The sequence below is a fragment of the Bos indicus x Bos taurus genome, chromosome 14 (genome assembly GCF_003369695.1).
Source record: "Bos indicus x Bos taurus breed Angus x Brahman F1 hybrid chromosome 14, Bos_hybrid_MaternalHap_v2.0, whole genome shotgun sequence".
NCBI classification, from domain to species: domain Eukaryota; kingdom Metazoa; phylum Chordata; class Mammalia; order Artiodactyla; family Bovidae; genus Bos; species Bos indicus x Bos taurus.
This window is the reverse complement of record NC_040089.1, coordinates 2,302,884-2,373,348: the sequence shown is the minus strand read 5'-3', so window position 1 is coordinate 2,373,348 and position 70,465 is coordinate 2,302,884. Positions and strand designations below refer to the sequence as shown.

General features: G+C 55.2%; 2 long non-coding RNA genes across 5 annotated transcripts; one reads left to right on the top strand and one right to left on the bottom strand.

The window, feature by feature from the left end:
• Nucleotides 1-35,465: 35,465 nt before the first annotated feature.
• LOC113904060 lies at nucleotides 35,466-40,008 on the top strand. 3 transcript variants are annotated; one of them, XR_003514390.1, is made up of 3 exons: nucleotides 35,466-37,061; nucleotides 37,415-37,507; nucleotides 39,272-39,596. It is a non-coding gene; the product is annotated as an uncharacterized LOC113904060 (long non-coding RNA). The 3 variants fall into 3 exon arrangements; XR_003514388.1 differs by lacking the exon at nucleotides 39,272-39,596 and adding an exon at nucleotides 39,839-40,008 and having other exon boundaries at nucleotides 35,477-37,061; XR_003514389.1 differs by lacking the exon at nucleotides 39,272-39,596 and adding an exon at nucleotides 39,839-40,008 and having other exon boundaries at nucleotides 35,478-37,061; nucleotides 37,418-37,507.
• Nucleotides 39,054-42,561, bottom strand: LOC113904059. Of its 2 annotated transcripts, none has more exons than XR_003514386.1 (2): nucleotides 41,895-42,561; nucleotides 39,054-41,147 (listed from the first exon to the last, which is right to left on the bottom strand). It is a non-coding gene; the product is annotated as an uncharacterized LOC113904059 (long non-coding RNA). The 2 variants fall into 2 exon arrangements; XR_003514387.1 differs by having other exon boundaries at nucleotides 39,054-41,071.
• Nucleotides 42,562-70,465: the final 27,904 nt, after the last annotated feature.

The window sequence follows — 70,465 nt, the reverse complement described above, 5'->3', positions numbered from 1 at the left end:
ACAATCTCGCTGCCTCCCTCACCTGGAGGCCCGTCTGCCCAGGTGTCCAGGTGCCGGGCAGCCACCGTGGCCTCCCTCCATCCTCTCTCTGTCCCACCTGCCACTGGGCAGCGCCTGCTTCCAGGCAGAGGGAGGCCTGAGGAGGCAGGGCAGCCTTCAGGAAACTCCCCCAGCCTTGGGGAAGACAACCTAGAAAGGGGCGGCTCCAGTGCAGAATTCAGGTCCTCAGGGCAGCCTTCTGTCCCAGGGCCCTTACCTGCTGCTGTTGCTGCTGAAAGGCATCCTGAGAGGAAGACAGAGGCTGAGCAGCATCTCGGTCACACCCCTCATCGCCATGGAGGTGGTCGGGGCTTGGGCGGAGGCTGGAGGGCTGGGGCCCCTGATGGTGAGCACGACTCCCTCCCGAGCCCTGCCTTTTGCAAGGTTCTGTGCAGAGCAACGTCAGGCCTGGGAACCCTCCTCCTTTGTCTAGGGGCTCAGGAACCACCCCCTTCCTGGTCCCTAGCATGGGCTGAGCACCCTCCCAGGCCATACTTCTGCTGCTGGAGGCAGCCTCTGGCCCATCTCTGGGGGGTGAGCAGGGCCCGGGTGCAAGCTGAGCCCTCCTTGGGGGCCCCTCTCGGGCTCCTTCAGGGCACATGTGGCCCCCAAGGGGGAGCTGGCCCTGGGCCCCTCCTTACTGCCCCCTCATCAGCCGCCTTGTTTCTCCAGCTCTCAGTGCATTGAACAGAGTAATTAGCCTGTCAGCTGGGACCACAGTTTCTGAGCAGATGCCAGCAAGAAGTTAGTTGTTCCGGAGCTGGAGTTGCAAACATGCAGATTCTTTCTAAAAAATGTACGCCGTCCCAGCTTCCTCCTCTTCCCTGATTCCTTTCTTCCAGCTGTTGGTGAGGGGGTGGCGATAGCAGGGCCGACCTAAGGTCGCTTCCCGCCCTGCGGCCAAGGGGCTGGGGTCAAGGCGGGCTTGGTGAAGGGGCCCAGCAGGACCTCGGGACCCCGTGGGAGGACAGGGCAGCCCAAGTGACCTCCCAGCAGTGTGTGAGGCCTGCAGGGGCCCGCCGGCCTCCCGGAGCAACTCCCCTGGGCTGGAGACTGAGTCATGACCACTGATGTTCAACCGTGAGGTGTCCCGGTCACAGCAGGTCCTGACCCCTCACTCCAAAGTCTTCCCAGAGCCCAGTCCTCACCGGGATTTTGATGACTGAGACCCCAGGACAAGTCTGGCTCCTGTCCGAGGCATCTGACCTTCAGAGGGAACCAAGATCTAATCAGTGGATGACTCGGTGGGCAGCCGTAGAACCAATACATGGCCCACATGGTTGAAGACAGGGCCGCAGGCCTGGATGGGCCGAGCTTGGGGAGCTTGTTGGCCACCCAGGCAGGGCATCCAGGCCTGGGGAAAGGCCCATGGACCCTGACCTCAGAGGCGTCCTAGAGGGGCTGAGAGGGTGCTGTCGGAACCAGCTTGCCACCAGAACCCTCCACCCACCTGAAGACCCGGAGTCAGAGAATCAGCCAGGGTCCCCTCTAGCCCGGAGGGCCGCGGTGAGTGTGAGCTGGTTGTGGTCACTGCCTGCCCTGCCCTTCACCAGCAGTCAAGCTCTGGGGCAGGGCTCCCACTGCTCCCCTGGGGGGCTGTTGTGCAGTCCAACAGCACCTCTCTCTTCCTCTGGGAGGAGGTGCTGGAGGCCCCACTCACAGTGGCTCCTCAGGCCTTTGCCCTGTCTGTCGTCCTCCGACACCCGGGCAGCAGAAAGGGACTGTCTCCCTGGACCCTCACGAGTGGAGTTTCCTGGTCAGTTGCTTTGCGCCTAAAGGCAGTTTCTGCTGACGGGAGCCTGTGTCTTGCTGGCACCCAGCCCAGCTCCCTGATCCCACGGGCTTGCCCTGCCTCTCCTCTCCTGCTGCTCCCCATCATTTCTACCTCTTTTTCAGAGCTGCATTCAACTCTGCCGCAAGAGACCAGAGCCCTGCTGCTCAGAATGGGAGACTTTTCTCCCCGGCAGTGGGAGGCCTGACATCGTGTTAGAATTAGAGCAAATGCCATCACTGGGACGTGGGGTCAGGTGCCGGGAGAGCTGTGCTTCTGGGCAGGTACCAGCCTCCCCGTCAAGGGCCCCTTGGCCTCACGGGAAGGGCTGCAGGCTCTGCGGTTACTGAGGGGCAGCCGGTGGACAGGAATGACATGTCAGGGGTGCTTCCAGACGTCCACCTGCTGGAGCGTGGCGAGCAGGGAGTCCAGCATTGGGTCCTTGCCGGAGCTCAGCTGTCAGGGCAGGAGAGGAGTTCGACCACCATGATGGGAGCCTGGGTCCCGGGCAGGCTGGCTGCTGCCCCAGGCTCCTCCCACTAGGGTCCTCTCCCCTGGCCTGAGAGAGGGGGCGGGCTACAGTGCATCCACGTTTCCAGGCTTGGAGTCAGAGGATGGTTGAGAGGTGAGGGGAGGGTGGGGTGTCTGAGGATCTGGGGGAGGGTGAGCTTGGGGGAGGGCGTCTGGGGGAGGGGAGCTTGGGGACGGGAGCTGGCCTGGAGACAGAGGTGCCTGAGCCATCTTCCCTACTGGGCTCCTCCTGGCTCGTGACAAGGGGAACAGGGAGTAAGGAGAGGTCAGGGCCCCGCTGACTGGTGGGGCTGGTGGCCAAACCAGGACAGGGGGGAAGCAGGCTAGGGGACAGAGCCCCAGGTCTGAGTTCACCTGGGCCAGGTCTCAGCCCCATGGCCAGCTGGCCTCTGGCATCCGACTCTCATCCATCCAACCCCACAGATGATAATTGTCATCTACTATGTGCACCTGTGAGCAAACAGCAGAAGACGGAGAGGCTGGCTGAACGGAAACGTCCGCACGCGGAGAAGGAGGCAGCCTCCGCTGTCAGCATCAAGGAGTGGGGGTAGGGCGGTGAGGGAGGCAGGTCGTCATTCTCCCCACGGATGGGGCCTCGGGGACACGGCCTGGTGCTCAACCTGGCATGAGTCTCAGCAGCCTAGAGCTCCCATGAGGGTCATCAGATAACATGTAGGGTGCTCAGTTAAATTTGAATTTCAGATAGTCAAGAAATTATTTTCCAGTATAAGTATAGCCTATATTTTCTTGGGCTCCAAAATCACTGCAGATGGTGACTGCAGCCATGAAACTAAAAGATGCTTGCTCCTAGGAAGAAAAGCTATAACCAACCTAGACAGCATATTAAAAATAAGAGACATCACTGTCAAAAAATTTGCAAATAGTCAAAGCTATGGTTTTTCCAGTAGTCATGTATGGATGTGAGAGCTGGACTATAAAGAAAGCTGAGGGCTGAAGAAAAGATGCTTTTGAACTGTGGTGTTGGAGAAGACTCTTGAGAGTCCCTTGGACAGCAAGGAGATCCAACAAGTCCATCCTAAAGGAAATCAGTCCTGAATATCCATTGGAAGGATTGATGCTGAAGCTGAAACTCCAATCCTTTGGCCACCTGATGCAAAGAACTGACTCGTTTGAAAAGACCCTGATGCTGGGAAAGATTGAAGGCAGGAGGAGAAGGGGACGACAGAGAATGAGATGGTTGGATGGCATCACTGACTCTACGGACATGAGTTTGAGTAAACTCCGGGAGTTGGTGGAGGACATGGAAGCCTGGCGTGCTGTGGTCCATGGGGTCACAAAGAGTCGGACATGACTGAGCGACTGAACTGAACTGATAGCCCATGTAACAGTGGGGCTATACTAAAAGTATTCACTGACTATCTGAAACTCAAAATTTAAAGTTCTTGTCACTTTATTGGATAAATCTGCCAAGCCTGGCTCCCTCTTTGGGAAAACCAGGAGGAGACTCTGGAGAGAGGCTCCCTGCCCCCCTTCCCCAGCCAGGGCTGCAGGACAAAAGGGGCAGTTCAGGGGGTGTTGAGCCCTGCCCAGCACGCTTGGAGCTTGGTGGGTGGCCCTGGTGAGCCTTGTCCTGGACTAGTCTGTGGTTCCTGAGGGGAGGTCTGGCCTGTATGACGCACGTGTGCCCCCATAGGGACGGACCTCAAATCTTGGTGGCCCAAGTGTTTTGGCCAAGCGTCTTCTCACATATTCTTCTGGAAATCAAGTAACTCTGAGTGTGTTTTTTCACTGCTTTGGTCACTGGCCTAACTGAATGTGGTCTCCCCTTTGTTCACTGCACGGAGCGGACGTGCTGTTCAGCATCAGGGCCCAGGGGACCTTCATTCCCCCGTGTGTATCTCGGTCGCCCCGTCCTGCTCCCTGGGCAGCTGAGGAGGGAGGTGTGTGGTTATCGTGATGGAGTTGTGCCATCCGCTGTGTGACATGGGCGAGGGTCTGCTCCTCTCTGGGCCTGGTGTCCGGATCTGTGGGCTGGATTGGCGGGTCAAAGGGACTTCCCTGCTCAGGGATGCCGCAGTCACACTCTGTATCTGATGGGCTGCCAAGGACAGTTTGCTTTATGGAGCTGGAGGTCTCAGGCCTACTTCTCAGAGGGGCAGTTATATTTTAATCAGACTGGTTAAAGGCGCCCAGTCTTCACTGAGATCTAAAAGCTGCTGTAGAGGCTGAGGGTTAGGGAGGCTGAGATGAAAGAGAGCTCCCCGCCCTTCACCATGCTGTCTCAGGCCCCACACGCCCGGCAGGCCAGCCCGGCCTGCAGGTCAGAGATGGGGCTGTGGGCAGCTAGGAGGAGCTTGTGGATTTCAACAATCCCGGGGTAGACTCTCCACCTCGCTTTTTTGGAGTCAATCCTTTGCATGAATGACTAATAACTTTTAAAGATCATGTTGCTCATTCATCCCTTGATGGATTGAATATTCCTTAATACTTACTTTCTTTGTGTTATGACCAGGCCCTGAGTTACAAGAAAATCTTCAGATGTTTGGAAATAAACATTGATGGGAGAGCCCCCAAAGGTGCTCCAGTTATAGCGGAGTCCTGGGCAGACGGGGTGGGCGGCTCCCGCCGAGCTGGGTCTTGGCCAACCCGGGAGTAATGGGGGCTTGGGAAGACCCCTTGCTCTCTGAGGCGAGGGCTGCTCTTCTCCCACGAGGTGTCCTCTCTGGGCAGCCCTGGGTCTCCCAAGCACTGCTACACCCACCCCTGGCCCCGTCTTCCTAACCCCAGAGAAGGGACTCCAGCTGGTGATGCACCGTAAGCCTGAGTCCTGGGTGACCAAGTTAGGAGATGCCCCGTCCACCCCATCAACCTCTGTGGGCACAAAGAAGCAGCAAGAAGCCAACTCCTGAGGTCCAGCCATGCCTACATCCCATACCCAGGTTGGCAACCTTAGGGTATTTATTTTAAAAAAAAAAACAGACTTGAGGGCTTCCCCAATGTTCTGCTCTTCTCCAGTAACACATTGGACACTTTTGGGAAAGACTGAGGGCAGGAGGAGAAGGGGGCAACAGAGGATGGTTGGATGGCATCATCAACTCGAAGGACGTGAGTTTGAGCACCCTCTGGGAAAGAGAGGAGGACAGGGAAGCCTGGTGTGCTGCAGTCCATGGGGTTGCAAAGAGTCGGACACGACTGAATGACTGAGCAACAATAGCTGGTGCTCCAGTAGTTAAGAATCCGCCTGCCAATGCAGGGGACACGTGTTTGATTCCTGGTCCAGGAAGATCCCATGTGCCTCAGGGCAACTGAGCCCACGAGCCACAGTTACTGAAGAAGCCTGCACACCTACAGTCTATGCCCTGCCACGTGAGACGCCTCTGCAGTGAGAAGCCCGAGCACCACAGCTAGAGAGGAGCCCCTGCTCGCTGCACCTGGAGAAAGCCCTCGCAGTGCAGTGAAGACCCAGAGCAGCAAAACAAAACAAAAGAAAAAACCAAAACCAGACTTGAACTTTGGAGCAGCTTCAGGTTCACAATGAAACTCAGGGGAAGGCGGAGAGATGACCCACACAGCCCCGACTCCCATAACCTCCCCCATGTCAACAACCCCAACTTACCCTGACACGGTGTTATCACCCAAGGTCCATGGTTTACTTTGGGGTTCACTCTTGGTGCTGTGCTTTCTAAGGGTTGGACAAATATGTAATGACATGTATCTGCCATTATAATATCATCCTGATTAATCCCACTGCCCTAAAATTCCTCTCCTTTCTGCCAATTCATTTCTCTCCTCTAACCCCTGGCAACCACTGATCTTTTTACTGTCTCCATGGTTTTGACTTTTCCAGAATGTCATAGAGTTGGAGTCAGATAGCACATAGCCTTTTCAGATGGGATTCTTTCACTTCGTAATATGCGTTTAAATGTCCTCTATGTCTTCATGGCTTGATAGCTCATTTCTTTTTAATGCTGAATAGCATTCCATTGTCTGGAAAGATACTCCTGGTTTCCTTATGTACTCACCTATTAGAGAACATGTTGGTTGCTTCCAAACCTTGGCAATTATGAATAAAGCTGCTACAAACACCCATGTATAGGCTTTTGTGTGGACAGACGTTTTCAGCTCCTTTGGGTAAGGACCGAGGAGCACATTGTTGGATCCCCTGGTTTCGTAAGAAGCCAGTTGGCTTCCACAGTGGCCGCACCACTTGGATCCCAGCAGCCGTCGGTAGGCTCCCTGCGGCTCCACACCCTCGCCTGCATCTGCTGCTGTCGGGGCTCTGGGCCTGGACTGTTCTCATCGGGGCGTCGTAGTGTCTCAGTGCTGTTTGAATTTGCATTTCCTTGATGACACGTAATGTGGAGCATCTCTTCATGTGCTTATCTGCCATCTCTATGTCTTCTTTGCTGAGGTGCCTGTTCAGGTCTTAGGCCCATTTTTTTTTTTAAACCAGATTTTGTGATGGGTGCTTTTGGAGTTGGGCTCTGTCTCTTGCAAGCATATTAAGCACCAGGCAGTTGTGGGAGGGGTGGCGAGGCTTCAAGCCTGGCCCCGCCGCATAGCCGATGACTGTGAATGAGGCTCCTGACCGCTGAGCTGCGCCTCCCGCCCCTGGATGCTGATGCTGGGTGGAGGATGGAGACGATCTCTGTGAAGACGATTTGACGTGTTCCGAGCTGTTAAAGTTACACATGACCCTGAGTTTGCTTTGTTCACGCCTTCTGAGCACCCGTGTGGAGGGCCCACTGCGTGCCCTCTCACGGTGACCTGTGCTGGACACCCTCCACCCACCCCCACTGCTGCCCGCCTTGTTTGCTGGGATCTTATTTCATTTTCTCTGATGTCAAAACCGAGTTCAGGAATCGCCTCCTCCAGGGTGTCTGCCAGGGATCCTCACGATTCCTCACACTCACTCCTGTGGGCGTTCCCCATGTGGCACTTTCCCCGGTGGATGCCAGCGCCCTCCATCCCCCACCCAGCAGCTCACCGAGGCCAGGGACGGGTCTTGCCATCTCCCTAGCCCCAGGGTTAGGCTGGCACATGGTGGGCATTTAGCAGTGATTTTAAGTGACTGAACACAAATACAGGGCCCCTGGGAGCTGGGCACTGGAGACAAAGGGACATGCCCTCCTCCCTCCCCAAGGGAAGGGACTTGGCAGTTACTGAGAAACTTCTGGGTTCAAAGTGCTTTATCCATGCTGATGTGGGTCCCTGCAGCCCAGCCCAGAGGCCCGTGTTGGTCCACACTTGGTGTGTGGGGTGCTGAGGTCACCCGGGGGTGAGGGGCCGAGTGCGGTTCCAGCCCTCCATCCGGCGTCCGAGGGCCCTGGGAACATACCTGCAGTGGCTGCCAGGGGCTCATGCCCCCAGAGGCAGGGTGCTCTGCCTACTTCTGGCTGAGCCCCCCGGTGGGGCCCCTGCTGGCCCCTTACCCCTCGGTGGCCTTGGGGTGGCCCTCAGTTTTCTCCAGGTGTGAGACGGGCATGGCCGTCTTCGATTAGGGGTTGTGGAGGAGACCGAATCAGAGGTGGACGCGAGTATTGGGCTGGGGGCTGCTGTAGGGAACCCGCCCCCCACCCCACCCCCGGAGGGGATGAGGGCTCGCAGCAGGGCCCCGTGGCTGTCCTGTTCGGTGTCCGCATCACTTGGGCAACAGCACCAGCCACTTAGCAGCCTTTCCCAGCCACGGCTGAGCCGCCCCCTGCCTGTTTCCCATGTCTTCTGGGATCCTGGAGGCTGAGGACAGGGTGTTACTAGAGAGCTGTTTTAACAACTAGGTGCACCTCTGCACACAGACCGCAGCCTACCCACGCCTGCCTGAACCCCATTACCCACCCATTCCCCTGGCACCATCTGGAAATCCGGCTCCGAAGTGAGAAGAGGAAAGATTAGATATTAATTTAATTTACTCCAGGTTCTAATTGTCTGGAGAAACTTCTTAGGCACTCACATTAATTTATTTCCACTTTGGGCCAGTTACGCTAATTCAAATCCTCCTTAAGTATTAAAACACTGATATTGCAGATCAGATAATATGACAGATCGAGGGAGCCAGGGGAGGTGGGGAGAGGAGGCTCTGCCCACGATGCCTCCAGCCAGGATGGACGCAGGGCGGGGGGAGGGAGAAGGCACCACCCCTTCCTGCGACCGTGACTGGGCTGAAGGGGTCCACACCAGCACCTCTCGCCTCCTGGGGACTGAGTGTTGGCCCTGTTTCCTCTGTCTGAGCCACGATGCTGCCTGTGGGGTGTGTCCGGCCCTGAGCCTTCTGGGATCACAGTCGCTTGTCTCTGGACGAGGTGAATGTGGGGTGGGGTGTCAGGAGAGGGGCATGGTAGAGGAAAGCCCTTGGCCGGCGCAGGGGTCCCGTCTGGAGTCATACCCCAGTGATGGTGAAGACAACAGAGGCGCCATGGACAAGCTCCCCTGGTGGCCCTGGTGGGCTCTGCTCTGCGATGGGCCCCTTGTGAGCTGTGTGGCTTTGGGGCAGTCAGTCCACTTCCCTGGGCCTCGGTGGCCTCATTTATCAAAGTGCCCCGGGGGATGAGCTTCTTGTGGGTCGGGCATGGGCTCCAGAGTGCTTGACATTGAATCCCACCCACGGACAGGACGTGTCCTCCTCCAGGCCTCATTTCCCGGCCGGGAGGTGCTCACTCAAGGCTGTGCCCGGGGCGGGCTGAGTCCTCGGTGTGGGGGTGGCTGGAGCGTGCCCCCTACTTGCCAGCAGCCGTGACTCATCAGGCGTTGACAGGCTGAGTCATTGGAGAGGCGAGGAGTCGTTTCCAGGCTCTGGGATGTGGGCCTGGAGCAAGGCTGACTGACAGCACGGCCTGACAGCCAGTCCCTGGCTCCTGGACCCAGGGCATGTGCTCGTCGCCCCTGCCTGCAAGCAGGGCAGGTAGGGGAGGAAGAAAAAGTCCCGGGCCCCTGCCCTGCTGGGTGAGAGGGTGGTGTGGAATTCAGAAAGTGCTGCTGAGGGCCCTGGGGCAGGGACGTGGTGAGGAGCTCCACGGGGGCAGGGGTGGCTGGTGAGGGCTTCACCACTTTAACAGTGATTCTGTTCCCTCTTGTCTCCACCTGCCCAACCTTGCTTCTTCCTGGGCATAATGGGCAGAATCGAACATGCTGTGTTTGAGGTCTTGTTCCAGTTGCGTGTGACTCTAGTTGAGTCAGGAGCAGACTGTAAGCAGCAGACAGGCCAGGTTCTGCGATCCTTCCCAGCACACCGGGAACAAGCAGGTTTGTGCTCACAAATGACCTTGGATGGGTGGATCTGGGAAAGGATGGGTGGGTGGGTGGATGGAGATGTATAGATGGATATGTGGCTAAATACGTGGATGGGAGGAGGGCGGGAGGATACATGGACGGATAAGGAAATGTGTGGGTGGGTAGATGGGTAGGTGGTTGGGAGGATGGATAGTGGATGAATGGATGTGGGTAGGTAAGATATGAATGAATGAGTGGGAAGGTAAGTGGATGGATGGATGGCTGAATGGATGGGTGGGTGGGTGGATGGATGGATGGATGTGTGGGTGGATGGGTGGATGGATGGATGGATGGGTGGGTGGGTGGGTGGATGGATGGATGGATGGATGTGTGGGTGGATGGGTGGGTGGGTGGATGGATGGATGGATGGGTGGGTGGGTGTGTGGATGGATGGATGGATGGGTGGGTGGGTGGGTGGATGGATGGATGGATGGGTGGGTGGGTGGGTGGGTGGGTGGATGGATGGATGGGTGGGTGGGTGGATGGATGGATAGATGGGTGGGTGGATGGATGAGGTCTGTGACCTTTCTAGTGCTCAAACTTTATGTTTCCTCTGCTATTAGCAATTGGATATTTGATAGGCCAAGTGCACAGCAGAAAACCCTGGGCTAAGTGTTCAGCCTATCACTCTGTGACCTTGGGCAAGCTGGTTGCCCTCTCTGATCAAAACGAAGGGGCTGGAGTCATTGGCTCCTAAGTCTCCTTGCTTTGGTAAGTTCTGGGAGTGTCCTGCTCACTCTGCCCTCTGCCCCTCCTCCCACCCTCCTTCCTGGGGCGAGGCCTGCTGCTTTCTCCTTTCCTCAAGGCTCAGGCTCAGGGCCCTCCCAGGGCAGCGGTTCAGCTGGCCGGTGGTGCAGGCCCAGCAGGGGCCCTGCTGGGACGCCTTCTGGAGTGGGGCCCACCGATGCCAGCTCCCCGGCCGGATTTGGACCGATGCCCGGCCCGGTTTTGAGCTTGTCATTTAAGTGCTACGGGAGGCCGTCTGTCTGCATAACCTCCCCGGCTGAGGACACTGCCCCCTCCAGGGCCCCAGACAGCCACCATCTGGCCGGGGTGGTCAGTGGAGGCTCATAATATTGCGATTTTTCTCATTTTTGGAGAACTGAAGTGCCAACCCTCCCTGGGGGCACGGGACGCACTGCCCCCTCTGGGCCTTTGCCCGTCTTTCCACCGGCCTGCAGTCATCTCGTCAACCACAGGGGGCTACCCGAGCTGGGCAGTGTCAACAGGACAAGTTAAGAAAAGGAAGAAAGCGGACATTTCCTGCCTGGTGATCACAGCGTTTGCGCTGTGACTGAGCGCTGGCCGCGTGGCTCTGCACGTGCTCGGTCTCCCAGTGACCCTGAGCCTCAGTCTCCTCCTGTGTTCTTCAGGGAGCATGTGACCCCTCCCAAAGCGGCGGCGGTGGGGATGGAAGGAGTGTCCACTGAGGGTCATTGCAGTGCCAGTCATGGTCTTGAACACAATGAGACTGTTGCCCCTTCCTTTCCATCTGTGGATGCTGCATCCTATGGCCCTGGTCCTCTTTTTGGGCCTTGAACCCAGTTCCTAGGCCTCCCTGGGGCCCAGAGCACAGAGTGGACCATCACAGGCCAGAGGCCAATGTGCTTGATGGGAAGTTGGGGACCAGATGAAGGGCTGCCACATCCAGCTCCAGTGTGACTTCCCATCTGACAGATGTGTATGGGAGGGCCTGCGTTAATGATGTTTCTTAGATTCCTCTCAGCCCCTGTGTTTGTGAGTCTAAGACGGGAAGGAGGAGGGAGCACGTCGTATGTCACATTGTATGCATCCTTGGTGCTTCAGACGTGCAATGTGGGCGCAGCGGCAACCTGGAGCAGCGCCCCAGAGGCGTGCGGGGTGGCGGCCCCAGCGACCCCCGGGAAGCTTTCATCGTTACGCAGTCAGGGCAAGGCTCCGAGGGGCTGGGGCACAGCTGAGGTCCGTGGTGGGACGTGAGGATTCCTGGGGGCCGGTCCTGGCTGGCGACCTGGGAAGCCAGGGTCAGCGTTACCAGATGGGAGAGTACTCTGAAGCCCTGAGGCTGGCCTGGAGATGGCAGAGGCCGGGTGAAGCCCCAGCTGGGCAGGAGTTTCCTCGGATGGGCAGTGGCTGCTGCTGCCAAGCCCCATGGCCCCGTGGCTGAGCCTGCGGTTGCGAGGGGTCCCAGGGATCTCTCCCCTCCCCACCCCCGTGCTGGCTGCTGCTTTTGGGGACTCTGACTTGGCCACCGCAAAGTCACTTTCCTCCGTGGGCCTCTGTGTCCTCATCTGTAAACTGGTGCTGGTCAGGGCGGGGAGACTACCACCCCGGGCACTGGGGGCTTGCCCCCCAGCTGGTGTGTGGGTGAGTTGAGGTCCTGAGTGGCAGGCAGAGCTGGGACGTGCAAGTTTAGAGGTCTGTGGGCACGGAGGCCTGGAGAGGCCGCAGTCCAGTGTTCTCAGGGGCCACACCCTCTCCTTCCCACCCACCTGTCCTCGGAAGACCAACCCCACCAGCCCTTGCCTGGAGGACAGGCTTATGCCTTTGCTTTTATGACTTTTTTTAAAAACTGGGAACTGAGACAAGCAGGCAGGGCCTGGCCCCAGAGCAGGTCGGGGTTGGGGCGGGAGCTGCCGTGGCCGGAGCGCTGGGTCTGTGATGAGCTGTCCACAGAGCCCAGGTTGCCGGCAGGAGGAGTGAATGACAGACTGGAGGTGAATGGACAGAGCACGGGGCTTTGGCAGCGTAGAGAGGGTCTCAGGCTCCGGGCCCTGCCCAAGCGAGTCTGCTGGGGCCCAGGGGGAGGATGACTCGCCTGTGGGGACCCCCTCATCCCAGCCATCTCCCCATGTGGTAGAGAAGCTGCCGGGTTGCTTGGGGTGAGTGGGTAGAGCGTCCTGAGGCTGTAGCCGCCCTTCGTGGTGCACCGGGCCCTGGGGTGGCTCCATACCCTTCCCCGGCCTCAGGCTCTGACCTGAAGCCCCTGAGCCTGCGAAGGTAACTGCTGGGCTCTCCGTGCACCTGTCTCCCAGCTGTGGGCCTGGGCCGGGTCGGTTGGACAGGATCTGGGGCTGTCCCTGTGCCGGGCAGCCTGGCTCACGGCCAGCCTCTGGGTGGCAGTGGAGACCCAGCTACCTCCCTGCAGCCCCGCACGGCCTCAGCCTGCTGCTGTCAAGGCGGCCGGTGGCCACCGCGGGGCATTTCTGGGGCTGCCCCCCCTCAAGGGGAAGTGGGAGGCGGGCCCGGGGGAACAGGGAGGTGTGGCCGCAGCCAACCTCTCCATCTGCTGGGGCTCCTGGCAGGTCTGTGCCGCACACCTGAGGTTCTGCATGGCCTGTCCCAGACCCTCTGTCCCCGAGGACTCTGCCCTTGGCCCCCTGGAGCTGGCCGAGCAGCTGTACCTGCTCTTCCTGTGCTCCCTCCTGTCCCTGGTGACCGAGCTGTGCCATCGGGACCTCAGAGGTCCTTCAAGAGCCAGAGAGTCTTAGAGTATATTCCAGGACATTCATGCCAGGTATGCCTAAGGCCACAGCTTGGATGCCTCCCACGATGGGGAGCTCACTGCCTGTCCCATGATGGGGACTTCACCACTCCATACAGGGACAGTCTAGCCTGATTACTGAACAAAAGGCTACAGACAGTCATGCCTGCTGGTCCCCCAACGTGGCAGGACAGGTGCTGGGCACACTCTCCCTTCCTCTCTGCTTTCTTCCTGTTGTGAGGATGTTTCCTGAGACCAAACCAAGGGCAACCCCAGCAGGCCCTGCCTCTCTTCTGGCACCAGCCCTTCAGGGGTTTGTGAACAGTGACCCTCCTGGCCCGGCAGGGCTCATGGCCGTCAAGGGGAGACCCTTGTCCACATACACACACAGAGCCAGGTTGCTGCTGAGAGCTGGGCCTCCCTGGGAGCACAGGGTGCAGGGTCGGGAAGGGCAGCCTTTCCGTCTGCAGCTCAGGGATGGCCTCGGGACAGTGGCCCCTGAGAGGAGGAGCCCTCAGGCAACACGTGGATCTGGGGACAGCTCAGGAGCCTGGAGCAGCCAGGGCGAAGGCCCTGGGGCAGAGGGAGATGAGCTGCAGGTCGCCCATTGTGGCTGGAACTCTGAGCTCGCGAGTGGAGGGCTCGGGACCCTGGGGGTGCGATCAGGGTTTGGGCTTTATCCTGAGGATGCGGAGACCCCTGGGGGCTCAGGTGCTGCTGGATCTCACAACCCCCTTTTGCCTTGGGGATCTGCCCTGCCCATGACTGGTTGCAGTGGACACTGCGGCCTCTTGAGCGTGCTGGAGGCTCAGCCTGGGAGTCAGCAGGGAGACTGGCTGGCGAGGGGGAAGATGCTGGGCTGTTTCTCCTCACTGTCCCTCTGCTGGCACCACTGGGGGCTCCTCCGACTCCAGTGTCTGCCGCCCACCCACCCCGCGAGCGTCCCCCCAAGAGCGTGGCGTGCACCCCGGCTCTGGAAGCTCCAGCCCCTCTCATTCCCCCTGCTCAGTGTGGTGGCTTTTTCCTGTGGTCGCTAATCTCTGCACAGACTCCAGGTCCCTGGCTGGTGTCTCGGCTCTTTTATCCCATGTATTCACACCCCGGTGTTACGGCCCTTCTGAGGGCCCTGGAGTGTTCTCTGCATTCAGACGGAAACCAATCTGATACCCACCCTTTTCTTAAGTGGGATTGAGCTGGGTTCGTGCCACTTCTAGCTGACAGCACCTTGACCTTCTGCCTCTCAGGGGGCTTATGAAGAGGTGGGGAGAGGGCAGCCTCCTGGAGAGAGGATTTAGGAGGAAAACGCTGCTGTTTAAAGAAGATGTCACGGTTAGGACATCAAATCTGGGGATTTGGCTGAGGGCTGTGCAGGGACGGCAAATGTTCCTTGATGTGTTCACTGTCACATAAGAAGCCACCCCAACACGGGAGCGGTGGGGTGTCAACAAGAAGACATCCAATGGGCTTATGCCGGGGAGTGTGGTTAGGGAGAGGGCCGGGGCAGAGAGAGGTCAGAGGCATTCTCATTCATTTGACTGTGTTTATGAGTCTCATTCTGTGGGCTAGAACCTGTGCAATCAGAGACAACCCCTGTGCTCCTTCAGCTGCTGTTTGGTCTGGTTGGTGGTAAGAAACATACAGACCCAAGGTGTGATTCTGAGTGTTCAAGGGTCGAGGGAAAGCAGCAGGGTCTGAGACAGGAACACTAGAGGGAGTCATCCGGGAGGGCTGCCTGGAAGAGGAGCCAAGGACATGCAGTGACTTCAAAGTGGATAAAGGGCCAGCAACCCTATAAGGAGAGCAGGGGAAAGCATTCTGGGCTGGGGAGCAGCGTGTGGGGAGACTCTGAGATGTGAGATCCTGGTGAGATTCGGGGGAACTGCTGCTCGAAGATCACTGGGCACATTTGAAAATGTTTCCAGGAGGGCGCTTGTGTGCACAGGAGTCTGCACAGGGAATTGAGGTTAAAAGCAAGCAGGCTGTGTCTCTGGGAGACACAGTCTGGGCCTCCACCCGAGGTGGCCAAAGCTTGCCGTTCCCCTGTGTACGGGGGGCTGTAACCCCAGGAGACAGGGTGATGCTCTGGCAGGGGCTCCGGTCGGGCCTTCCCTGTGGCCCCCGGGCTGGAGGCAGAGGACTGCTGCGGGGCTGGAGCCAGACGGGGGCCGTCCAGGCCCCGCCCCCACCCTTGCCTGCACTCCCACCGCAGAAGGTGGCTCAGGCTGTGGGCATGCTCCGTGAGCACCCTTGGTGAGGGCCGGGAGCAGCATGGATGAGGGAGCTAGCCTGCCCCCGAGGGCCCCGCTCCGAGGGCTGCGGGAGCAGGCCCTGACACCCAGCCAGACTTTGTTTCCCCGGGGCTCATCCACGTGGCCGGGAGTGCCCGAGGTCTGCAGGGGTGTGTTGGACCTTCCATGGCACCCCGGGGCCCTGCCGTGATGCCTTTCTCAGACTGGAATCTGCGGAGTGTGTCTTGTTTCTGCCATCAAGCTGGGGCTGTCCCGAGGGCGTGGCCCTGTCTCCCTGTCAGATTACAGGCATCCGGAGGCAGGGCCACGCCTCCACTCTAAATTTTTGACTACGTGGGGGCTGGGACTGCATCATCTCTATTCAACCAGAGATGGGACATGAGATGCTGCTTCTAGAACAAGCATCCAGTCTGCCTTTCCTGCCTCCTTTTTTTTTTTTTTTGACTTTCCATTTTCCAAGAGCAAATCCGCCTCCTGCTGCTGGTCTCTTGGTTTGATTAGAGCAGTCACTTCTAAGCTTGAAAATACCCAAGTTGAGGGAAGAAGAAAAAGGCAGAAAAAAAAAAGAAAAGAAAAAAGGGATGAAAACTCCATCCCACAGTTGTTCTGACGGAAGATTTTCTTATCTCCCGGCTACAGTCTGTGGGTCTCTGTGCTTAATAACCCAGCAGATCTTGTCCTCCGCAAGAGAACACGACAGGCTTTCAGGCTGAAAGCCCTGCGCGGTGGGACTTTTCTCCTGTGAGGCCTCCCCCGTCTTCCCAGGCTTCATCCTTGGAGCCAAGGAGCCAGGCCTGACCTGGGAGGGGGGACAGAGGGACCTCGTTTACTGATGGCCACTGCGTGCCCAGCTTTGCTCCGGGCTCCAAACATGCACAGTCCACCTTGGCCTCCCCCCTGCTGTGTGGTGGGCCTAACAGACCCACTTTACAGATGGGGAAATTGAAACCCAGGCAAGAGGTGGGGGTATCCCAAGTGAGGTCCAAGGTCCCTTGAGGATGGGCACCCAGAGCAGCGAGCCTGCACCAGGCCTTCACTTTTCTCCAGACTCAGTTTCCCCGTGTGTGTGACAACCAGGTAGGCTCCGATGGTCTCCAAGATTCAGAGGCCCCAGTGTGAGTGCACAGAGAAGGAAGCCAGGGCGCCAGCTGGGGCGTTTCGAGGAAGTGCTGTGGACGGTGTTGCTTTGGACGGAGGGTGGGCGGGGTGCCTGCTGGGCCACCCTGCAGAACACGCCTCCATACACGCTCGATGAGCACTTTCTCAGTCGTCTCCCACCTGGTGAGCTGCCGCGTCTCCCTGAGCCCCACCTTTCTCATCTGTAAAGTGGGGCCTGTGACCCCAGGGGATGGGCCTTCGTGTGACTTCTGCAGGGTTAATAGAGGCTGGGTGCCCAGCACTCGGGGACTGGAGGGCCATCCTTCACTCCGCTCCTGGGAGTAGAGTCAATTAAAAGCGAAATCCCCTGTGAGCCCAACTTGCTCTCACTCTGGGAGATTGCTTTTGGTGTGGAAGCTCATGAAGTGGTCCTCTGTGCGATTCTCCACTGGCTGGGCCATTATCTGAGCCGGAGGGTCTGGACTGGAAGTGGAGTGTGGGTGACTCAAGAAGGGATGGAGGGGCCACGCAGGAGCAGACCCCAGATTGGAAGATTCCTGTGAGGATGGTCCGTAAGGTGCTGGATTTAGCACAAAGATGAGAGTGATGGAGAGAGATTTAGCTGGAGACTGAGAGCTGTTGAGAGGGTGGAGGGGTGGTGCTCTACCTCTGGGGCAGTGGGCCCTGCAGGCAAGAGCCGGCACAACCTGACCGTGTGGGCTCCATGCAGTGCAGGGTAGGAACCCCGGGGAAGGGAGCTGGGCCTCTACAGGGCCAGGGCATCGTGTTCTGGGGCCACTAAAGACAGTGGCCAGGCCGCCACACCTGGAAGACCCTCTGCCTGCTCCCGGCACCAGCAGTCACCAGTACAACCAGAGATGACTTCCTGGTGGTGTGCTAGGCACCGCCCAGCTCCCAGACACTTCTCAGGCCAGCAGGAGGAGGACAGGTGGACAGCACGATGTGGAGTGATGAGGGGCTGGGGAGAGGCAAGGGCCCACGGGGGACCGACAGAGGGGCTGGGCTCAGAGAGCGGGGAGCTCTCTCATGGACGCGAGCTCCCAGCAGCCGGGGTGTCTCCTCCGGGCCCTCTTCCTCCTCCATAGCAGCCAGAGGGCCACCTGCCGGGTGGACTTGAGAGGTGATTCCTGCTCTGGGTCGACCATGGGGCCAGAAGTCCAGCAGAGTCACTTCAACTCTATCTGGCTGTACTTTTTGCCTGGTGTGAGAGGTTGGGGTTGGGGTGGGGACAGGGCTGCAGCTCCTGCCTGGGAAGAACAGGGAAGCCTTGTTCACAATCTGCTCTTCATGGGCCAGGCATGGGAGGACTGGGACTCTGGGAAGGTGTTGGACGCATTTCACACCACGTAGCTCTTCAAAGCCGCTCCTCTTTTTAATTGTTATAAATCGTGTTATAATAACTGGTCATGATGGAAAAGTCCCCCGCCCAGACTAAGGTAATGAACTCCACCCCGACCGTCACCCCAGGGGCCCTTCCTGGGTCCCCTGGGCTGGCCCCGCCGCCCACTCACTGCTCGGACTGCTTTGAGGCAAACCCCTGGCTTCCTCTCATTTTATCTCCACCTCTCTCAATATGTGCCTGTAAAACCTAAGATTCTTTTAAAACACAATCATGATGTCACCATCACCCCTAAAATAGCAGCGATTTCTTAGTATCAAACATCCAAGTGTTCGCATTTCCTCATTGTCTCACATTTTTTAAAACAGGGTATTGGATTCCAGATCCAAATAAGGTTTAAGCATCAAAATTTCTGGCAGTAAGTTATTTTTGAATCTATAGATTTCCTTTCCTCTCTCTTTTGTCTCTCCTACCATGAAGCTGCTGAAGAAACTTGTCTGTCTGTCTGTCTGTCTGCGGCTTGTCTGCCTTCTGGGTTTTGCGTGTCGGATTCCTTGGTTGTGGCTCTTGGAAGGTGGCTGGCTCTGGAGCTGGTCGGATCCAGGTCTGGCAGGACTAGGTTGCAGGTGACACGTTGGACGTGGTCTTTTCTGCGGTGCTGACGGCCGGATTGGTACCCACACCCGTTAACTCACGGAGGTGGCCAGGTGGTGACTCGGTTGCTCTGCACACACACAATGCTGCTGAAAGTCAAGTGTGAAAGCCTAGCCCCCTCCTCCTTTGATGCCTGGCGCTTACCTGCTTCTCAGAGGAGGCCAGCATCCTGTGCAGTCCTTCCAGATCTTTCTCTCACACCGTGTCATGTGGACATCCAGCTCTGTTCTTTTCTTTACGAAACAAATTGGATCACATTCGACGGATTAATCTGTAGCTACATTCGCTTACAGTCATAAATTATGAACATTTCCATGTCACCACCCAGAAAGCTACTCATTTTTATCCATAAACATTTCAGAGTGTGTCTGAAAGATGAGGGCTCTTCAAACAGCCCAACCACAACACCATTCTCCCACCCAAAGGAAAGTCGGATATTTCCTCAATTTTATCTAATGGTCCACTCAGAACTCAGTTTCCTCTGATTAAAGCATACACGTTTTGTTACATGGTTTTTATTAAAATTACTTTCAAAGGAAGGTCCACATATGCAGTGGAGAGATCACTCAGACTGCTTACAGATGTCCCGCCCCCAGCTGTCTCTCTTTCTCTTTTTTCTCTGTAGTTTATCTGCCGAGGACCCTGGGTCTCCCTTCTGCGGAGCCTCCCAGCCTGGACACCCTGGTGTCACTGCTCCTGTTCCTCCGAGCTGACCTGTGTCTCTTGTAAACTGGCATCAGCGTAGGGTGTCTGTCCATCCAAAGCTGCACGGGGCTCGTCTGTCTCTGTGATGCCTTGGCCAGTGACAGCCGCTGCCTACATCCATCAGTTCATGGGGGAATCTCAGAACGGTGGTGACAGAGACCCATCACTCCTCTGCCTCTCTTGGCTGGAGTACATCCCCCCATGCCACTGAGGAGGTGCGTCTGCTTCCTAGCTGTTGGTTACTGGGGCAGGCAGTTAGAGAGGATGGACGGTCAGGGGACAAGCTTGGTTCTCTCCCTTTATTTGCTAGTTTTCAAAACAATGAGCTGGGTTTCTTGTATCCTTGGCAATTGTGAGGTTCCCCCGTCATTTTGAACTCATGATTTGGACCTGATGTGTTTCAATCTGTTGCTGCTATAATCTGCATTGATCCTTAAACTGTCCCATCTTCAGCTTGTGGAGACCTTTTCGTCGTGACCCCTGAGTCCTTCCACATGACCCAGGGCTTCTCTGACCGCATCTCGCTCTCCTGCCTACGGTCTCCCAGCCCCTGGGGTCGACCACTTCTCCAAGGAGTTCCAGGTCCTTTGAATGACAGATGACATCAAGAGGCTGTTTTCTGGCACTTTGATCCCTGGTTTGGTCTTTGTTTCTGAGCCTTTCATTGGGCTATGAAGTTTTCTTCTTTAAGATAAAAAAAAGAGCCAAATTTAGGCTTACAGAATTTTGTTTAATTTCCCGACTTTGTCTCTCCTTTTCCTCACATTGACAGACTTGGTTCCTAGTGACATTAAAATAATTATGTATTCATTTCATCTTTATACAAATATAGTTTCAGAATATCACTGCCAATATTATTATTAACAATACGATTACTGAGAATCGTTACAGACTTTTCTTTTTGAAATTCTTTCTGTCCTCATGGTATAACCCTTGGGAATAGATGGTAAAACAACGGTTTAAACTCCCTTCAGATGACTCCTTTCCGTGTTGTTATGCTACCAATCCGATACCCTGCTAGTTTCATTGGTTTTGTTTTGCTTTTAGCTTTTAGAGATTGTTTTTTGAAAATTCAGTCTTGTGTAATTACACAGAACGTTGGCACGTTCGGGAGATTCTCGCTTCCTCCCCTGGCTCCCGGCTCCTCCATCCTGTCTGTTTCCTTCTCGGGGTGCAGAGTTTTACCTCCTCAAGTGTTTGCTCTGAACTTCCATCATTTCTTAAATATGTGCATATCATGGACAGATTCCTCTCCTTGCGTTCTTCTCTGCACATGCTCTTCACCCCGTTTTTCTAACAATGTATCTCCACGGTCACCAAGAGTGGGTGTGGTCCCACCTCTCGGTCCCCAGTGCCTGGTGGGGTTTGAGGCATCCTGGGTGGGGCTACGTATCTGTCCGAGGATGGATGGAGGTTACCAAGGAGCTGCAGCCAAGCCTGGGAAGGGAGACCCAGAGCCTCCGAGAGAAGGCAAAGGGGGGCGCCAGGGACTAGAGGGCTTGAGGGAGGGGGAAGGTTGAGCAGGGTCTCCACTCAGGGCAGAGCTTGGGAATCTGTGCAGAGTGCAGCTCCTCAGTTGGTTCCTGGCAAGGGCAGGGAGGCAGAGCACGGCAGTTGGGATACAGGACGTGTGTGCCACTCAGAACCCAGGCTCTACGGGTGACTTGGTCACCCTTGTGGGTGGAGGTGGCAGAGGGCCCCCCTTCCTCTGTGCTCCAACAGCCTGCTGCCCCACCCCTAAAATATATCTTGGAGTGCCATCGGTAGGGGAGGCGTCTGCTCTCTGCTCAAATGGTGCACCCCAAATGTCCAGTCCCCCCCCACCGCCAGCACCTGGCAGGGCTGAGCAGAGAAGGAATGCTTCTTGGAAACCCAGACCTGGGTTCAGATGTGGTTTCTGCCACAGTGTCCATCTGGCTAATGGGCTCGGTAGGTGTCGAGCTCCTTAGAGAGTTGGTGTGGGGATGCAGGAGCCATGAGTGGGGAGCTCTTTCCCTTCACGTGGGCAGGGGGCACCACCCCACTGTACCAGCACCACCGCCTCCCAGACTGTCTGCACCAAGTCCCGAAAGGCGGGGTTGGTTGCGTTTGGCTGAGGGGTTCGTGGGGCCCAGGAGTGAGATGGGACGGCTGGGCGTGGGTGGCCCCAGGGAGGGGAGGAGTGTGGGGTTAGGGATGGTGAGCATTCCCACGTGGGTGGCCCCAGGGAGGGGAGGAGTGTGGGGTTAGGGATGGTGAGCATTCCCACGTGGGACTCTGTCGTGTCGGTTTCCCAGAGCTGCCTCACAGCAGGAGGCTTAAACCTGGCATTCATTCTCTTCTGGTTGGGCTGCGAGTCTGAAGTCAAGGGGTGGGAAGGGCCACACTGCCTCCCGAGGCTCCCGAGGAGGCTCCTTCCTGCCTCCGTCTCCTTTCTCCACTCCGCTCGGACATGTGTGGCCTCTTGCATGCAGCCCTCCTGGCTGCGTTCCTCCTCACCCAAGCCACAAGTTCCCAGCATAGTAATAGTAACTTGATCCTGACAGTGGACCCCCAACCTGGCCCCCACCTGCCTTTTCAGACTCACCTACATCACCCTTCCTCTCTTACTGTCCAGAACCCGGTGTTTATCAATGGTCCCAGGAGATACCAGGCCCCTCCTCTTTCTTTGCAAGGGCAACACCCTCCAGAGCCTCACCGGGCCACTCCTACACATCCTGCAAAGCCCTACTCAATCAACACCACCTCGTCACGCTTCCCTTGACATCTGCCTGCCTCAGCAAGATGAGTCACACTCCCCTGAGCACAGGCTCGGACTCGGCCGGCAGCCTATGCCTCTCGGGAGCTGTGTGGTCATGGGAAACTCTTTGAGCCCCAGTGCCCTCATCGGTACAATGGGGATGATAGTACGACACTGCCCACGTGCGCTGTCGTGGACGTGACGGGATTGCGTGGTGCTGGGAGTGGTGAGTACTCAAGGGGGGTTGGTTAAGTGATGACAGGGTGGCTCAGAGCCCCGAGCACCCTCGGGCACCTGGGGACGCTGCTGCTCACGGTTTCTCGCTGTGCCCACAGGCGCTGGTGACTCCAGGGTAGCTGAGTCCGGGTCTGCAGGCTCTAGCATGCTTCGCTGTCTCTGAGTCACTCACCCGAGGGCCTGAAAGTCATGGCAGACAGGGTTGGGGGGCACCAGGGAATCTGGAAGTCTGCTGGGCGGTCTGCTGACACCTGTCCTCTCAAGCCAGCGTGGGGGCCCGGGAGGTTTAAGCCACTTAGCAGGACGGAGGCGCCTGGGGAGGCCCTGGCTTCTCAGCTGGCAGGCGACACGAGCCTTTGGGAGCCCCGGGGGACTTGCCTTCCACACCTGCAGCTCCACGCGCTCGTGTGTACAAACACCCTATTTACGTCTGATTACAAACCATTAGTGCAATTAGGTTAGCCCCTCTCCCATGTGCTGGGCCTGGAGCCAGCTGTGCTGGGGGCCAGGATAGAATAGCAAACAGCTTCCCGCAGAGGCAGCGCCTGCTCGGCCGGCTCTTGGGGCTCCGGGAACCCTGCTCTCTTGGGCTGGGGAGCCGGGGCTGCAGTGTCCCTGGGTCGGGGGCTGCTCTGTGCCTCCTGGAGCTGGGATGAGGGGAGGGCCGGGCGGGCTCAGGCCAGGTCACCTGATGGGCATGGTCCTTCCCCAGGAGCGCTGTCCCTCTCAGGGCCCTCATCTTCGCTCAGCTGCTGTTTGGTGCCAGGTGGCCCTTCTCTGTGGGGGCCGCCCCGTGCTCTGTAGGGAGTTTAGCAGCACCCACTAGATGCCAACAGCACCACCTGAGCCAGGTCTACGTTCCAACACTGTCCCCCGCATGTGTCAAGTGTCCCTGGGGCCTGGACCTTGCTTTGGCATTCGGCCGTGTCGTCCTGCTGCTACGCTGCTCTGTTTGCGGTGTTGCCTCGTCAGCGCGAGGCCGCCCCTCCGCCTGCTCCCGCCCCAGCGCAGCAGCCTTTGAAGCCCAGACACTCTGTCACCTCTGGCCCTGTCGCCCCCAGGGGTGCCCGAGTCAGAGAGATCCCACACGCTGCTCCCCTGACCCTCCACGTTGAGCACAGCCCCAGCCTGCTGGACTTAAAAGGGCCATCTGAGCTGCGCACTTGACCAGGAGAAAGAGAAGAGGCCGCGGGCTGTTTGTTCTGGGAGTCGGGAGAGAGAGCGCGGTTCTTCAGAGCCTGGCTGGAGGCGTCCTCCTCCTAACTGCCCGCCCGCTGAGTCCTCGGCTGCTCCTCCCAGCGGGCACCCAGCCCCAGCTTCCTGCTCAGGACTCTCGTGAGCATGTGCCCCAAACTTCCACTCCCCTGAACTGGGGATGCGCCTTTTGGGTGCAGAGGTCTCACAGCTGCTGTCACCTGGGATGTTTCCAGGATGCGGCTGCTCATGTGCAGACCCGAACTTGGCCACAGCTTGGGATTGCTGGAAGCTATGCCAGGACTTCCTGCCCAGCTCCCCTGCCTGCAACGTGCCTCCCATCCCTCCCCCTGGCAACGTGACTTCGCTGCTTCTCCCCCGAGAGTGTGTCTGCTCCTACGGTGACCAGTCCTCATGGTTGGCCTGGGGCTGGGACTCTGGGGACATGGGACCTTCAGTGCTGTAGTTGGGAAAATTCCAGGCGAAATGTGGGGAGCCAGTCACACATTTGTTTCCCATCCCTTGATCGGTCTTGACCTCGTGACTCATTTTGGCCAATGGGATGTGGCCAGTGGGATGCTGGCATAACAGATTCCCCCCAGATATCCCATGCCCCAGGATCTGCGACATTTGCCAACTTCCTTGGTGTAAATTCTCCTACCATGGCTGCCAGCATGACGTCACTGCACGGGGAGCAAGGAAGAGAGGAGCACGGCCGCTCTCCAGCTCGTCCCAGGGGTGGGGTAGAGCCCCGTGTGTGTCACACAGCCCTGAGGGTCCGTGAGCTCTGCTCTCCCCCTGGGACTGCCCTGGCTGGCCCGTGGGGGATGAGACCACAGAGGGGGCAGGTGGTCCCAGCCATGATCCTTCCAGAACAGCCCATGGCCAGCTCACTCCCCAGCACAGGAGAGGACTCAACCTAGGCCCATAGAGCCACCCACCTGATTCAAAGCTCACCTCACATGTATGGGTGAACCTCCTGGGGCCAGAAGAACCAAATGTCACTCTACAGACTCACAAGCTTGTTGCGAAATTCTGTTTTAAGCAACTGCCTTGCTTTAATGATATTGTTTAAGCAATTCTTCATTTTTGGAGAGGTCTGTTACAAAGCAGCAGCTGGCTGATACACAGCTGTTCATAGCGTTCCCTCTAGTTGAGGTGTGTGTGCTGTTGGTACATTGCTTGTGTTGAGTCTAACTGTTATTTCAAATCACTTCGAAAAATTTACACTCTGATTCTGCAAGCAATGGGAGTCATCACTTACAGCAGAAGCAGAGTGGCAGGGTTCCCTCTTACATTAGCAAAGCCAATGTTCATCCTTGACGAAATGACCTCAGTTCCATATTTTCATACAGAGCAACACGTGTGCGCTTTATGGCCCGGAGAGAGGAGATTGCTCTGTTTTGTACGAAGATGAATGTCTTGCACAGGCCGAGCAGTGCGGCTGAAGGCAGGAGAGACCACCAAACCCCTCCAAAGAGATGATGGTGATTACTGGGATAGATTGGCATGACGGGGCCATGGCCATGCAGACCTGTCGAGGGGCACTGTGTTGTAACTGGCAGTGTTTTTTCTTAATGTCACACAAAAACCATGGTGTCTTAGAACCCATGACATCTTCAACTTGACAAAGTAAAGCATCATTTTTTATCACCCTACTAGACCACCAGGCCTCTATAGGCACTTGGTTTAGTGCTCTGCTTTGGCCGTGTTGACATTTTCATTTTTAAGCGTATTTTCATTTTCCGCTGGGCCCTGCAAGTAATAAAGCTGGTCCCATGAATCAGGTTTCTCTGGAGGCTTGTAGCAGGATGCTGGTTAGACCCGGGCTCTGGGTCCAGACCTGCCCCCGGCCTTGTGACCCGAGCTTGTTGCTCAGGACTAATTACACGCCTGTCTCCAGGGCCGGCCAGCTCCGGGGGCCTGCTGACTGTGCGTGCTCCGTTTTTGGTGGCCGTGTCCCTCTGGCCGTGACCTCCCTCCTAGCAGCACTGAGAGAGCCTGTTGGCGACACGCTTTGTGAACAGCCCAGCACCAGGCTGACTCCTGTGTGGTCATTACTATCACTAGGCATGATATCCTGAGCCACAGCTGGGGACGCGTGTGTCCTGGGTCCAGAGAAGGGGCTGAACTTGACCCACAGGTCTGGCCACCGGCCGCTTGTTTCCCTCTCAGGCCCCGGGCGGACCCAGAGCCTGCCCAGCCTGCCAAACTGCTTGGGACCCCTGGGGTTTTACCTTCCCTGACCCTAGTGTCCAGGCGCCGCCTCAGTGGGGAGCAGAGGCGAAGGGCTGACCTTGAGTTGGGCTGCAAGGTGAAGAGCGCTGACAGACATTTATTTCCAAAATAGAGCTGACTATCTGGACAACCGCTTATTAACTGGGGGGAAGGGAGTGCTACTTCAGGCCCGACATTATAAAGGCATTTTCCTTTAAGAGCTTTTCCTGAACTTTTCACACCGGCTTGGCTGTAGGGAGCAGGGCAGAGAGAGCAGCCCCTCATCCCAGGTCCCAGGAGGGCTACGGCCAGATGAGCCATGAGCCTCCATGACGGACACGATGTCCTCCAGAGGGCTCCGAGGCCCTGTCACGCAGCTGCAGCGTCCCACACTGTGGCTGACAGGTAGGGGACTGTGTCTGGCCATCCACGGCCCCTTCCACTGTCCTGGGCAAGTTCTTCACATTCCTCAGATGGCCGGGCCTTAGAATGTATGTTCACGGCTGGGACCAGGGCTCAGCCGGTGATCAGAGCCAGGGCTTAGCCTCTGACCGCCATCAGGGCTCAGCAGGACTTGCAGGGGTGGGAGGGCTGGGCCAGGCAATGTCTGAGGCTGGGGACCAGAGCGGGCGTCCACCTTGGGGTCCCTCCCTCTGGCCTCTGGGCCGAATCTGTCCCTGAAGCTGGCTTGTCCTCAGCTCCCTGCAGCACAGGTGGCTCTGGGAGAGCAGAGGCCTGCGAGGTTCCCGAGCATCAGCTGAGCGAACCAGCGTATCTGCAGAGAGACTTCCCTCTCGGCCGCTTTCCTCCCCTCCGGCTGCTCAGCTCACGGTCTTGGGATGGATCTGGGCGGGTAGGGGGAGGGCTGCAGGGCTGCCCGAAAGTGGGATCCAGAGCAATGATGCCCTCCCAGAATCGAGGAAGCTCACGGGTCTCAGCTTCTGCACTTGGGCCTTGGCTCTGGGCTCTAGATCTCCTGGGGGGCAGCTGGGAGCTTAGCAAGATACCTTAGCAAGTTCCTTCAGGAGATTCTATTTGTACATTCTCCCCCTACTTCTTCAGATATTTGCTGTGAAGCTCACATTATGCCTCTTTATTAAAACTGTTAATCAAAGGAAAATGCAAAAGCTGGAAGGAATGGAAGTGAAGCTCGTGGAGGGTGGGACCATCCTAGAGTTGGGTCAGAATGCCTCCTTCTGGCTAAACCCAGGCAGAATTGGAAGGGCCTCCTTGTGTACAGGCAGCTTTCTGCCTCAGTTTCCCCAGGGTGCTTAGTCTCCAGAAGGCCCAGGACCAGACATTCCTGAGAACAGTACTCTCCCCTTATCTGCATTTCACTTTCTATTTCAATTACCGGTGGTCAACTGCAGGCTAAAATATTGAAAGGAAAGTTCGAGAAACAAACACTTCATAAATTTTACATTGTGTGCTGTTCTCAGGAGTGTGATGAAATCTCCTGCTGTCTGTCTCCATCTGGCCTGAGTGGAGAGTCATCCCTTTGCCAGCATGTCCACGCTGTATACACGACCCTCCCATTCATACAGGAAGAAAGAAAGTGCACACATATAGGGTTTCAGGCATTCATTTCAGGGGTCTTAGGATGTGTCCCCCTTGGATAAATGGGGGAATGACTATAATGGTAACTGAACATGTGTACAGAGCTCGCCATAACTCAGGGACACCTTAGTGCTTTATGTCCGTTCAGTTCAGTTCAGTCGCTCACTTGTGTCTGACTCTTTGTGACCCCATGAACCGCAGCACGCCAGTCCTCCAGTCCATCACCAACTCCTGGACCCCACCCAGACCCATGTCCATCGAGTCGGTGATGCCATCCAACCATCTCATCCTCTGTTGTCCTCTTCTCCTCCTGCCTTCAATCTTTCCCAGCGTCAGGGTCTTTTCAAATGAGTCAGCTCTTCGCATCAGGTGGCCCAAGTATTGGAGTTTCAGCTTCAACATCAGTCCTTCCAATGAACACACAGGACTGATTTCCTTTAGGATGGACTGGTTGGATCTACTTGCAGTCCAAGGGGCTCTCAAGAGTCTTCTCCAACACCACAGTTCAAAAGCATCAATTCCTCGGCGCTCAGCTTTCTTTATAGTATATCACTCCTAGAGGAAATTAACCTTGAATATTCATTGAAAGGACTGAGGCTGAAGCTCCAATACTTTGGCCACCTGTTGCAAAGAGCCGACTAATTGGAAAAGACCCTGATGCTGGGAAAGACTGAGGGCAAGAGGAGAAGGGAATGACAGAGGATTAGATGGTTGGATGGCATCACTGAATCAATGGATGTGAGTCTGAGCAAACTCCAGTAGATAGTGAAGGACAGGGAAGCCTGGTGTGCTGCAATCCATGGGGTCACAAAGAGTCGGACACGACTGAGTGACTGAACAACAACAACAACAACAGATTGTTAACTCAATTGACTCTCACAACATCCAGGGACCATTATTTTCATTTTACAGATGAAGAAACTAAAGCACTCAGCTAATCCTGCAGCAACCTGAACAGAGGCAGGGGCTCCTCTATGGAGGAAGCACAACCTCCTGAAGCCCTGCTCCAGACTCAGCCATGTCTACTGAGCAAGGGTGGGGACAGGAGCAGCCAGCCCGGTTCCAAGCCTGCCCTGTACTGAGCCTGTCCTGCTCCTTGCCGCTGGGAGACCTTGAGCAAAGCACACTCCTTGATTTCCTCACTGCTAAGATGGACATCGGTGCTTTGTCCATGGTCCAGAGTTGTCCCGATGTTTCAATGAGATGCTGGGCACAGAGGTGTCCTGAAGACTGTGAAGAGCTGCCCAGGGACCAGCTTACCTCTGAGAGGGCAAGAGGAGGAGGTGAGTCTTCATTGAGTACTTTAGAGGTTTGTCAATTTTATTGAACGTTTCAAGGAGCTAGCTTTTCATTTCATTGATTTTCTCTGTTGTTTTTCTGCGTTCGATTTTGTTGACTCCTGCTTTTATTTTTATTATGTCCTTCCTTCTGCTTGCTTTCACTTTATTCAGTCTCCTTTTTCTGGGTTCTCAAGGTGGAAGCTTATTATTGACTCGAAACTTTTCATCTTTTCTAATGTAGACACTTAGTGCTATAAAATTCCCTCTCCGCGCTGCTTTAGCTGTGTCCCACAGAGTTCAGTATGTTGCACTTTGATTTTTATCTGGTTCAATGTATTTTTATTTCCCTTTGGACTTCCACTCTGATGTGTGGATTAAGGGTTTGGAGATTTTCCTGTTGCCTTTCTGTTATTTATTTCTCATTGGATTCCCTGGTGCTGGAGACTACACTACACTTCCAATTTTTTTTAATTTTTTGAGGTTTGTTTTATGGGCCAAGAGATGGCCTATCTTGGGTTACGTTCTGCCGGCACTTGAGAAGAAAGTGTGTCTGTTGTGGTTGGGTGAAGGGTTCAGTGGATGTTGGTTTGAGCCTGTTGCTGAGGATGTTGTTACATTCTTCTCTGTCCTCATTTTCTGCTGGGTTGTTGTGCTGCTGTTGGGAGAGCAGTGTTGAGGTCTGTACTTGTGGACGAGTCTTTTTCTCCCTTAGGTTCTCTCAGTCTTTTCCTTCATATACTTTGCAGCTCAGATGTTGTTCCTATTCATTTAGGACTGTTACGTATTGTTGATGTATCAGCATTAACACGAGTGCTCTTGATTTTGATTACTGTTTGCATGATATAACTTCTCCTGTCTTTTTCTTTCAGCACCTATATCTTGATATCTGAAGTAAGTCTCTTGGAGGCTTCATATAGTTCAGTTATGTTGGTTAATCTACTCTGACAATCTCTGTATTTTAATTGGCATATTTAGGTCATTTATATATAATGTAAGTATTGGTAATGTTGTCTTAAAAAAGGGATGCTGTTTTATTTTTTGTTTTCCATTTGTTCTTTCTGATTTCTCTTGATCTCTTTTATTTTTCTTGCCTTCCTGTGGGTTACTTGAAAAGTTTTTCGTAGGCTTCTGTTTTGATCCATCTGCAGTGTAACTGAGTGCATCTCTTTTTGCAGCTATTTTAGGGGCTGTTCTGGTTGTTATACTACACAAATGCAGCTCATCAGAGCCTGCTGGTGTTGGCACTTAACCAGTCCAAGCAAAGAGTGGAAAACTTACCTCCCTTTATGTCTCATTACCATCTTTTATTTGTAATATAATAAAGTATTTTCTGTACATAAACTTAGAACCTCAGACAATGCTACAATATTTGCATCAACTGTCAAACATAACCATAAAAAAGTATTGCATTTAGCTGTATTTTTATTCTTTCTGTTGTTCATCCTTCCTTTCTGGTTGTGGGGGTTTAGATGTTCCACAATTCTTGGCCTTATTGTTTCCCTTCTGTCTAGAGAACCACCTTTGCCATCTCTAAGAGTAGTTCTGTTCACAAGACAAATTCTCTGTTTTCCTTTACCTGAGAATGTCTTGATTTTCCCCATCTCTTAAAGGATGTTTTCACTGGATATATGATTCTGGGTTGACAGCTCTTTTATCTCAGTACTTGAAACATGTTTTCTCACTTCCCTCTAGCCTCCATAATTCCTGATGAGAAATTCACTGTCGTTCCAATTGCTTTCCTCCTCTGGGTAAAGTGTTGTTTTTCTTTGGTTGCTTTCCAGATTTTCTGTTTGTGTGGTTTTCAGAAACCTGACAAAGATGAATCTTTGTGTGGATTTCCTTGGTTCTCCAATATGGGGCTCTCTTGCCTTCTTGAATCTGTATGCTTATGTTTCATTTAATTTGGGAGATTTTCAGCCATTCTTTCTTGAGGAACATTATCCAGCTCCTGACTCTTTCTCTGGGACACTGATGACAGGAATCTTTGTTATAGTCCCACACACACCTGAGGTTCTGTTAGTGCTTTTTTTTTTGGGGGGGGGTGCATTTTCTCTATATTGCTCGGATTTGGTGTGTGTGTCTGTTAGTTGCTCAGTCATGTCAGACTCTTCAACCCCTCCAGGCTCTTCTGTACATGGAATTCTCCAGGAAAGAATACTAGAGAGGGTCGCCATTTCCTTCTCCAGGGCATCTTACTGACCCAGGGAATGAAACCAGGTCTCCTACATTGCAGGTGGATTCTCTATCGTTTGAGCCACCAGGGAAACCTAATTTCTGTTATTCTATCTTGAAGTTCATGGATTCTTCCTTCTATTCCCTCCATTCTGCTGTTGAGTTCATCTACTGAGTTTTAAAATTTCAGCTATCGTATTTTCCAGTTCTAAACTTTCAGTCAGTTTTTTTTATATCTTCCATTTCTTTGCTGACATTTCTTATTTCTTCATTTGTCACAAGTTGTAATTGTTCTTAGAACATTTCATGAAGGCTGCTTTAAACTCTGTGTCTGATAATTCTAACTTCTCTGTCAGTTCACTGATGGCATCTATGGATCATCTTTTATCACTTGGTTTGAGATCATCCTGCTCTTGGTGTGGTGAGTACTTTTCAATGGAAACTTTGGACATTTTGGCTATTGTGTTATAGGCTCTGGATCTTACTTAAACCTGTTGGAGCTGACTTCTGATGCTATGATAAGAAATGGGGTTACTGATTTTTTATTGCCAGGGTGCCTTGACTGGCAAGGGCAAGTTCAGAGCTTACCTGGAGTCCTTCTCCAAGTCCTTCTTGCTTCATCACCGCTCCTCCACCTACTCATCAGCTCTTTCATCTATGACCTTAGCTGGGTTTCTCTTCTGTGCCTGCCTCTGGGGGTCATGGTGTCAGTAGCAGGCCCAGTCTCCTCAGGGGAGGAGGTTAGCCTAGGATTGTAGGGCCAGGTGGCTCCTGCAGACCCTCCCCTATTCTAGGCTCAGAGGCCTTTAATGGGAGCACAGGTCCTGACTACCATTTTCCTGGTGCACCTTAAGCTTACTGCAGTGATATGGAATTTGATTGAATGCTTCCCAGCCCAACTCAAATCACTCATCTTTAGGAGCCTCCTGGACAGCTCTCTCTCATACATAAAAGCTATAGAGTCATGAGAAGAGGGAACAGTATGATCTCAGGGATGGTACCCAAGAGTAGAATGATGAGAGAGACTCACTGCTTCCTAACTTCAAAACCGGGCTCCATGCCTCAGAGATTGTAGAGGATTTTCATCATTATCAACACCATCATCATCATCAACACTAACAGTATCATCCATCAATGTGGTCCTCATCACCATCACCATCATAACCATCACCACCACCACCATCACCACCATCACCACCATCACTACCATCACCATCACCACCATCATCACCATCACCACCATTATCATCACCACCATCATCACCATCACCACCATTGTCACCACTACCGTCATCACCATCACCATCATCATCATCATCACAATCATCACCATTATCACCACTACCGTCATCACCATCACCATCATCATCATCATCACAATCATCACCATCACTGTCATCATTATCACCATCATCACCATCACCACCATCACCACCATCATCACCACCATCACCACCATCATCACCATCACCACCACCATCATCATCACCATGATAAACATTATCACCACCATCATCATCACCATCACCACGACCATCATCACCATCATAACCATCACCATCACCACCATCACTGTCACCACCATCACCATCATAACCATCATCATCACCACCATCAACACCATCATAACCATCATTACCATCACCATCATCATCACCACCATCATCACCATCACCACCACTACCATCATCACCATCACCACCATTATCAACACCACCATCATCACCATCACCAGCACTACCATGATCACCAGCACTGTCATCATCACCATTATCACCACCATCACCATCATCACCATCATCATCACTACCATCATCACCATCACCATCATCATCATCACAATCATCACCATCACTGTCATCATTATCACCATCATCACCATCACCACCATCATCACCACCATCATCACCATCATCACCACCATCATCACCATCACCACCACCATCATCATCATCACCATGATAACCATCATCACCACCATCATCACCATCACCACCACCATCATCACCATCATAACCATCACCATCACCACCATCACCATCATAACCATCATCATCACCACCATCAACACTATCATAGCCATCATTACCATCACCATCATCATCACCATCACCACCACTACCATCATCACCGCCATTATCACCATCACCACCATTATCAACACCACCATCATCACCATCACCAGCACTACCATGATCACCAGCACTGTCATCATCACCATTATCACCACCATCACCATCATCACCATCATCATCACTACCATCATCACCGTCACCATCATCATTATCACAATCATCACCATCACCACCATCATCATCACCATCATCACTACTACCACCATGACCACCATCAACATCATGACCACCATCACCACCACCATCACCACCACCATCATCACCATCACCAACATCACCATTGTCACCATCACCATCACCAACATCACAATCACCACCATTGTCACCATCACCAATATCACCAAAATCATCATCACCACCACCATCACCACCATCACCACCATCACCATCATCACCATCACCACCTTCAACATCACCACCACCACCACCTTCACCATCACCACCACCATCATCACCACCTTCACCACCATCACCACCAGCATCACCACCAGCATCACCACCCTCACCATCATCACCATCACCACCATCATCACCACCACCACCATCACCACCATCACCATCATCACCACAATCACCACCACCATCATCACCACCATCACCACCTTCACCACCATCACCACCATCATCATCACCATCATCACTACCACCATCATCATCACCACAATCATTACTGTCATCACCACCCCCAATACAACAGTAAAATAGCAATGATAACAGCAAGCATTTTTTGAGTACTTATATAATTCTTTTCTTTATCGCCACAACCTTAAGAGGGAGGAGATATTATCTTACATTTTTCAGATGAAAAAAGTCAAACTCAGAGAGGTTAACTAACTTTCCTGACCTCACACAGCTAGCTAGTGGTAGAGCCAGGATTCAAATTCTGATCTGTCAGATGCCAAAGGCTTGGCCCACAGAGCTTATAATCGAGGCCCTGAGTGGGCTGGAGAGTAACGGCTTTATCCCCTTTGTAAGCTCCCCACGGTTGGGCCATGCTCTGTGGCCTCTGTGTGGTCCTGGCCCCTGACCGCACACCCTCATGCATGGTGAGAAGGTGAGGACCCAGCTGCTCCAAGGAAGCCTGGCCAGATCCCCCACCCACCCTGTCCTGCATCCCTGCCCCTGTGGCTGTCTGTGCACACGATCGCTCCTTTACTTCCCTGGACACTGTGCAGCCATGTGCGCTGGGAGCTGGTCTCCTTCCTGCAGCTCCTTTTCTTCCATTTATTTCACCACAGTAAATGCTCCACATTTTCAGGATGTCATGAATATCAGAATTCCCTCTCCCCATATGTGGAAAGGGATTGGCCAGGTGACTCAGATGGTAGAGAATCTACCGACAATGCAGGAGACCTGGGTTCGATCCCTGAGTTGGGAAGATCCCGTGGAGAAGGAAATGGCAATCCTCTCCAGTGTTCTTGCCAGAGAATCCCATGGACAGAGGAGCCTGGCGGGCTACATTCTATGGGGTCACAAAGAGGTGGACATGACTGAGTGACTAACACTTCCATGGCACAGACACGCTGTCTGAGGAGCACTGGCACTGCCTGGTCAGGAGATGGGTCCTCAGCCCACGTCCATGCTGGAAGGAAGGGAGCCCCTCTCCTATGTGTCCACGAGAGACATCTCAGTGAAGACGTCTCATCGCCTCTGGTTGGGCCATGTGACTTGCCCACTGTGCCAGGGCTGGGGCCACTAGCAGTCCTTCCTGGGTCCTTGTAATGAGGGAAGGGGTCGCATGACCAGCAGCCCCACTGGACCAGATGGAGAAAGAACATGTGCCCCCGCAGCGCAGATGGACACGGACTCAAGTTCCGGCCGATGGTTTGTGATAATAGGGTGATGGACTTCACACCTGGGCCTCACTTTCTCCCCTTCCAAAGTAAGAATAGTAGTGACCACGTTGGGGGCCATCATGAGGGCCAGATGACCAGCACGTGTGACGTGCTCGGAGCAGCACCTGGCCTGCAGCGGGGACTGCCACTTGCAGTCACCCCTCTCTGGGTCCTGAGGCACCTTCGCCGACGCCTGGGCTGCACAAGGCTGCCCATCTTGGGGCCTCTTACAAAGGGCAGGTGCGAGTACCCCTTATCCTTGTTTGTAACGTCAGACTCTAGTGCCTGCGGTCAGGGCCACTGTTATACAGCCCGCCACACCGGCAGCTCCTGGAGCAGAATGCTCGGAAGAGGCCGGCAGAGGGGCCCATGAATGTTTCATCACGAGATTCCCGAGGACCGCAGCTCCACAGGCAGCTTTGCACTGGATCCTTCATCTTGGTGACATGCGTCCTCACTCTCCCCTCTTGTCAACAGCGGATGTCCTAAGGAGGCCTTCACAGTTCAGCATCCACGGTTGCAGAAAGAGAAAACAAAGCAGCTGACTTGTCCCGCATGTCCCCTCGCAGAATCCTTTCTCAGCCATTAGCCCAGATGAGCTTCCCGTGAGACAGACACTCAGGGGCCATGGCGGCTGTGGTCTACAGGTGGGGAGCCGGGGTCTGGCTTCCCTCGCTCCCAATCCTTTCTCTAACACGGAAAGAGGAAGCCTTAAAGACATCCTGTGGCTGATTAAACGTAGAATTGGAGCAGAGTCTGAGTGTCTTTCAGAGAAGGCAATGGCACCCCACTCCAGTACTTTTGCCTGGAAAATCCTATGGATGGAGAAGCCTGGTAGGCTGCAGTCCATGGGGTTGCTAAGAGTCAGATACGACTGAGAGACTTGACTTTCACTTTTCACTTTCATGTATTGGAGAAGGAAATGGCAACCCACTCCAGTGTTCTTGCCTGGAGAGTCCCAGGGACGGGGGAGCCTGGTGGGCTGCCGTCTATGGGGTCGCACAGAGTCGGACACGACTGAAGTGACTTAGCAGCAGTAGCAGCTGAGTGTCTTTAAGCTGTTTTTAGTTTCTTCTTGGGAAATTGACCGAATCACATCTTTGTCCATTTTTATTTCGGGGTTTATTTAATAAATACTTGGAGCTCATTTCTGAGGGAATAAAGTGGGGGAGGGGAGGCCAAGAAAAGCAATGCTGAATTATAACTGTCCTGAAGTTCACAGTCTCAGGGGAAAGCAGACAATGCTCACTCATGCTTGTGCACACGCTCATACACATACACGGGCCCACGGGACATGTGTGCACACACATGTGCATACAGGCATAAGTGCACCCACAAATACATACCTGAGTATTTGGAGAGGATAAGTGGCTCCTTGAGGTCCAGAAACCTCATGTCAGATGGCACCCCTGCCCTCTCCTACTTGAAGCTGGTGCTGGGGCTGGAAAGGTATGGGGACCAGGCATCCCACACTCTGAGGGCAGGGATGCCATCTGACATGTGGCTCCTGGAAGGCCTTTTTGGGCTGTGTCGTGGAAGATTTAAAGTGCTCACACCCTTTGACCCAGCGATTCCCTCCCAGGGGTGGATTATGACAAAAGCACTGGGTGTGAGCCTGTGGGTGTGAGTGTGATGATGCTCTTGCAGTGGGCTTTGTGGATGAAATCACTGGGTGTGAGCCTGTGGGTGTGAGTGTGATGATGCTCTTGCAGTGGGCTTTGTGAATGACCAGCCAGTGTTCAGGGCGGGACTGGAGATGAACCGAAGGGGCAGCGGCAGAGGGAGGTGAGAGAGACAATGGCCGGTCCGTGGCGTGGGCTCCCGGGCGGCTCGGAGATGATGTGGACTTGAGTTTATTGATGTGGAAAGCTGTCCATGGCGGGAGGTACTGCACGTGATCACAGAGCACAGGCAGTGTGTCCCAAATGGGGCCACTTCTCGCAATCCTCTCTCTCTCTCCCCATCACTCCTGCTCTCCAGCTCTAAGAATAATGTAGAACATGAAGCTTAAAAACCTATTTACCAACATTTTAATGGCTCCAAAAGATGAGATTGCCAGTAATTTTCTTTCACTTCATCACTCCTTTAGGTATTGTCTTAGCTTTTTTAAAAAAATTTTATGATTTTTGCAGTCAATGCTTATTACTTTAATAACAGTAAAAATGTGATTTTTATGTTTTTCAGTGATTCTTCTGTGCCCCATGATGAAGGCAGGGGCCTGTCTGCAGAATGTCCCCTTGACTCACCATAAAGGAGGGAAAGATCCATTTATGACACTTCTCAAGCACCTCTTAGGCAAGGCGCTGAGTTGGAGGCATTCACATGGATACTCTCATGGAACCCAAGCAGCCGCTCTGTGATGTCATGGTCATCACTCACATTTCACAGTAAAGATGTGGGTCAGAGGGGGTAAGCGGTGTGCCAAGGTCACACAGCTGGGGCTCTAGCCACATGGGGAGGAGGTGCATGGAGAAGGGGTGTTGCCTTTCCTGGGGCTTGAAATGGTCTAGCCCATGAGTGACATGTCACCACTAAGGGAGAGCTTCTCGATTGGCTGAATGGACGTGGCCAAGGATGAGTCCTGGCTGGCTGTGAGCAGTGTCGGCAGGAAGAAGCGGGTGAGTGCCAGGCCTGGGCCGGCGGGGGATGGAGGTGGAGACCTGGCCCCAGCAGAGTGGGGTGCTGGAGTGAACTGTGCCCTGAAGATGAGTCACCCACGTTCTTGGGGGCAGTTTCTACAGCAGGGAGGTGTGTCAACAGCCCTGCAGACCCTATGCCTGGGCTTCAGAAAGGAGCAAGGGGGACCCTCAGGGAGAGGCGTGAGAAGGGCTGGGGGTGTCCCACTCGTGTGGTATTTGTGGCACTGAGCCTGGGGCTGTGGTCAGGGTGACCAGTGGAAGGTGAACACAGATCTTCACGGGTGCTCTGCCAAGTAATTAGCGTGTATTGACCGTTTAACATCTCCACAAAGCAGGCAATGCTGCTGGAACTGATTCACAGATGGGGAGACTCGAGATCCAGAGAGGCAGAGAGACTGGCCTGAAGCCTCACAGCCCATAGGAAGGTGAATGTTTGTGTCCCCCAGTCAAGCAGCCCTCATCCCCAGTGTGATGGTGTTTGGAGGCAGGCATTTCCTTTGGGAAACATTTAAGGTTAGATGGGGTCACGAGGGTAGGGCCCCAGTATGGAATTAGTGTCCTTATGAAAAGAGGAAGAGACACATGATCTGAGACTACGGCAAGAAGTCTGAAAGCCAGTGAGCGAGTCCTCACCAGACCTGACCCTGCTGGCATCTCCCTCTCAGCCCCCAAGCTTCACAACCGTGTGGAGTTAAGTCCTTGACGCCTGAGGCCTCAGTGTACAGTATTTTGTTACAGCGGCCCAGACTGGTTGAGCCATGGGCTGAGCTGGGTTTGCACCCCGCATGCTGGGTCTTAGCCCTGCCTTGCCTGGCCACAGTGCCATGACCTCCCTGATAGTGAATTTAGACCAGACACTGCTGCCCCAGGCCAGTGGGATGAGGAAGTGAGCTGAACACTCTTGGGCTCATGTCTTAACCTCTCTGAGCTGCAGGCACTTCAGCCATGAATGAGGAATATAGTTGCATCCCCTTTTCTGATTCCTCCGAGTGTGAAATGAGGAATGAAATGGTAGGACATGGCATGCGTCTCGAAGGACTGCTGCAACAAATCACCACAGACAGGTGGCTTAAAGCAACAGGAGTGGATTCTCTTACAGTCCTGGAGGCTAGAAGTCCAAAAGTTGTGGGCAGGGCCGCACTGCCCCTAAGGCCTCTGGGGAAGGGTCCTTCCTGAATCCTCTGGCTTCTGGGGCCCTGCAATGTTGGCAGCTCCATCACTGTCTGACTCCATCATCACGTGGACTCTCCTCTGTGTCTCTGTCTGTCCCCAAATCTTGCTCTTCTTTCTCTTAGAACGATGCCAGTTCTTTTCTGATTTGTTTTTGTTGATACAACTCACTGTGATTTTAAAAATAAACTTTACATTGTGGGATAGTTTTAGATTTATAGAAAAAATTCAGAGATGGTACAGAGAGTTCCCATATACCCACACCCGTTTCCTGCTATTAATAACATCTTACATGACTGTGGTGCATTTGCTACAGCTAACAAATCAGTATTGATAGATTGTTATTAAATGAACTCTGTCTTTGTTCAAATCTCAGTTTCCTGCTCCACGCTGAGGCCCCTCTTGGCCGTGGCACGTTCTCAGAATTTCTTTGTTTTGGATGACCTTGACAGTTTCGAGGGAGTCAGATATTTTGTAGAATTTCTCTGATGTTTTTCTCATGATTAGACAGGGGTGATGTGTTTTGAGAAGGAAGAACACAAACAATGCCATTCTCACTACATTATATCGCGAGCACAGGCTGTCAACACTGTTTTTGACTGTGGGTGTTGACCTTGGTCACAGGCGAAGGCAGTGTTTGTCAGGCTCTCCAGTGAAGGTCACTGCCACCCCCTCTCTGTCCTGTTTGCCTTGGAAGGGAGCCACTGTGCAGGGCCCGTGTCTGGAGAGAGGGAGGGGAGGTCCTGCTCCCTCCATGAGGGCAGAGTATCTGCAAACATTATTTAGGATTTTTTGGCGTGGGAGGTTTGTCCAGATTTATTTATTTATTTATCCAATCATGTATTTATGTCAGTATGAGCTCAAGGGTAACTAGTTCATTCTTTGGAGTATAATCCCTGGCCACAATATTTCTGTTGCTGGAGTTGTTCCAGCCGCAGCCACCAGGAGCTCTTCCTGTCGACCTTGACATGCTCCCTGGTGATGCTCTTGGTTGAATAGATCCTCTCTTTCTGACCCAGCAAGTGCCCCGGGATCATCGCGTGTGTGCCCTGCTCCATCCCAGAGTCAGCTGTTCCTCCAAGGAGTCCCGCCTGGAGAACGGGGTTAGAAGCCAACATCTGGTGCTGGGGGTGCCTGCTGCTACGGGGTGTCACTGCTCCAGGCTCTCAGCCGACAGAGCAAGGACACGTGTGTGTGTCACCAACCCGGTGCACACGCATGTGTGGATGTTTCTGTGTGTGCCCACCTGTATCTCTATTCAGCTAGACGGGTGCTTATCCTGGTGTCTCCAGTGCCAATCCATCCCCACGGGGAACACCCCAGCCCCCTCCCCTTCTCCAACAGGGAGAACCCTGCTCCCACTGCCCGCCACCTACTCACCTGATTGTCCAGCCGCGTCTGCACGTGCAGTGGGACCGGAGCTCCAGGCCGGCGCCCCGTGGGGACAGTTTATTCCCCGGAGCACAGAGCTCCGCCCCTCTGCCTTTAGTCCCACACACGCCCCGTGTCCCCATGTTACTTCAGGCAGCTCCTTTCTCCTCTCACTCTTTGCTGTGGGTTTCTGATCATAGATATTTTCTTTTCAGATGTCAGAAATACAGGAAAGCACAGGAAAAGATTGGAAAGACCCTAGCATCTCCCTCCAGGAGAGCCTCTGTGCGTGTCGGTGTTCATCCATCCATCCTTTTCTACCCTAAATTGTACCCCGAATCAATCTTCTCTAGCTTGCTTAATAATATCATTCATTCACAGAGAACCTGCTTTCCCAAGTTTGTGAACAGGGGTGTGCTTACCACACAGCCAATGCTATGTCAGGCTCTAGAAGTTCCAGGGACATCACGAGGAAAGGCGACTCTTCCCTTGAGAGGCCCCCGGCCTCGGGGGTGTGGAGATGGATGTGCTTCCAACAGTCACAGGATCAGATGGAAGACTGCACCTGGGACGCGTCATGGGAAGAACTGGCACGTGGTGCTGAGTGCTCCGGCCTGGTTCCACAGGGTCGGGGGTGCTGCCCTGGGGAGGGTCCTCAGTGACGCTCTGAAGCATGACCGTGACTGGCAGAGAGGAGGGGCGAGGATGCCACCTGGCAGAGGCCATGGTCCCGGGGCATCAGGACACATCTGTGGGCGGCCAGCATGGCCTAGCGGGGGCTGCAGGGGAATCTGTGGAGACTGGCTGTGGCCACAGGCCTGGAGAGTGTGGGCAGCCCACGAAGCACACGGGAGCCCTGGCGGGGATTTGCACTGGCGGGAGTCACGATCTGATGGACTCCTGGCTGTCCTGTAAGAAGTGCTGGGGAGGCCAGGGGGACGAGGCCCAGGGGAATGAGATGAGGCTGCAGCAGCAGCAGAGAGAACTGGCCATTTTGGGTGATGTCTTAGCAGTGGTGTCCCCCGTAGGCCCTCATGCCACCCAGACCCGATCAGAGAGTCCTCCCCAAGCTCTTCTCTGCCCCCAGGCCTTTGCATGCGCTGGCCTCTGCCCCTGGTCCCTGCACACACTGCTGCCTTCCCTTGGTCACAGCTCAAGCGCTGGAGTTCCCCTCTCAAGCCAGCCTCCTGCTCTCCTGACCTCAGCACCAGACGCAGTCCCAGAAGTGTCCTCCTGCCCACGTCCCCTGCCACCGCCCCACCACGGGACCCTGCATGGTGACTGGGGACGCGGCAACCTTGACGCTGGCAGGAGCGGTCCAGGCTGCTGGCTGCACAGGACGACCCACGTGCTGAGACAAAAGGCGCACGTGTTCACTCACGGGGGTGGAGACTTGGTTGATTCCAGGTTCAGATGAGCCAGGGATCCCGCACAATATGCCTGAGGCTCTAGATGGTGGGGGTCGGAGATGGCCCCTCAGCAGTGCCTCCCGTTGTCAGGTCCGGGGGCTGTGGCTCCTGGCACCTGTTCCCACCACTGGGAGTGACTTATGGCCCAGTCTGGGGCTGGCCAGCGTGATCAGGGACGAGAGTGCTCTAATTACCAAACGTCCCGCATGATTAACTAGGAAATTAATAAGCCGAGCATTCCCTCTCCACCTGGTGAGCATCTCGGAAGCCCATAAACATGCCGGCATCCGAATGCCCCTGCGAGGTGTCCCCCCGCCCTGCCTGCATCCGTCAGCACCTGGCGATTTATGGTCCTTTCCAGAATGTCTCCATGCCAGGGCCTCGTTCCAGAAACCGGAACCGGGTCTCAGCGCCCACTTACTGCCCACCTGCTCGCTGGAGACCATCAGGCTCAGCCCGCAACCCCCTGCTCTGAGTCTGTCACCTCCTCTGCCCCTGCCTTGCCATTTGCACAATGGCGGTGGCACTGCCCAGTGTGACCCTGTCCTCAAGGTCAGACTGGACGATGCCCTGACGGGTGCTGCTGCTTCCTCCCTCTGCCCTGCCTGCTGGAGGAGTCCCTGACCTGGTGAACTGAGTCTGAGGTCTGTCCCTTGTCCTGTGTGTTGGGGGGTGGATCAGGAGGCTTCTGCCACATTTCTTGGTCCTGCGTGTCCCCCGTGGGGGGCTCCAGGCATCAGTGGCTCTTTACCCGCCCCCCTCCTTTCCTGCTCCCCTCCCAGGAGTGAGCCGGCAGTATGGCACTGGCTTTGTCCTGGGCTCAGCCGCCTCACATTTGGGGTGGGGGACCCTCTGGACTGACCTGAATCTCTCTTTCAGTCAAGCTGTCGCTCCAGCCTGAGCGAGTCTTTCTTGCTCCTGTTGAAGAACAGTTTCTCTTCCCTTTGGCCGTGATTCCCACGTGGGCTTCTCCGGGAGGAACGGAACTGAGCAGTGTGAGTGCAGGTCTCAGGCGGCCGAGCCGTGAGCCACGGCGCTCTGAGCAGAAACTCCGCAGGGCTGGGTGGGGGGCCGTGGAGGATCAGCCACTGGTCCTGGGCTTGCAGGAGGGGGCAACAGACGGGGTGTCCTGGGGCCTGCTCAAGCTCCGGGTTCCCTGTGCCCCAAGATGGTGGTGGCTGTGATGCCACACCCCCGGCCCAGGGCACGCCCGGCACAGCTGCCTCCTCCTCCCTCACTCCTCAGGCCCACGGAGGGCAGGACAGTGGTGGGGGCATCACAGGTTGGCAGAGCTCCAGACCCCACCACCTGGGCCATGGTCGCATCCTCCTCTCCTTCCCTGGGTGGCCATGGAGCCTGCGGCACCCTGGGGCCTCGGTTTGTCATCTGCAGTGTGGGCGGTGCTGCCTCCTCTCCCAGGAGGGTTGTGAGCCTTAAAGGGAGGTCCTGAAGGGAGCCCTGGGGGAGCAGCCCTGGGGAAGGGGATGGGAGTCCTTGGGGGAGGGGAGTGGCTTGGGTGGCCAGGAGCCGGCCCAGAGGCAGGAGCGCAGGACGGAGTTGCTGGAAGATGTTGTTCACCAAACGTGTCGCACTAGCAGCAATTTGTCCCACTTTTGAGGTCATTTTTCTCTTGGACTCACTTTTGAGCATTTCAAGCTCATTTGTCCTCTGGAAGTAAATTTCCAGCCATGGACTCATTTCAGCCATTGGTCAGGCGGATGTGGGCCGGGAGGGCACAGCGTTGGCAGAGGCCAGGCTCCGGGGGGCTGGCAAGGCAGCGGACCCTGGGAGGGTGCTGCGGGGCCTTGGGAGCCGAGAGGAGACCCCTTCTCTGTGAAGGTTGATGGCAGCAGGCTCAGCCCCATCTAGACCCGCTCAGGAGATGAATTCCCTTTGGATTAGCGTTAAGTATATTAAAAAAAAAAAAATCAGGGCCCAGAAAAGTGAGAATTAAGTAGAATTTAATATTCATCACGCCTCGGGAGAGGGAAGATTTCCTAAGTTTAGAACTAATACAAGGAATCAGGAGAGAAAATATGGACAGATTTGACTGCATAAAAATGAAAATCTTCTGCATGTCAAAATTAACCCACCAAATAAAAAGGCAAAAAAATATGGCCTGGGAAATATATTTGCAGCAAATATGACAGACAGAGGCTTAATTTCTTTATTAAATAAAGAGCTTATAAGAATATCTGCAAAAACATAGAAATGCATATGATGTAAAGTTCAGACTTTTTTTTTTAAAAGAGAAGGAGGTGTTTAAACGATAGGGAAAAACAAACGAAAATCTTACACGTGGAGGAAAACCTGTGTGCAAGCACCATGATGTTGAGAGTGAATTTTATGGACTGGTGCTTTTTTTATGTCTATTTTTTCTTTCTATTTTCCTAGAATTTTCAAAAAATTTTAAAGAGTATGCTTTACCCTGCAAAAAGTGTGATGGATTCGTGAATATATTTGCTGTATTATTACTGTTAACAATTCTTATTTTAAAAAATTTTACTGATATACAGTTGACTTTCAGTGTTAATTTCTGCTATACAGCAAAGTGACTCAGTTATGTATATTAATATATATATATGTTCTTTTCCATTATGGCTTATTACAGGATATCGAATACAATTCTCTGTGCTCTACAGTAGGTCCTTGTTCATTTATCCTATATACACGAGTTTGCGTCTGTTAACCCCAAACTCCCAGTATCGTCATCAACCTCGTTACTATTATTGGAAGTAGCAGCAATACTCACTGTTTGTTAAGCAGCTGCTGATATGAGATGCGTGCACTGCTGTGTGTGTGAAGCATTTTCCACTCATCATTTCATTTAATCCACACAACACCCCTGGGAAGCAGGTATTATTATCCCCACTTTAACGATGTGAAAACTGAGGCTCAGAGAAGTTAAGGCCTCTGGCAAGGGTAGGACGGCTAAGTGGGAGATGTGGATCTGAACACGGGGCTTGGACCTCAGGTTGCCCCAGGGTGGCTAAGTGACAGCTGGGATGGGAGTGGAGAGGCCCTTCCGTGGCCCCACTAGCCCCCAGGGCAGTGCTAAGATCGAAACCCACCTTGTGTGCAGATGGGCTGAAGGAGCCCTTGTCCTCCAGGAAGGGCAGTGTGTTCCAGCCTTGCCTGTCTCACTCCCTTCCCAGTAAAATAGAAACCAATCCAGACAACGCCAGGAGTTGAGAGGGCTCAGGAGGCCCTGGCAGGAGGCATGCATTTGCAGTTCCACACGTGCACAAAATGCTTATTAGAAATCTGACAACAAGGCCAATGTATTCTTAGACTAATTGACTAAGAATCCTTGAACTTGACACAACTTGGGGAAAAATAACAGAGAAACGATGCAAAAAAGCTCAGAAGCAGCTCAGCTCTTCTTTCTGGGTCAGCACGTGCTCTGGTGATTCCTGTTATGCTTATGCTGAGAAGGGGAAGGAGCCCTGAGACTCATCATTCAAGATGGTCCTTGAAGCCTTCAAAATGGGAACAAACTGGGGGGTAAAACCCCACACAGATGGGTCGTGTCACCTACCCTACGCATAGCCCTGGGCTCAGAGATGAAAACAGCTTGGCCCTGGGGTGGTGTGAGCCCTGGGTGCAGTAGAGGCTTTCCTGGAGGAGGTGTTTATGTTACTGAGCCCACAGGAAGGCTGCAGGTCCTGAAAGGTGAGACACAGGGAGGGCTGAGGAGACTTGGCAAGTGGCTTTTGGTGGCACTCAGGATCTCTGTGGGGAAGCCGCAGGAGGTAAGTGAACCCTGAGAACTGGAAGTGGTCACTCTGCCTGGGCCTGTGGCCTCTAGGAGATGGGCAGGTGGTCACAGGCTTCAGAATCACAGTGTCTTTGGGGAACTAAAAGGAGAGATTCAGCTATCATCTGGGGCTAGTGAGGTGGCTGTTAGTGGAGAAGAGAAACTCTGACTTCCCCATCTTCTGGAACTCTCCTCCAAGGAAGCTATTGTCCATGTTTTACAGAAGAGAAAACTGAGGGTCAGAGCCACAGCCCCACAGCCTTCCTGGTGCTGGTCCCTGTGGCCCGAGATGTGGCTCCCTGCCGCGGTGCACAGCACCCTCCAGGTCGGGTGCCAAAGGAGGGCACCCTCGTGAGGCCAGCCTCCTTAGGGCTCCTCCTGGCCCATCCTGTTTGCGGCTCTCCTGGGCAGACCGCTGGTCCTCAGCACACAATGGGCTATTGAGCCTGAGCCCCTTAGCCACCACGCCAAGTCGGACTCCCCTGATGTCCAAGGCCTCAGCCGAGCAGATGTGTGCAGTAGGTGCTCCATAAATGCTCTCCAAACAACCAAATCCAGAGACTAAGTGCAGCTGGGGCAACTCTGGGGCGGTCTACCCTGACTCCAGATAAAATGAACGCAAGCTGTAGTCACATGTTCTGAAAATGTCACTTCAACTCAATTCACGTGATGTCATCTGCCCCCAAGTCTTCCCCGTCCTTCCTCTCAGTTCAACTCCAGACCTCGGATCCAACTGTCTTCAGTTTTCACCTTGACTCAATCCAAATCAAATTGGGTCAGTTTCCTTTCAATGCCATTCTATTGAATTCTTTCTCTAGAATTCGATTTCCTTTCTTTGATTTGGCAAAATTCAATTCCTTCAATTCATTTCAGTTGGCCTCAGACCAGTTTGGGGACTTTAACCCAATCCTGGCCAATAATTCAACTACAAATACTTTTCCAATCGGATCCAAGATGACTCAACTCGCTTCAGGGCCCCAGCTGGTCCCTAGGCATCCTCCCGCGTGTGAATCACTGCGATCATCCTCCACGTGTCTTTTGAGCTCCTGAGCCCTGCAGGGTGCTGTCCTTCTGATGTGGGATGACAAAGAGGCTCCTTTCTGGAGAATAAGCTGGAAGGAGATAAAATGTGCATGACTTCTTGCTTTGGGTGAAGCTGTCTCCAGTCTGTCGCTTCCTGTTCTCCCTGTGATGCCCCCAAGAGAAGGTGTCTGTGTTTCAGAGTCATAGTCCCTGTTGGAGGGCTGGGGAAGCAGAGGCACACGGCTGAAGTCCCCAGCCTTACAGCATAAGTGCTCAGATCTTGAACCTGGGCTACTTGACAGCAAAGCTCTCTAGCTTGACGTTTCCATGAGAAAATAATAGCAATTCAGTCAATGAATTTGTTCAACAACATTGAGTGATTCCAAGGAGCTGATCATTGTTTTAGGCAGTGGGGATGCGGAAGTAGGGGCGGCAGCCACTTCCCAGCCCCATGGGACGTGGTCCAGTGTGGGGGGAGATGGAAGTTCACACGAGCAACACGGGGGTGTCTCCAGCTTTGGTGGGAGTGGGGAAGGTCAGGAGAAGATTCCAGGGGGTGGTGGTATCATGACTGCACATAGTAAGCACTGGATAGGTACAGCTGAATGAGGGAATCACTGAGTCACGGCCTTCCTTGGCTTTCAGGGGATGACTCTCCCCTGGTCCAGTCCTTGCTTGAGCCTAGAGCACTACCCTCCTGCTCACAGGTCAACACAGTGGCCAGAGCCATCACCATTTGGTCACAGACTTTGTGCCGAGTAGCTTCCTTGCTTCAGTTGACACCAGTTTCTTCACCTGCTTCTTGTTGTACCTGAATCCCAGCTTTTCTTCTGATGCTGGAAATGATTGAAGGCAGGAGAAGGGGACGACAGAGGATGAGATGGTTGGATGGCATCACTGACTCAATGGATACAAGTTTGAGTGAGCTCTGGGAGTTGGTGATGGAAAGGGAAGCATGGTATGCTGCAGCCCATGGGGTTGCAAAGAGTTGGACATGATTGAGTGACTGAACTGAACTGAACTGAACGTCAGCCCAGCTACCACAGATTCAGCCACCATATCAGTCCTTCCAATCTTCAGTCCTTCCAGACTCACTGACTTCAGCTGCCTTGGGTTCTCACTCGGGTAGTTTCTCATGGTTTTACCTTCCTGGGTGACCTTTGTCCCTCTGAAAGCTGTAAGACTTTTATAATGAGGCATACGTGCACAGAGGGTACTCCCAGAGGTGGATATAAATGGATGGAGGTCAAGAAGGTCTAAATAGAAATGCAATGAGTGCAATAGAAAGAAAGGGATTGAAGGAGTTGGAGCAAGTTGGGAGACATCGACTTTTCCTATGGGAGGCATACATTCAGGATAGAATAAGCGGGATTCTCAGGGACCACCACAATATTCTCCCCCATGAAATTAAAAGACGCTTGCTCCTTGGAAGAAAAGCTATGACAAACCTAGACAGCATATTAAAAAGCAGAGACATTATTTGGCCAACAAAGGTCAAGAGATCTGGACCATAAAGAAAGCTGAGCACTGAAGAATTTATGCTTTTAAACTGTGGTGTTGGAGAAGACTCTTGAGAGTCCCTTGGACCCAAGGAGATCCAACCAGTCCATTCTAAAGGAAATCAGTCCTGAATAGTCATTGGAAGGACTGATGCTGAAGCTGAAGCTCCAATACTTTGGCCACCCGATGTGAAGAACTGACTCATTGGAAAAGACCCTGATGTTGGGCAAGATTGAAGGCAGGAAGGGCACGACAGAGAATGGGATGGTTGGATGGCATCACTGACTCTATGGACATGGGTTTGAGCAAGCTCTGGGAGTTGGTGATGGACAGGGACGCCTGGCATGCTGCAGTTGCAAAGAGTCAGACACGACTGAGTGACTGAACTGACTGAACTGACATCTTCTCTGACCCTCTCCCAGCAATGTGGAGGAGTGGGCTTTTCAGCACCTCGCCTCTGTGGACAGCGCCCAGCCGCCCAGCCACCTGGCTGTCCTTTCTACCTTTTCTGTCCATATCGCCTGTCCTTACCTCATCCTCTGCTTGATGCATTTATCAGACAGCGAATTCGACCAAAGGGGCTGCAGAAGGACCAACAAACTGTCCCCCCAGTGAGAGTGTGATTCTTTGGAGACAGACAGAACTGGATTCAAGTCCTGGTCTTTGCCTTGTCACAACTTTGACTCCCATTTCCCCACCTGTCATGCTGAGTGACTATGAGGAGTTAACAGGGTGGTATTTGTCAGATGCTTGATGGAGAGCAGGGCTTCAACAGCTGTTTGCTTCTTCCCTCTAAGTCGCATGTATCAACTTTCCCAGGGATTCCTAATGCCTGAGCCAGATGGCTGAGGAGCAGACATCTTGGCAAACTGGTGGGGGAGATTGTCTTTAGCAAGCACCACGCTGAGGCTCACCTTGGTGTGGGGAGGAGAAGCAGCTATGTTTTGACATCTCCCAGGTCTTTTCTGGGAGTGAGGGGGTGCGACAGCTAATGATGGGCTCTACAAGGGCAGTGCTTGACTCAAGCGATGGAGAGTGGAAGGTAAGATTCCAGCCACGTGCATGATACTGGGGAGACTGGATGGCAACTTGCCCCTGTCATCATCTTGTTCCATGGCTGCCTGCCCATCCCTGACTGCGTTGGCCCTTTTGACAGTAAACGTCCTCCCCCACCCCACACGCACCTCATAAGAGGCTAAGACAGAACCATAGGAGGAGAGAAACAAGGGTCTGCCTGGAACTTGTCAGGATGCCCTCACCCCAAGGCTGCTTTTGGGTGATGGTCCTGGGGATATCTGGGCATATCATACTAGACTCAGAATTCCACCTCATTCCTGCCCCAGCCCCTGCAATGGGGGCATTCTATCTCGTTCACTGCTTTTTCCTCCTCCGCGATGTGGCTGCCCCCCGTGCTGGTTTCTTATGGTACTGGGTGGCCTGATGGCACATCGGGCTGTCATTGCCATAGCCTGCATGATGCGTGACTCACCAGAAAACTGCACGAGGTGAGTTCTTTCCGGGAGGCCCGTCCCCAGAGAGCTGGTCTCCAGACCCCGAGGGAAGATGGGTTTTCCTCTAGGGAAGTTCAGATCGCAGTCATTTCACAACAGGTTGTTCCTAAGATAGGTCAGCTGGGAACACACTCCAGGCTCCCCTCTCCTGGGCGGGCACGTCTGCTGGCCCTTCAGTGAGGATACTGGCCTTGTGGCCTGGCCTTTGCTCACAGGTACCAGTTTGCTGTGCCTGCAGCCTCTGGGCCCTCCCACTGAGGCTCTGTCCCACCTCTCGGAGCCTCAGGTTTTCTATCTGCAGAACAGGGAGAAGAGGATGACACCTAACAGAGAGGGTGACGCGTGCCAGCCGCTGACGGTGCCGTGGGGAGTGTCACCCAGGTTAAGCTTTCTTGTGGGATGTGGCGGGGGGCAGGCACAGGTCTGGGATCCTGCAAAGCACACCAGGGATGGCCCATTAGGAGACTTGTGAACCTCTCTTAGCTCCTGCCTCTCTGTCTGGCAAATGCAGGATGCGATGAGGTCGACCTCTGACCCCCTCAGTGGAGTTTCTCTAGTTATATAAACTGATACTCAACCTGCTCGAATTACACAGTGGGTGCATCAGGTGAATCCCTCTGAAAACCAGCCCCACTGTAAGCTGCGCCGGGCACACACCATCCTATGCCTGAAATAAGACTGAGGCCAAGCCCTTCCCAGAAGAGGAAGCTGAAGGTCAGGGAGGTCCCCTGGTGGTCCCCACAGTGCATAGCGTGTGTGTGGTTTATCTGGGGTAAATGTTAGTTGGTCTAATTCTTTAGCTTGTGCTCGGGCCCTTCTCTGGCCTCCCCTACTCCTCTCATGAACCTCAGATGTCACAGTAGTTCCCCCGTGAGGCCATCTGGGTCTCAGCGAGAGCCAGATCCAGACCAGATAGGAGAGTCTACCAGCTGGTTGTCACACAGCAGGCTGGGTCGGGGGCGGTGAGGTGCTGCCTCCAGTCCTGCTCCCATTGCCAGCCCAGCCTGTCTTTACCTGGCTCTCTGGTGTCTAGACCCTGCCCCAGTCCACAGCCCCCAGCCTGCAGACCCCAGTCTGCAGCACCCCAGTCTTCAGCCCCCAGCCTGCAGGCCCCAGTCTGCAGGCCCCCAGTGCGCAGGCCCCAGTCTGCAGGCCCCCAGCACGCAGGCCCCTGCCCGCAGGCCCCAGTCTGCAGGCCCCCAGCGCGCAGGCCCCCGCCCGCAGGCCCCCAGTCTTCAGCCCCTAGCCCAGAGGCCCCAGTCTACAGGTCCCCAGTCTGCAGGCCCCCAGCCCACAGGCCCCAGCCCGCAGGCCCCTACCTGCAGGCCCCCAGTCTGCAGGCCCCCAGCCCACAGGCCCCCGGCCCGCAGGGAGGTTCAGAGCCACCTCACGTGGAAAGCTGGGGGGTACTGGAGAGTCCGAGGGGGGAGAGCTGTCCCCGTTGCTGGGCCATGTGCCGGTGTGTGTGAGAGTGACGGAGTTAATTTCCCAAACACCATCTGAGCTGAGTGCATTTTGATGAGGGTGATGGTTTTTTAAATTTTAAATTAGAAATTACATTTTTACCTCTGCCAAAATAAAGATGAGAAATCAGATAAATCTGGTTCGAAAAGGGCTGGAACCGGGGAACGTGTGTCTGACAGACTCTCTGCTGAGCAAACAGACCCGGATGCCAGTGTGTGTCTGGAGCTTGGTCCCCGGGACTCTGGGCTGCCGGGGCCTCTGTAGCCCTAGCCAAGCTGTCTGCAGAGCCGGGGGCGGTGGGGCTGCACACACGGGCTGGGCTCCCGGGAGGGGCGGTGGCCTGGACACCCCAGGAACCTGCTTCCTCCTTCCTGGAACCTCCAGGTCACATGCTGGCTGCAGTGCTGAGCGTCTCCGGGGCTGGTGGGGGTGGTGGGCTCAGCCCATCGGTTTCCCCCGGCATCTTTGAGAGACCATTCTGATGCTGTTGCCTCCATTCTACTGTTGGGGAAACTGAGGCCCAGGAGCCTGGCTGGGTGGGTGGGGCGGGGGTGGGGAGCGCTGTGGCTGGAGCAGGGGACCCGAGGGCAAAGGCTCCCTCCCTTCCTGCACAGGGTCAGTACGGCGGGTGTGGGACCTGCAGGGCAGTGGAACGGGCCGGGGGCACTGGCTCTGACTGTCTGTGAGCCCCTCCCCCCTGCCCTGCCCTATCTGCAATCAATTCACATCATCTGCTCCCTCTGCCAGCTGCTGTGTAATGTCAGTTCTCAAACAGCAGCACAACAGAAGACAAGGAGCCGTGCCCTCCCCACCGCCCAGAGACCCGTCCGCGAACCTAGGACCCTCAGCTACTCTTCTCCAGCCTCCCTGCACCCTGCCGAGGGTGTTCATTTTCTGGGCCAGCGTCCCTCAGCCCAGTGGAGCCCAGACTCACTCTGCCCTCCGAGGTTCACCAGTGACCCCCGCCTCCAAGTCTCTGTCCCCACCTCCCTAGCTACCCTGGGAACCCCTAGGTACCTGACGGCGGGACCTTTTCCTGGCTCACGGGAGCCTCTTGTTAACTGTCAGAGTCCAGGGAGGGAGTGTGCACGGTGTCAGAGAAGGCCCTCGGTTCTCTGGAAATAGGTGAGGCCAGGTCTGTGGACCGACCACCTATTCCCCCATGCCCTCCAACCCCCACCCCCCGGCATCCTAAAGTCAGAGCTTGTGAGGTCACACTGCCCATCCCTGCTGTGGCCAAGCCCTGGGGCCTGACTGTGCACGGGCCACCCAGCCCCCCTCCACCCACACCATCCAGGTGGCCCATCCTGGTGTCCACAGCCTTCCCTCCAGAACCCTGGACTTCTGGTGTGCCTTCAAGGCCACGTCCATGGGATTCTTTTAAAAAGTGAGATTAAGAAAGCCCCATGCTAGAATCTGACCACAGAATACTCCTCAGAATAAAAGGGAAGGAACTCTGGGTTCACGGAGAACCTTGGATGGATCTCAAGGGCATCAGGCTGAGGGAAAAGAGAGAGCCGATCTCAAAGGTCACAAACTGTGTGATTCTCTTTATATAACTTTCTCCAAGGGCCACGGTGATAGAGATGAGGACGGAGAAGCGGCTTGGGGCGGGGGCACGGGGTGGCGTAGGGGCAGCACTGATGGGACAGCGGGGAGCTTCCTGGGGACCCGTGCTCTGCCCCTCGACTGTGGAGGCTTTGCAGGGGCGTGTGTGTGACACGGTCTGCAGAAGCATGCACAGATGTGCACACACGTACACACACACACGCACAAACACATGTACATGGGTTTCAATGTATCTCTCAGGAGGACACAATGCCACTCACAGCAAGGGCCCTGGCCTGGGCTGCAAGGCTGGAGGGTGGTGGTGCAGGCTCAGAATCCACCCTCTCCTCCCACATGGGGCATGCCCACCCCAGGGCAGCCCTGTTCTGGGCTCCGTGAAAGTGAAAGTCACTCACTCGTGTCCGCCCAAAGGCCCCCAGTCCTCTGCTCCCAGCGCTGACCCCCAGGCTCACAGCAGCGGCGTCTGCTCCTCTCCACCCCAGCCCCACGGGTCTCTCCTCCAGGGGCTCAGCCCGATGCTGCCGCAGGCTCCCTTTTGCCTGCTCAGCCCTGTCTCTGGGGTCTCCCCTCCCCTGTGCGGGCTCAGAGGAAACCCCCTTTCTCTGTTTCCTGCCTGACCCAAAGGCCGCCCCCCTCCCCGCCTGCCGGGTGACCCCACTGAGCCCGTCTGGCTCCTTTCTCTGTCTTGATGACACTTTGTCCTCAGTGTGGCTGGAATAGGTGGACCCCTGATTTTTTCTTCTGGGGGGATAGAGGAAAAGCATCAGTTGTTTTTAGATATCCAAACGCTGGAGGTCAGGTGAGGGACAGTTCCTGGCCGAGGAAAAATTCCCAGCTCCCTGCTGGTCAGAGGCTGCCCGCCACACCCAGGGGGGCTTCCTGCCCCGGCCCAGCTCTGTTCCCATTCAATCCAACGTCATGGGCCCTGATGGGGGTGTCTGGGACTGCAGGGCTCAGACCCGGTGAGGGCGCGCGTCTATTACCGACCTTGGCCCTTGCAACCTCCCCCTGAGGCCCCTCTTGCCCTTTCATCTGAGCTCTTTCAGTCTGGGCATCCCCAGCTCCAAGGGTCGTCCCTGACTCTGACCCAGGTCTGGGGGCTCCCCTGCTCAGCCCTACCACTCTCTGCTCCCGGCATCTCCTCTCTGTCTTCCCCACCAGACTGGGCTCCCTAGGGACAGGCCGCTTGTCACTGTCGCCCTGGCCCAGGGCCCACCCTCAGGAAATGCCTGTTTGGCGTTGTCATCACCGGGAACCCAAGGGTAGATGAGAGGCCGGGGCCCGGGACAGCGCTGGGCACGAGACACACCCTGAGGACGTCTGGCCTCAGGCGCTGCTTGAGTTCAGGAGCTCCAGGAGGGCCCAGGGCGCTGAGACGGAGGGACGGCCTCGCCAAGGCTGGAAGCAGGGAGGCCTGGCTGTGAGCTTGTCGGTGAGCTGCTGGGCATCAGATGGCGTGAAGTCTGGGTGGGCGCGGATGTGGATGATGAGGGAAGGGCAGGGAACTGCCTCACCTTGTAGCTGACGGCCCGGGGGACAGAAAGGCAGTACAGTCACTCCAGCGCCACTGAACGGCCGGCCGATGATGGAAGAGGGGCCGCTGGGCTTGTGGAGGCAATGACAGGGCTGTGATTACACGGGGAGGGGGGGCGGGAGGAGGTGGGGAGCCGGGGAGCAATCGCTGCCCCTTCTCCCCTCCCACCTCCCAGCAATTTCCCTCGGCTGCAGGTCAGTGACACCACAGGAGGGGCCCTGCCACCTCCCCAGGCTGGGAGGCCCAGGGATCCCATAAGAAGGTCTGCTCATCTGTGACGCTAATCCCCAGCTGCGATCCTATCTCGCCGGAGATAGCTCTCATGTCCATCGATCCTGAGCTGGCATTAGAACAGGAGACTCAGCTATTAGCTCCCAGCGGTTCCAAAAGCTGCCCATCACTGACATCCACTGGGATGCAGGGGAGGGGCTGCCACCTGCTCCAAGGCTCCTGGCAGAGCCCCAGCTGGCCTTGCGACGTCTTCCTGGAGGTGTACACTTGGCCCCAGCCCGGCTGGCACAGAAGGTCCTGGCATGCCTCTCTCCCACCACCCCCCTACTTCCCCCCGAGCTGGCCCAGGCCCAGGATGTACTGGAACAAGGCATTCTTCCAGGGAGGCGACCCTGGGGACCCCACACCCTGGGGAGAAGTCAGTCTGGACAGGACAGCAGACTCCCTGCCCTGTCGCCCAAAGCCTCAACTTCTCTGGCAGTTGATGGAAAATGAGCCCGCGTGGGTGGCACCAGTTCCTACTACCTGAACCTCAGGAATCTCCAGACTGGCTGTCAGGTGACTGACGTCTGATGTTACACTGCAGGGATTGCCAAACTGTGGTGTTTGCCCCTCTCAGTCGCTGGGTCTCTGGGCACACGGGCCCTGCCTCTCCAGGTGGTGTGGAAGCCTGCCTGTCCCTCTCCGCCAGACCCCGCACCTGCTTTTACCCGACTCCAGACCTGGGGTCTTCTCTCCTGCACTCTGGAGCACCATGTCTGACCACGCCACTGCTACCCTGAACCCTCTCAGCAGCCGCAGGGGCAAGCGCAGACCAGGCATCCTGACCCTGAGACCTTACCTGCCTCTCTCTAGACTGCCCACACATTCCTCCCTGCCCCGTCCCTAAGGCCTAGCAGGAAGCCCACCTCCTGCAGGACGTCTTTCTGGTGCCCTGGCAGGAGGGCTTCCTGTTCCCCCTGGTCTCTGCATGCCCTGCTGCCCTGGGGCACGTGCTGGGTGCTTGACCTGGCCTGACCATATCCCCAGGCCTGTGCCCTCCTCGGGGGACCTCAGGGCCAGTGGAGAGAGCCACAGTGACTTCCTGCCAGATTTCTGCCCCAACTGCCAGAACAGAAAACAGCCAAGAAGGAAGATGTGGACGACGTGTGGGGTGCTGTCATAGGTCCATTCCTCCCTCCCACACGGGGGCCTGTTGGGGGTTCTGGGGATAAAGAAGGCGGGTACCCCTGCCCTGGTCTCCCTGCCCATCTGCTGGCTGTGCGGGTCACAGCACCACCCTTGCTCTTCACTCTCTGCTCTCGGCCTTGGGGCCTCCTCCCCGGGCCTGGTGCCTGGGGCTTTGCTCTGAGCGCAGGCCCTGCCTGCACAGATGCGGGAGGGAGAACAAGTCTGTATCGTCGGTGCGAGGAGGCTTGTCTGGCTGAGCGGCAATGCCTTCATCCCATCTGGGCTGGGGGCCGCTCTCAGCAGACAAATCCCTCTGGCTGCCCCATACCAGCCGGGGACAGTTAGGCGCAGGGGGCTGGTCTGTGCTGCACTTGGAGGCTCCTTCCTGGCCGGCAAAAGCTCCTGCAAGCCCCAGAGGCTCAGGCCAGGCTTAGGGAGTTTGCTGAGGCTTAGAGGGAGCTGGGCTCTGGAACAGATGACCATCCACACAGCAACAGCCTGGGAGCAGTGGGGCTGGCCCAGGCTCAGCTGCATAGGGCAGCCCTGCCTCCAGCCTTTAAAGGCTCCACGGGAAACGAAGCAATAGGGGAAATGGAGGTGGGCCCTGAACTGATTCTAGCTGAGCCCTGACCCTGGTCCCGCTCTGAGCCCTGACCCTGGTGACACTCTGAGTCCTGGATCTGGTCACACTCTGAGTCCTGGACCTGGTCACACTCTGAGTCCTGACCCTGGTCCCACTGAGCCCTGACCCTGCTCACACTGTAAGCCCTGAGCCTGGTCACATGCTGAGCCCTGACCCTGGTCACACTCTGAATCCTGGACCTGGTCCCACTCTGAGCCCTGACCCTGGTCCCACTCTGAGTCCTGACCCTGATCACACTCTGAATCCTGACCCTGGTCCCACTGAGCCCTGACCCTGCTCACACTGTAAGCCCTGAGCCTGGTCACATGCTGAGCCCTGACCCTGGTCCTGGTCTGAGCCCTGACCCTGGTCCCACTCTGAGTCCTGACCCTGATCACACTCTGAATCCTGACCCTGGCCACACTCTGAGACTCTGAGCCCTGACCTTGAACCCTGATCCGCCGTGACCTCCCCAGCATGGCACCTGGAGGCTTTGAAGGGCATGAGGCGTCTACACACCCTCTGCTCTGCAGGGGCTCAGGTCAGAACACACCTTCTCCCTATGTGGGGAAAGATGTCCTCCCGCACCTGGGGTTTGGGGGTCTTTTCTGAGTTGCAGCAGCAGATATTAAAGGAGAAGACAGCATGTGAGGACCTCTCAGGAGGGAGAGTGGGTGACGTCTGCCTTAGAAACTCCACCCGACACACCCTGCGTAGACAGTCACCAACTCACTTCACAGACGAGCACACCGAGGCCTGAGCAGCGCCTTCCTGTGGTCTCCGCGCCTCTGGCTGATCCGCGCCCGGCAGCGCGTGTCTGGGCTCAGGATGGATGTGAGCGCCCCCTGGCTGTGCTGGGCCTTGTGATGCCCCCGCAGCCGGTGGGGTGGGGGGGCCCTGCCGTCTCAGGGGCCCTGGCACTCGGCTCACTGATGCCCCCGCCCTGGGCCCACACTGCAGGGCAGATGGACCCAGGCACTGCTCAGTGCTTCGGGGACTGACCCGGGCCCAGTGGGGAAGCAGAAACCTCGCCTTCGCCGGCTTCTCCCTCTAAACCCCATGGACTGCGAGTGCCAGGCTGGGTGGGTGAGCCACTCTCATACCTGGGATAATGGGGCTGCTCCTTGTCCTCCCCGGGGGCCCCTTAGGGCCCTGACAGCTGGACCACTGGAAACGCCTTTTCCGGTGCCGGGCCTCTGCCAGCAGGGAGGCCAGGCGAGGCCCGTCCAGGCACAGGCACGCTCGTTCTCACATAAATATCTAGCTTTTAAAATTTAATAAAAAACATACCAATTATAAAAGCTATTTACCCAGTCAAATCAATCATGAGCTTTGGCGTGTTTATGCCCGAACACCTGATTTCAGCTCGTAAGTCACTTTTACACCCTCTTTAGCGCCTAACTACCCAAATGAGCTGGCAGCACACTCCGGAGTGATGGAGCCCACCTTCCCCGGCCTTCTTCCCCTCATTCCCTGAGGCCAGGAAGTTGGATCAGCTCCGTGGAAGCCAGGATCCTGGAGTCAGGACTTAGACCCTCTGAGCCTCCTGCCTGGAACCTGCCTCCCTCTCTGCAGGTTGGAAAGTCAAAGCTCACCTCCTCCAGGAAGCCTTCCCTGCCTACCCTAATTCACAGTGCTCTCTCCTCTTCCCCAACACCAGATGTGCCGGCTGTTTCCACATCAGTGAGAAATGTGCTCACTGTCTTGTGTTTCACAGTAACGACTGGGGCCGCCACACGGAGTCTGCTGCAATGGCATGGGGACTCCAGGGAGCATCGGTGAGTAGTTGCTCTCACAGCACTTGACCTCCGTGCGTGCTTCAGGGATGAAAGCAGAAGGCCCAGCCAGGGAAGAGTCCTGCAGGTGAGGGGAAGACACTGAGTGAGCTCCGGCAGCCACGTACTTGTTGATGAGAGCGGGGATTCCAGAGCAAGGACGCAGATTCAGGCGGCTGCAAAGCTCGGGAGGAGGCAGGAGAGCCAGAGAACAGCATCCCGGGCCACAGAGCTGCCTCTCCATGCCGCGCTGAGCGGTCTTCAGTAGGCCTCCTGGCCTCTCTGAGCCTCAGCTTGCTTACCTGCGGGATGGCGCTGTTGTGAGCGGAGTTCACGAGTGGGTCGGTGTGTGCCAGGTATTTCGTTCTGCCACTTAGTGCTGCTGTGACCAGAGCTGGTGTTCTCTCTGCTTCTTGTCTCTGTCCGTGGTGTCTTTTCCAGGACTAAGTTTAGCTTGGTGACTAAGCACACAGACTCTGATATTAAACCCGCTTGAATCTGAGTCCCAACTCTGCCACTTACTGTGTGATCCTGTACAGGTCACTCAGCCACTCTGTGCCACAACTTCTTATGGCAACCTGGACACCATAAACAAATACCCCACAGGTGTGAAAATGTATCCTGGAATTCACATGTGATGGTTGGGGCTGAAGCAGCCTCATTGGGCTACAACAAAAAGCTCACAGAATCAGAATGAAACAAGATCATCAGGCAAAGGGATTTTGTCCATAGTTGCTGGATCCTAAATATTTCCTGACTGGAGTCTCCGGTGTTGACTGAGATGGAGTGGACACAAGGCAGGGATGGAGCCTATTCTACCCTGACACTGTGACCCCAGTGTATTGTGAATCATCTGCATTTCTGCTCCCTCATCAGTAACAGCAACCAAAGTACACCTTCCTAGTGGGTTGCTGGGAGGATTAAGATACTGGGTACAAGGTGTGTGGCATGCTGCCTGCCACACAGTGTGGCTCACAATAGCTCAGCTAGTTGATTGTTACCTTCTATGTACCAAGTGATCAGCTAAGCAGTCTGCACATTGTATTCTAAATAATCCATCCAACTTCATGCTGGAATTTCATAAGAAATCTTCACAAACATTTCCTGTGTCACTGCTTGCAACAATTAGGTTTAGCGGTAAGTCACAAGGACTCAAAATAGCAGCGGCCTAAATAAGAAAAAAGTATATTTCTCCCTTTTTCATAAAGCCTGGAGGCATATTTGCCAGGACTGCCTGCACTGCACAGGTCTCAGGGGCCTTGTATCCTCCCTTCTGTCTTGGTGGATTCACAAAACACAGCCTCCATTTCCAAAGCCACTCCATGGTACAAAAAGGGTACTGCAGCTCCAGCCATCACATCTGCATTCCAGGATACCGGAAGGGAGAGGCAAAGTGTGAGTGGCAGCTGCCTTCATAATGGGTTCCTGAAGGGAGATTTGACACTTATATTTGCATCTCATTGGCTAGAGTCTCATGGTGGCATCCAGTGGCAAGGAGGACTGGGATGTGTCATCTCTGTCTTCTGATTGTGTGCCAGATAAACGTTCTGTTCAAGAAAGAAAGAGAGAAGGACATTGCAGGAAAACTAGCTGTCTCAGACGTACTGACATTTGATCGTTGTTTAGCATAATTTTAGCCGATTTATCTAGGGAAGCCAGCCCTTGATTTAAAGCAGGATTTCTTAATTGACAGTGTTGCTATTTTGGGCTGAATAATCCTTTCCTGGGGAATGGGAGAGGGCTGGCCAGTGCATCGTGGAATGGTGAGCAGCCTCCCTGGACTCTATTTCCTAGGGGACAGTAGCCTCTCCTCCCCCAGGTGTGATGACTGAAAATTGTCAAATGTCCCCCGGGGGGCCAAAACTGCCCTTAGTTGGAAACTTCTGACTTAAACACAAATGATGACTTGAGAAGAAAGGTCGTTCAGGGGAAAAACAATTAAAAAATGCAAAGAGGTCATGGAAGTGTCATCACAGATGAAGGGTTAAGAAAATGTGGCCCATCCACATAATATTATTCAGCCTTAAAAAGGGAAGAAATCCTGATGCCTGTTTCAATGTGAGTGGACCTTGAAGACATTATGTTTGGTGAAATAAACCAGTCAGAAAAGCACAAGGACTGTGTGATTTCACTTGTATAAGGTCCCTAGTGAAAGTGAAAGTGAAGTTCCTCAGTCGTGTCTGACTCTGTGCGAGCCCATAGACAGCAGCCCACCAAGCTCCTCCATCCATGGGATTTTCCAGGCAAGAGTGCTTGAGTGGGGTGTCATTGCCTTCTCCGGGGTCCCTAGAGGAGTCAAATTCACCGAGATAAGAAGTAGAAAGATGGGGACCAGTGACTGGTGAGGGAATGGGGAGCTGGTATTAAATGGTATATGTGGGTTTAACAGGTACGGGGTTTCCATTTTACGAGATGCAGAGATCTATGGAGATGGATGGTTGCATGTGATGAATATGTCTAATACCTCTGAATTATCCTCTTAGAAATAGTTAAGATGGTTAGGTTTTATGTTATATGTATGTAAGTACAACAACAAAAAAAAATTGGGAGAGAAATGCAGTGGGGACAGTCACACTTCCTGGAGGCCCAGTGCCAGCGTCTCACTTGTTTTCCAAGCCCCTCCTCTCGCTCATCATGGTCTTTGGAGCCCGAGGTGGGGAGGAAAGCCTATGTTTTCAACCTCTTCTGGGAGGTGTAAGCAGACACTCAGCTCACCATCTTGGTCTATGAACCCAGATAAATGCCAACTTTAAGGCCACAGTGTTAAAGCACACACTCGAAATCAGCAGATCTAGAGTCAGATAGGCCTGAATGCTTGCCAGAATGTAAAAGGGGAGGACATCTGAAGCAGGGAACAGTCGTCAGATTCACAAGCTCAAGGAGGGACGTGTTGAACTACATAAAAATGAAAATTCTGCATCCTGTGAACACGGGAAAGGCAGTGAAGGAAGAGCAGGTACAACAGGGAGAAGTAAAGGCTCAGGAACACAGCGTCCTAACAGCTAATGTTGTTCGTGTGTAAAGAGTCTGTAAAAAGTGATCAGAACATGCACTAACCTCAAACAGCTCATCAGTCAAGGACGCGGTTACCCAATTCACAAGGAGCCTAAATATAATTAGGAAAACAAACACGGGAAAAGAGGCCTCCCTCACCAGTAATAAAGGAAACGTACGTGAAAATAAAGTGCCGGTTCCTGCTAATAAAGGGGAACAGACATTAAGACACCGTAACGTCCGATGTGAGCTGAGGATGCGAAGATGAGCAGTCAGGGCCCTGCTGGACCAGCCCCCCTGAGCAGACACTTGGCAACGAGCATCGCACACTTAAAAATGCTCCTTTAGACCCACAGCTTAATTTCTCAGATGCTATCCCGAGGAAGTAATCCTAAAAACACAAAAATACATATTTTTAGCAAAATAATTAGAAACAACCTAAGCATTTGAACATGGGGAATGTTTAAGCAAACAGTGGTTTATCCAGTTGAAAGAATATTACAGCCATTAAAAATAATGTTTGCTAAGAGTGTGTACAGAGAACACTTGCAGGGAACAAAAACCCAATGGGTAATAGAGTACAATATGATTCCACCAATGTAAAAAAAAACATTCGCCACCCTGTTCAAAATGGCTTTGAAGAAAGGTGCATTAAAAATCATGAAAGGACGTGGCCCCACATATTAACAAGGGTTATCTTTGCCTGGTGGGTTACAGGCAAAACTTGCTTTATTTTATTCTGCTATTTTCCGAATTTTTCCTTACTTGGCTGTGTTACCTTTTATAAGATAAATGTGTTTTGCAAAAGCCTGGCTAACCCCAAAGGAACTGGTGTGTGGTTGATTATTACTGCACGACCCAGGGTTACTTTAACTGGGATCTCAGAGTCGTGAAAAACAAATGACAATGGGGGAAAGTCACACTTGCGGCACACTCAGGGCCCTTCACTCTCCCAGCCCAGGGATGCCCTCCTCGGTGGGTGGGGCAGACTGCTGGGTGTGAACGTGACTAATACATGCCGATGGGCATGGGAGTGTTGGCCCCCGGGGACAAGGAGGGCGCTCATGAGACAAATGCCAAGGCCGTGTGCTGAATCGTGGACACCTCTCATAAACTTGACCAGTATTTGTGTAAAAACCTAGGCACCAGCCCAGGAACAGAGGCAGACCTCACATTAACGCCACAAGGGCTGTCCCGCCTCCATCTGGAGGGTCACCAGGGGTCCCCTTTGGGCCTCTGGTCCAAGCTTCAGTATTCATCATGTCCCGGCTTGGGTCGGAAGTTACAGGGTGACCCCATCCCTGGTGCTTTCTGAGTGGGTGTTGGGGTGCCGCACGGCCGTCATCCTCAGGTCTTCCCTGGCTGCTCAGAGTCTGGGGACCACGGAGAGGGTCCGCACACACATCCAAGGGTCCCTGAGAGCCCTCTATAAGCTGACGGAAGACCTGGGCCTCCTGCCAAGAGTCTCGGGGCTGCCTGAGCCCATTCTGGCTTCCTGATCTGAGGGTCACCCGGAGGCCACTGTTTACTGGTGTCCCCAGGTCTCAGGCCATGCCTCACATACACGCCCCATGGCCTGCAGGAAGCTGGGCTCCTGGCAACAGCCACAGGGTAGCGGTTCAGCCCCGTCCTTCCCACGCTGGCCACGCAGGAGCAGGCTGCCGCTTTTCACCGCTGTTGCACCTGGGTCAGGCGCGTGGCGAGGGTGAGGATGTTGCCCCGTTTCCCAGAGCTGTGTCCTCACCCCTGCTCTGTGCTGATCCTGCCGCCCAGGGGGATAACTTTCAGCCTCTCATCGAACTGTCTCCAGTGAGCAGGTGTATTTTTAGGGGTGGGGTTGGCTTGCCTGGGATTTTTGGAGATCTGAGATGCTAAGGCAGCACTCTGAACTCAGATGTTCATGGAGTGGGCGATAGTAATTGGTGAGGGCGTGGCATTCATGCAGGGCCTCTGTGCCCTCGTGTCGGCGTTCGTGTGGGCACCCGGAAGCGTGGCCTCTCTGGGCACCAGGATCCCCTTGAGAGGCGTGGCCTTGTCGTGACTCATCCAAACAGGGACACGACTGTCAGTCCTCCCTGTCATCGTGGGCCCCCTGCCAGGGGGAGCCTCTCACCCCTGGTTGGCAGATGAGATGTCCTGGCAGATGAGTTCAGAGCAGGATTGGAACCCAAGGCAGGAAAGCCTTTTGTTTCCAGGCTCCTCTGCCCCGAGGTGGAGCAAGTTCCCTATGCATGACGGCGACAAGTGGCCAGAACGCATTTTTGGAGAAGGGTCACACCCTATCAGACCAGGCCTTGCTGGGCCCAGGACTGACTCTGACCTGCCTGGCCCCCTGGGAGAAACAAGGGGCACCTGGGGGCCAAGGGACTGCTCGGGGGCCTGGCCCACCTCCTGCACCGTGGCCCTGTGGATCCTCTTCCTGCCTGGCCGCTGGACCCCCGACGCCTCCATCTCCGCTTCAGGAATCGATAGCTGTGAGAAGCCAGTCCCCACGGCAGCTCTCTGCGCTCACTCGGGGCCTCATCTTGTTGTTTGCAGCTTATTAAGATAAACATTTGTCTGGGCTTCAGGGTTTCAAGGGGCTTTTTTGACTGTGATGGTAAGAGGCTGGGCTTGGGAGCTCAGGGAGGGGATGGCGGCGGGGGTTTGGGGAGGGTCTCAGGCTAGGCTTCGCTGGAGGGATGGCGGTGGGGGTTTGGGGAGGGTCTCAGGCTAGGCTTCGCTGGAGCCTGATGGGGTTCCCCACGCTGTACACCTGCCGCTCCTGAGCATCGAGGTTCTTGAGGCTCGGCGGATTTGCCCCTGCTCGGTCAGCCCCCTCCTGGGCAGCGGGTGCAGGGGACGAGGGATCCAGGCTGCAGAGGAGAGGGATGGGGGTACTTGAAGTCAGAGGTACACTGCAGCCAGGCCGCCACACCCCGCCCGAGACGAGCACCCAGGAGCCCCAGTTTCCTTGGCCATAAAAGGTGACAGCAGCCAGCCAGACCTGCAGGCTGTGATGATTAAACAAGTTCACATGTGTGAGAACCAAGCTGGGGGCTGGACACTGAATTGAGGTGTGCTGAGGACCTGCTGTCTTCACTAAGAGCAGTGAGAGTGGAGGTTATAGGCAACTTCAGTGCCGGCAGCCAACCTAGGGGCTCCTGAAAGGTTCTGGAAGGAATCCAGAGGGTCAGGTAGGAAGCAGGGCATTGGACTGAAGTGGTCAGGGTGGGGGGGAAAGCGTGGGCAGAGGACACAGCTAAGACAAAGGTGGCCCAAGGGCCTGGGATGGTCAGGGACGCTCCAGTGCTGTGCTGTGGGCCTGGGAGCTATGGGGAGAGGGCAGGTGGGGCCAGGCCTGCATCCGTCATCCACGGGATGGGATGTGGTGCGCCCTGCAGCTCCACTTGTGGCCCTGCATTCAGAGCCGCATCTGAAGTGGTGGAGGTGAGGCTAAGGGAGGGATGGGAGGTGCTGGGCGGTGGGTGGGACCAGCCCCCCTCCTCCGGGTCCCCCTCTGGGCCAGGGGAGCTGTCCAGTCTGGGGGGCTGTGGGGCATCCAGTCCGAGGTGGGTGGGACTCCATGCTGACTCATCCTCTGCGGGCCTGAGGAGGGGAGGCAGGTGCGGAGGGGATGGAGGTGTGGTGTCACCCAGAGCTCACAGTCACATGGGGAACAAGCCTGGTGGGAGAGTCCGTGAGATCTACACTCTGACTGAGTCTGGGGTCCTGCTTGCTGGGCAGCCTTCCTGGGCGGTGGGGAGGGCCTCACTCCGGTCCCACGCAGACCTGGGCCTGCTGTCTCAGGCCACCGAGGGAAACAAGAGTGGCAGGCTCAGCACAGTGTGATGCAACAGGACGGAGCGTGACGTGACGCAAGACAGCTGACAGAACGTGAAGCCGAGCTGCTGCCTGCTCTCCCTGTGGGCGCTGGGAGCTGAGTGTGGGGTCTGGTGGGCACTGCCAGGCCTGAGATCAGAGGGAGGAAGGCAGTGAGGCAGAGGAGGAGCGGGCAAGAGATACAGGGAGAGAGAGAGAGCCCGTGCAGCAGAGAGCCAGGAGGCAGGTGGGCCGAGAGAGCCGGGATCCTGTGGACCCTTTCCTTCGCACCCCTGGTCGCTCAAGGGGAAACACGTTAGTGAGTTCGTTGGTGAGTTCGCCGCAACCCTCGCTCAGGGGGGCAAGCGCCCAGACACTGGCGCCCCTGGAGCCAGCCTTGACAGCAGCCCCAGGTGGACAGGGCAGCGTCTCCTACCGCCCCACCCCCTGACAGCAGCCGGGACGCTCACCAGCACCCAGCCAGTGCTGACACCCGATGGCTCCAGCCCCACGGGCACCCGGCAAGTTCACGGCCCCCATTCTCAGGCGCCCCAGGCCCAGCTGCGCCTCTACCACCCCTTTACCCTGGAGCAGGTTGAGGAGTCCTGGGTGCAAGGCACACCCCTGCCACGTGGCCCCCGGGGGCTTGAGACTCACTCGCTGGGGCCTTCAGTTATGTACAAATGGGCCCGTAGTCCTGACCCCTGGGCAGGCGAGGGGCCTCTGAGGTGGTGGATGGACGCCTGCAGCCAGGGCGTGGTGTAGACACCAGTGGGAGAGCTGCGGGAGTGCTGTGTCTGGGACGCTGGGATCCTGGGCCCCCAGCAGGGTCTGTCTTGCTGCCCTCTCTCAGCCGTGAGTGGAGGGTGCACAGTGCCTGTTGGTCCAGGGCTTCGATCTGGGTCAGCCTGCTGAGCCCTGGCCAGGGCTCGTGTGTGTTGTCACAGGGCTGGCCACGTTGGGTCTACACAACAGAGATGTGTTTCCAACTCAGGTCAAATCCTAAGTGGGGTCCCTCTGTGGCTCCCCCTTTACGTGGGCGTGCAGGGAGGGGCTCGGTCTTCCGTCAGCTCCTGCCTCTTCCACCCTCAACGCTTGGCCTGGGATAGTTAGTCTCCTGTGTGGCCAGGCTCTTGTATCAGCTATTCAGTAAAGCACCGATTTACGTGTTGCTGTGGAGATATTTTATATCTGGGATTAATACCTGCATGTCTGGATGGTAAGTTCGGGGGTTATCCTTGATAATCTGAGTAGGCCTCGGCCAACCAGTTGAAGGCCTGAAGGGCAAAACTAAGTTTTCCAAGGAAGGTGCATTTCTACCTCTCAGCTGCCTGAGTTTCTCGCCTTCCCACCTGCCCTGCAGATTTCAGACCTGCCAGTCCCCACAGGCACATAAGCCAGTTTGGGGGATAAACCTCTTAGATACACATGTCTGCATCCCTGTTCTGTGTCCCTGGAGAACCCTGCCTTCTGCAGCCTCCAGTGTGTAAGTTAGACGCTCAGTCAAGTCTGACTCTTTGTAACCCCATGGACTGTAGCCCTCCAGGCTCCTCAGTCCATGGAAGTCTCCAGGCAAGAATACTGGAGTGGATAGCTATTCCCTTCTCCAGGGGATCTTCCTGACCCAGGGATTGAACCTGGGCCTCCTGCACTGCAGGAGGATTCTTTACCATCTGAGCCACCAGGAAAGACAGCTTAAGTTCCTTGGCCAGGGCATCGGCGTGGAGTCACCAGATGGGCCAGGTCTGCCAGCAGCCACATGCCCTTCATCTGTGTTCCGTTAGGTTGCACCTGACTGTGAGGAGACCGGGGAGAGTCTGGCTGTGCCCCCAGGGAGGTGAGCATGCCAGTTCCATGCTGCATGAGTCACCACCGCAGCCCTGGAAACGCAGCACACCACGCGTTTGTTCTCCGCCGATTCTGTGGGGCGGGAGTCCCGGGTCCTCTGCTCAGGGCCTCCCCAGGTGCATCCTGGCATCACCAGGCTGCGTCTCCTTGGGGGCTCAGGGTCCTCTCCCAAGCTCCTGTGATACTGGAGAAGTCACTCCATGGAAGCTGTGGGATTCTGCGTGCCTATCCTCTTCAGGATCAGCAGGAGAGATGGTCTCTGTTGCTTAGAGCCTCTGAGCTTGGGAAACACCGCATCCTCTTAAGGCTCTCCTGTAATTAGGCCAGGCCCACCCTCAATAATCTCCCTTTGACTCAACCCCAAGACAAACTGACTAGGAACCTTAATCACATCTGCAAACCCCTTCACCTTTCCCAGATGATGTGACCCAATAAGGAGAGTGACACCTATTTGTAGGATGCAGAATAAACCCTGAACATTCATTGGAAGGACTGATGCTGAAGCTGAAGCTCCGATACTTTGGCCCCCTGATGCGAAGAGCTGACTCATTGGAAAAGACCCTGATGCTGGGAAAGATTGAAGGCGGGAGGAGAAGGGGACGACAGAGGACGAGATGGGTGGATGGCATCACCCACTCAATGGACGTGAGTTTGAGCAAACTCTGGGAGTTGGTGAAGGACAGGGAAGCCTGGCGTGCTGCAGTCCACGGGGTTGCAAAGAGTCGGAGGTGACTGAGCGACTCAACGACCATGTGGGGGCGGGGACCCGGGAGCCTGTGCTGAATTCTGCAGCCACAGAGGGGAGCAAGTTTGGTGACCAGGTTCCCTGTCTCCTCCCCAGATGCCCAGGAGTAGGGGCTGCTTGGGACAGCCCCCTTTTCACCAGGCCTTCCCCTGCCTGGGAAAACACTGGAGGCATTTATTCAACATTTTAAATAAGAGAGGATGCTCTTTTCCTACCACATCAGGGCGGGAGCACCTCACACAGAGAGGAGGGAGGGGGTTTGGGTGGGAGGGAGGGAGGAGGTGTCTCTGGGGATGATGGAACTGCCTTCTTTCCTGCACTGGCAGCAAAGTCACACGCTGTAAAACAGCATAATGACCCTGTCTTCCTCGGCACAAACCACACTTCCCCACGAGCTCAGCCTCTGTGCTCGCTCAGATTTATGTACCTCCAACCTGCTCTCAGGGAGGGAGGGTGTTGGCTGAAGGAACCCTGGCTGATCCAGGGCACCCCCTCCACAGGGCTTCCCCTCCAGACCCAGTCACCTCCTTCCCACCTCCTTGCTCCAGAAAGCCGCCTGAGTTACGGACGGAGCTGAGAGGCAGCGCCCACCCCATCTGTCTCCAGAGCCTCGTGTCGGGAGACAGTGGCACACCTGCCTCTCCTCCTGAAATCAGAGGCTCCTGCTGCGTCTGCCTTTCCCAGCCGCCCAGCCCTCGAGGGTGGTGTGACTCTATACTGCCAATTTTCCCAGCCTTTCCTGGGGAGCAGTAGGTCATTTCCACCTGGGCTCATCGTCACCCCCCTTTGCCACCTGGATTCCACTTCCTGGCTGGGGGTGACGGGGGAGTGGCCGGCACTGCCGTGACTCCAGTGGGAGCCAGCACTCGGAACTCGCTCACGCCTCCTTTTTCGGGCGGAGGAGGGAAGGGGCTGCCCTGAGCCACCATCACGATGCAGGTCCTGGGAGCAGCGCTATTGCTGGTGAGACTGGGCTGGGTCAGGAGGAGAACAGTTCTTGGGGAAAGTGCAGCCTCACTGGGGAGACAAGATCAGACCTTCATGGAAGGAGACACCAGCCTGGGACGGGACACTCTGAGGCTGGATCACGGGGCTTGCACCAGACCCCTGCTAGGAGCTGAGAGAGGGCTCAGAGAGGCTGTCGCTGAAGGAGAGAGTCTCTGAACTCAAGCCTGTGACTTGCCCAACCAACATCATGAGCAGAGCCAGATCCAAATGTGGGCTTCTCGAATCCCAGCCCAGAGCTGGCAGCCCGCTCCTAAGGCTCTGACCACCTTGGGGTCCTGCATCCTGCCATTGGTCACTTGGAAATCAAAGAAATATTGCCAAGAAGAGCCGGCCCCTGAAAGCAGCATGCTAGCCCCTGCTCTGCTGCTGGCCCCAGACCCCCACCCCGGCACCTCCGAAGTGTGTTTGACCTCTGCAAGGTGGGGCTGGAATCACTGCCTCACGAGGCTGATGGGAGGAACTGCTTAGGTTAGGAAAAAACAACGACAACCACAAAAATGTTTTGCAGAAAGTAAATTTCCAAACAAAACACGAGCTGTTTCTGATTTTATTGCTCTAACAGCTGGAGTTGGAGGCTATTTCCGAATTACTCTGATTTCTCGGCTCATCCAATGGCCCACTTATTTAAAATGATTTATTTGCAACAGAAGAATATGGTGTGTGTGTCGGGGGGGAGGTATCTGAGCCCATTCTGTTGACCCTGGGTCTTTGTGGGCTGGGTGAGGCTGAAAACTAGGGGAGCCTGCAGAAGACCCGCAGGTTCAGAGGGGAGACGGCTGAGCCCAGGGTCAGGTAGAAGGGGAGCAGAGCTTCCGGGGGCCCCGGGTGCCGCTCTCACACCCACCTGGAGGGGTTCAGCTCTGGCCAGCTCCAGGCTCCGGCCCTGCTGCGGCCCTCCGCCCGGTGTTGAGAGCCTGCCATGTCACTGCCACTCCTCCACGGGGCCCTGAACCCTCCTGAGCTTCCCCTGTGGTTAAGAAGGTCCTCCGTGGCCCCTCGTGGCTCCTCTCCTCACACCCCCTCAGTGAGGACCTGCTCAGAGTAGCCCCTGCTCTCCTTTTGCGCACGCCCCTCATTGCCTGGGGCACCCTGCCCTGCCCTGTCCACCATGTGACATCCCTCTGACCCTTCAGGTCCAGCTCATGTGGGAGAAGCCTTTCCTGGCACCTTCAGGAAGATCTGGAAGCTTCTGTAGCTCTGCGCTGCTCAGACCCTCACCTAAGGCTGGTTGCTATGTCATTTGCTTCTTCTGCAAAAACTCCTTAAAGCCAGGACGTATGTGTGTGTCTCTCTCATTGCCTGGTAGGTTTTAGGAACTCGATAAATGTTTGCGGAAAGGAGGAGAGGAGGGGGTTAGAGAGGGGAGGGGCCCTCTGCGAGAAGGTGTACGATGTGGGGGCTTCCTAGAGGGCACCACCCCCTCCTCGCATGGCCTGCAGGTCCCAAGGGCGCAGACCCTCTGCCTGCCTCCCTCTGAGGCTGTTGCGAAGCCCCTCGGGCAGAAAGGAAGGAGCGCTGGCATTTCCCACAAAATGAGGGGGTGGTGAGGCAGTCCCCAGGCCTCCTAGCCCTGAAATCTCGTCTATTTATAACATAAGCCCTGCATCGGCAATTGCTATTCAACTCAGGGGAGGCTGTGAAATAAAATTGTGTAATAGAATTTATTCTCCCCCCTCTGCTTATTAAATCTCACCTCAGGACATGCTCTCTCCAACGCCGGGGACTTCTTGGTCGCTCCTAGGGCGGACCTGGCAGGTGCCGCCCCTTGTCTCCCACAGCCACCCAGAGCGGACCTGCGCGGGCACCTCAGACCTCCCGCCGGCGGCTGGGGGTTGGGCCCGGGGCCTGGGCCAGGGGCTCACGGGTCCTGAGGCTTCGTGGGGAGGCAGGCAGGTGGGCTGGGGCTGGGCTCCCGCCTCCATCTGGCTTTCTGGGTGGCCAGAGCAGGGGCCTGGCCAGATGGAGGTGCTAGGGTCCCCTTGTCCACACCTTCACCCCCTGTAGGACCTGCACCCTCACCCCAGTGCCCAGCGCCCGGCCAGTGTGGGGAAGCTATGCCCTCACTCCCCACCCCCGCTGACACACCCACCCACACCCACACACACGCCCCCCCACACCATGTACACACACACACACACACCCCACCATGTACACACACACACACACATGCCCCACCATGCACACACACACATACACACACACATGCCCCACCATGTACACACACACACCATTTACACAAACACAATCATTCACACACACACACATACACGCACCCAACCATGTACACACACACACACACACACACGCCCCACCGTGTACACACACACATACACCATTTACACACACACACGCCCCACCTTTTACACACACACACATACACACATGCCCCACCATGTACACACACACACCATTTACACACACACACGCCCCACCATGTACACACACACACCCTGCCATGTACACACACACACACCATGTACACACACACACACCATTTACATACACACACACACGCCCCACCATTTACACACACACACACACATACACGCCCCAACATGTACACACACGCCCCACTGTGTACAGAAGCTGTACCCTCTCTTAGGATCCCCCTCCCCCTGGTTCTCAAGTGTTTGACTCCTGGCCTCTTGGAGGCTCAAACCAAGCCTGGATTGATCTAAGTTGGCCTCCCAACCCCTGGCCTCCAGCCCACCCATACTCCCAGGCTTGCCCACCAGCTGAACACTCGTGAGGCTTTAGGGCTACATGGGTGGGCCTCCTGAGGTCAGTGTCAGTTGAGCAAATGTCTGTTAGCACACTGGGTGGATGGAGCAGACCTCAGAGGCTGTCCTGGAAGCCCCAGGCTGGGTGGAGAAGACCCATA